Raw genomic sequence first — 72089 nt, forward strand, 5'->3', positions numbered from 1 at the left:
GAGGGAAGTAGCAGTTCTGATCTTAGGGAAATACCCTGGTGTGCATATTTCTATAGAATATCCAACCCCTGCTCAGCAGAGACTGACAGTCATCCCAAAATCATATTATTCAAGTTAAGGGCATCTAGCAATCAAGGAAAGAGAGGTAAGAGCTGGAAGAGGAAATAAGCACGGGAAGGTACCAGGACTGATTGTACTCAAACCGAGGAAGGAAATTAAAGATGGGGATCATGTCAGGGGAGTTTGGGGAAAAGGATAAGGATAGTGGGTAGAGTAGGATTGCATGTAGTTGTATTGGGAGAAGATTGGGCAGTGTTTCAGATTAGTATGGTATCTAATAGTACTAATGACAAAAGTCTTTTCATAACGCTGATGACTAGAGTTGGTTGGGAATTTTCCACTGAAATGATTTTTTTGATGGAAAAAGCTGTGTCCACAACATGGAAATTTACTCTTTAATTTTCAACCAAACACATTTTATGTTTTTCCTGTGTTTTCTGTATATGTCAGTGGGTATCTGTGCACAAACTGCACTATTGTTCAGGTCTCTGGGTCATATAGTGCTAACGGGGGTGGTTAAACAGATACATTTCGGGCTAAATCCTGGAAGTCAATGGGATCCTTGCAGCACTCGACCCATTGAGACTACACCCCTGTGTTCTGAGGCTTAATGCTGTCTTTCGTAAGTATAAGCAGGTAATGGCACATTCTTTGACAGACACTGATCATAAACAACAAATGCACATGTATGTTTTTACCTTTCATGATAAAAATCAATAAGTAGACCAGTACTGAACTCATTTTTCCCCCTGGTAAGGAAATTTGTAGAGGGGTCAGATTGTTCCGATAGAGCCAAGGATAATTCTCCCTCTAAACATGTGTATCATTTTTGCCATTTTTAATTGCAGTCATTCCTGGCTTTGCAACAAGATAACAAGATGGAATACCCTAACAGATACTCAGTGTCAGACACATGCCATGCTAAATCTTCATCAATATGAAATGCACTGATTTTCAATAATTTGTTCACACAGCTTTCAAAAAACTTATGGTATTTACAAAGAACTTTTGTTCATTGTAGAGATAACACTTGTACAAATCCCACAGATTTGACTATCAAGCTTTCTGGAAGCCTTGTCTGCTATTTGTAAATAGTCATATCCTTGGTTGTGCTTTGTTTGTATGTTGCATTTTCTAAGATAAGAATCCTTTATAATGATGTAGCAACCTGCCATCAAGAAGATTTTCATAAGCATTTTTACTTAGGTATATGAAATAGGTGACTGTACAGTTGGCATTTCTGTTAGGCAACCATCCCAAAAGTCTAAGTATTGGGTAGTGGGGCACTGAAGTACATTTAAAGTGAACATGCTGCCGATAATAAATTTCTTAGCAATTTTATTACCAAGATATCAGTTTGAATTTTCTTGCTTAAACATTTACAGGATGAAACCCTATTTAAAGGCAAAGGTTTACTAGATCTTACTCATGAAGGAAAAATGGCATTTACAATACACATTATTGCTATAGTTCAAGAATGAGTGCCAATATTTCACACAGAAAATGAAAAAAAAATTTCACTGCACACATTAAATATACAGCAATGTTAAATTCATAGTATTTCTCATTGAACATTATTGAAACAGTGACTTGGATTAATGTGGTTCAGAAAATACAAAGGCTTCCCCCCAAACAAAACAAGAAGATTCTCCTTTTCCACCTACTTCATAGATCTCCAGAATGGTAATGATTTCAGCTGGTTCAGTGAAAGGGCCTGTGCATTCTAAGAATAGGCTGAATGGGTAAAGAAGTGTGAAGCTGATCCATTAAGGATTAGATGAAAAATATGGACTCAAGTATCCTAGCTTCAGTATATCTGACACCCCTGAAAGGGTTGATCAAGTCTCAGAAGTTACTCAGTCACTGTGGAATGCACTCAGGATATGATCAGTGAATGAGAGTTTGATTTTACATTATAAAGCTCAGCATGGCAGGGTCCATGTCTTTATCTGTGTCTTGTACAATGCGAAGCTCAGTGTCAACACTTAATTAATAAGGATAATATAATGCTTGCAACTTCGTGGCCTTGCTAAAGACTGTTGTGGGTGATGTTCCTTTGGAAATAGTCTAAAATTGTCTTTTTGGCTTTCAAGAGTATGTATCTCTCCTGCTTATGTAGTTGAATCCTAAAGATTCAGATAAGGCTGTAATAGGAGTTTCAAAAGCATGCAGGCCTCCACAGAAGAGTTTTCACAGCCAAAAAATAAACAAAAGGAAAAGGACGGGAGTGCAAGGAAGCCAATGTGACTCTTCTATCTACAGTTCATGACAGTGATTCAGGTGCTAATTCTTGAGGCTCCTTTAGAGGAGTGAGGTGGAAGGATCTTGGGGCAACGCTGCTTGTTCTGCTAGAGAAGAAGGTATACACAGTTTGCTAGAAAAAAACTGCATATTTCAGCATAAATGATAAAAAATATGAGGGGGAAATGCATTCAGTGATAACTAGGTTTGTGTAGGTGAGGAAATGATAATGCGAGCTCCAGAGTAAATTGGATGGGCTTGTCAAAGCCAAACCTAGATAATGTTGCCATGGTTATTGAGTCACCCAGATAAAGAGACCAATGTTCGCTATACTGTATAAAGGTTTGGGATAGTCTTTGTTATCCTTTATAAGGGCTTCCAGTAGATACTAATGTTCAGATGTGCAGCTGGGTATCTCTGTATCATCAGGGAAAACAAATCAAAGAGTTAAAAGGAAGGGGAAGGGATGTCAAAATGCTGTTGGAGCCATCATTTGGGACGATTTCTAATAGGGTCTAATGAGAATCTAGACTGATTGATTTATCACTATCTTTTCTGCATAATGGCCAGTCTTACTGATTTTATTGATCTTCAGTTATGTTCAGTATCATGTGCTTTATTAGATCAAGTGGCTTATATACTTAATCACATGCCCAGAAATGAGTTTTAAAGGCTGAGGCAGATACATACACACGCTGTAGAATCTGCATTTAGGTTTTTAACAGTCACACACAGGCAATTCTACTTTGTTTTATGACTGAAAAGATCATCGCGAGTTAATGCACAATATATACTTGCAGGGAGATGCAGCTTGGTGTGTATTAAAAAAAACAGTTATTTCCCCCCTTTATTGGTGCAATAGGAATAGCAACCATGCTACTGGGGAAGATGATTTCCAATTTATTGCTACTCAAGACCTGGATACTAATCAGAGTTCTTGGTCCATAGCTAATGAACTTGGAGTTTTTGTGGCAGAAAAATTAAAAAACATGACGACCTATCAAGAATCTGGCTGCTGTGAGAATATAATTAGTGCCTATGAAGCTGGAGACCGAGCTCGAAGGATTTTGTGGCAAGGGCAGCAAGGGCAAAGAAAGTCACATTAAAAAGAGATGCAATCTCTGGTGGGTCATTTGAATTTCATCTGCAGGGTAATTTCCATGCCATTTAGCTATCTCCACAGCAGGAATAAAGAGGACTAAATATGTTATTAAAATGACAATGTCATACAAGGAGGGGATTTGGGTATGTGAGCAGTATGTTTGATGCAATTCAGTGAGAGAGTAGGATGAGTTAGTGTCAAATCGGGGATTTCAAGTGTTCACAGAAAGATACGGTACACTGGAGAGGAAGGGTCTGAAACACACATTCAAGGTTCATGGTGTGTTGAGGATTAGTCCCATATAAGCAGAAGAGAGGATTACAAAACCACTACACTAGCGTGGTTTGCAATTGTTCCCAACACTGGTGACTCTGCTCATTTGGGTGTGTAGGTCAACGAGCTGCAGGATCTCTTTCTGACAACTTATGCATTGTGAGATCCATTAGCAAATAATTAGTGGATTTAGGCCTACAATAAATGCACTGTTATTGAGGGGTTTTTTCCTCCTTGAAATTCAGATTTTTAAATCTAGGCTTTTCAGAGCAAAGCATGTGCCTCACTTGTTAACTGTCCGACTGATACGGGGAAAGAAAAAGGAAGGGGCTTTCTTGCTTTCAGATCACAAGGGGTTCAGAGGAAAAACAAATGCAGTAGGTCATACTGGTCTGTGCTAGGTAAGATGCATTTTTTCAGTACCAAACAAGCCTACTGTTCCCCACTGGTGATGAACCCAAGGTTAGAACAGATGGTGATATCACTGTCTGCTCTCCCTTGAGGTTTTCATCAGTTGAGAGCAGCCTCCATTTTCATTGTAGGCTCCATGGAATTTCCTGCTGGCATATGCTGCCAGGGGATATGATGAATCTACTCAGCTCCTAGCCACCCTAAGAATGCCTCCACCCTGCTTGTGGTGAATGTAGCCATGTTATCGCTCCTTATTTTGCTTTCTGGGCATGGCACCTTTAACTTTCTACAGAATGCCCCTCTCTGCAGGGGGAGCTGCCATTTTATGAGGCAGGATTAATATAGCATATTTCAGAGGAGACATGCACCGCCCTCTCTCAGGGAGACTTTATTTTTGTTCTTTCTGGTTGTGCTGTTTTCCTTAATCTAAAGTAAACACCAGACTGTACAGGAAACATAACCGCCCACGTTTAGGGTGGATTATCTGACTGACACTCTTAAGGGAGATTTTCTATGGGAAGAATCCCTATCAGGGTCAGTTAGGACATAAGTTAGAGCAGACCTTGCGCAAATTTGGCCTAAAATGTTTGTTCCTGCTAAGTGTGGGAGTCAGAGTCTTTTGGAAGGACAAGTGCCTGTCCAACACCTTACAGAGAAAACCACTGATCTTCATTAAAATCACAAGTCCTGAATTGGGGCAGTGTTCAAATACCTTGAATTCCTAAAAAAAAAAAGCTGTTATGAATAGTATGCCTAGTTTTAAGCTATATTTTCGAATTATGGGATTCTAAAATCATTCTCCTTACTTCAGTGTATTTCTTTCTTTCTTATTTAAGATTCAGGTATATCTGTTATTGAGTACTAAGAATAAACCTGGTGTTTTGTGACTTTCTTAGAAATAATTTCCTGGCAAATGAATGCAATATAATTTAGAGAGCACCCAAAACATGTTAGAGCAGATTTGCAGCAGATTTTCAGCTGCTGTATACTGTATACTTCAATGACGCAGTGCTGATTTATAGCAATTGAGGATCTGGTCCGCAGTGAAAAAATGTATTTAAACAAGTCCAGCTAGAAGTCTGATACCCAGTGCCTTGTACCCTGTGCAGTCATTTACATCTGAGAAAACTGAAAGCCACTTGGGAGGAAATGCTACCAGAACAGAGTTCTCTGCTCATTCATGTCATTGATAGCATTTTACACCTACTTTGCGCGGGTGTAGGTGACTATAAATGGTGTCAGGCAGTGAGGAATCATTCATAGATTCATAGACTTCAAGGCCAGAAGGGACCATTATGATAATTCTAGTCTGACCTTCTGCATAACTCAGGACAAAGAACGTTATGCAATAATTTCTGTATCAAGCCCATAACTTGTCTGAGCATATATAATACAATATAGAATATATTTTTAAAAGATATCCAGTCCTGATTTAAAGACTCAGTGATGGAAAATCTACCAATTCCCTAGCTAAGTTCTTCCAATAGTCAATAACCCTCACTGTTAAAATGCTGCACCTTATTTCTTGTCTGAATTTATCTAGCATCAGTTTCCAACCATTAGATCTTGTTATACCTTTTTCTAGTAAAGAGCTATTGGCTACCATATTGTTTACATACAAGACCATGTACAAAATTATGAAGTAAATATATCTTTAAAATACAAAGATATTCACAAATCATATAAAGCAAAAAAGGAAATATACATAATTTTCACTTGATGCTATAAGCAAAAGCGGAGCCCAAATTCTGAGCTGCAAAATCTATGCAACACCTCTGGAGTAAAGCAGGTTGCACTGGGAAAATAAGGTCAAAATTTGACCCATCATATCCAGACCTGGTGGCTGATTCTCCACTGCCTTGTAAAAGCACCCTTACCTGTTCAAGGTGAGCACAAAACATGACCAGATCAGAATTCTCCACTCACTTATGATGGTGATTTTTTTCATATTACAGTCCCTGTGGACTCTCTTTTCACAGGTGTAAATGATTATACAAGGAACAAGGTTGTGGAGAATCAGGCCCCTGGACTCCTGAAATTTCACCTGTCCTGCAGGATGAGAGTTTCTTTCTTAGAGAAACTCTGTGTTATGCAATGGAATTTACCTTGCAGGAGAGGAGAAAATTCAAGGTACAGATAAATAACTCTGTAGGCGGCTTCATTCAAGGGTGGTATTTTGCATTTATGGCTGACTTATGTACGATACAACAAGTAACCAGTAAATGTAGTGACAGGTGGATACTTGGCTGGGATGGAGCCACTTGCCAGTCTCAGCCAGACTTCTTGACCATAGTTTAACTCCAGTAAAGCATGCCCAGTTATTACCCTGTCAATGTATTTGTTACCATTGACATTTTCAGACTGGAAAGCAAGCTTGTCTATTCCGTCAACGACTAAATAGCCAGAGAAGCGAGGACTGAATGATGCAATGGTGTATTCGAAAATATACACCCCAAGATATGGAACACGGAACCTGCCACTTGCTGGAACATAGGAAGATCCATAGTTGACATCCAGATTATTAAATCTGATGGGGCCAGGAGTCGTCATCCCGTAGGTGTGAGAGGCAAAGAAAGCCACCATAGGTGCATATCTGTAAGATCCTTTGGAAAAATCTGCAAAGAGTTAAGAGTATTTCTGAAATATGTTTCTTGGTCTTTCCCTCCCCCTCCCCATCTGTTGCATAATTAAAGAGGACCCATACTGTATGTGAGAGTTTCAAGTAGGAATTGAAACAGACATAGTGTAGAAACATTTAAGGCGTCTCATCAAGTAGCTTCAACAGCTAGAATAGAAACAAAATGAATCCCTATACACTGCAGAAAATGCATTTTGCCCCACAATTAGTGCCAAGTGCACCTACAAAAGCTATATGTCAGAAACAGCAAGGGAACTTCATTGTTGACTGTACTGCATTATTATTAAGAAAAGCTTTTATTTTCCCTCTTGCCCCAACAGCAGGATCTCTTTCTTTCCCGGTATCACAAAATTTACACAGTGTGTATGGGTGTTCTGAAGCCAGGAATTGTGCTCACAGGCCCCAGACAAATATGAGAGAGATTTAGCACTCCTGACAACAAATGGGGGAAATAAAAATGTATGATTTTTTTTCCCATTCCGGTTGAGCATACATGCTAATATCCCTGCGACTGCACAAACGATTTTATTCACTATTCATATGTAGTCATGAATGAGAAGCAGCCAAACAGCTGCTGCAAGTAGCATTCAAATCACATTTCATGTGGCTTGGATGTAAAATGTGTATTTATTTATTTTTAAGCTTGGCTGAACAAGTATATTTTCTGCTTTCCCTGTTACCAGTAGCATTTATTCTGGCTTTCAGGGTACAGATCATTAAGTGGCGTAGTAATTTCTCTGATTTGATTGACTGGCTGAGAATCTGGCCCCGGGCTCAGTAGTAGCTAATGGGATTTACAGAACACTCCAAGAGGTGCTGGGCCCATCATTTCCCAGTGAAGTGATTTCACTATTGTGTAATAAAATTCCATCTCAGCTTGTTCAAATACGTTTCTAACACCTTCCCCAGTAACCTGTCTGCTCAACCCACTACAGAGCTCTCTGGATTTGTGGCTGGCTCTGTGATCCAGACCAATTAAACATTGTGATGTGGGCCACACTAAAATAGGGGATTATGGATCATCAACAGGGATTAAGTCCTCCAATGCTAAAGCACAGGACTCTTCTACTTGAGCAAAAGGAGTAACTTTAACTGGTATCAGCAATAGTAGGCCCTTATCCTCTGTGAACCAGTCTCTAGAGGGGGTCACAAGATATTTAGCTAGTGTATTATGTTAGCAAATGCTGGCTGATTACTGCATGATGCAAAATGCTCATATGCATTAGTATGCTACCTTGCTAAATACTATACTTACCTACAGTCACAGAATTTTCATCTACCAACTTCATACTGCAGTTGACTCCTCCAAAGGGGTGGCGACAAGCACAAATAAAACTCTGCTTTTCATTGATGCAGGTTCCTCCATTCTGGCAGGGGGAGGTAGTGCAGCCCAAATACTCACCTGTTTTAAAGGGAAAAAAACCAAAAGCTGAATTGTCATGGTTGCTATATTCACAAACGTTAATTACGATGATGTTCACTGGGTCTTGACTGGGGCCATGCAAAACTTTTTTATCCATACCTGAAATCAGGTGAAATTCCCCTTCTGAGTGTGAAAGTCAACCTCAGAGAGAGTTCAGTCAGAGCAGGACCTTCCCTATCAGTCAGTCAGTCAGTTCTACCTACACATCTTCATTCCAGGCAGTCAGTTCCAGGAGCATTGTCTCTCTCTCTCTCTCTCTCTCACTCCCCCCCCCCCCCACATCCCTCTACATGTCTTGTCAAGGTTGGCTAGATGAGACAAGATGGAAGATGTTACTTACTGTGGGTGGATGGCCCAGGGTCATCTAACAAATTTGAAGTTGGGCCATGTCAATTGCTGGCCCTGAATCAGTGCCCACCAACCCACTGCAAGCTGTCTCAGGGATGGCGTTCATTGCCCATCACTCCATTTGGTCTCAGCAGAACTGGGAAAGGTCACCAAGTCTGGGTTATTCTGGACCAAGAAGGGCATCAAGTTTCCATGTCCTGGAGCTCTGCGAGCTGCCCCTCTCTTATAAAGTCAACAGGATTCAGCTTGGATTCTCCTGAAGTCATGGCAGTGTGGCACAAGGACAGAGGCAATCCCTAAGGCATAATATCTGAGCTCTGGAACACCATGATTTGTTCACTTAAAACCTTGCCCCTGCAATTTTGGGCATGCTACCGCAGAGGCTGTTCTGAAAGTTTGTCCCGGAAATTAAAGAATGTACAAGGTTCATACTGTTCAAAGGAAGGTGATGAAGATTAAGAGCTCCCAAACCACTCGCACACTTATGCACTTTTCTGAGCAGGGAAGCCTGCAAACTTTTCTTCTCCTGTTATATTGGTCAATCAAAGCCAAAAACCGTAGAGAACATTTTTCTTTGCTATAATTTGTGGTGCACTCGTCTCAACCATACTATACAACAGACTCAGGTCTTAAGAGTAGAGTCCAGCAATTGAAATTGTGCTTAGTCCTATGAAAGACAGCAAATTGGACAACTTCTAGGTGTGTAAGAATAGGATGGTAAATTTAAAGGAGTAGTTGAGAGACGAAAGGTCCTTTCAAATAAGCTCTGATTGCCAGGGGAAGTGTTGTATTGTCTCTTTCCACAGATAACTCCATGGCTGCAAATGAGGTATCTTTAGTTTCCAGCATAACCATTTCAGGTGCTACTGCATTTAGTCACATTATTTACATGATGAATTTTATTTCACTGAACAGAATGTTAAAGCCTTTTTCTCTTTGTGCAATGTCTCTTGAGTTTAGATTGATCAGACTTATGGACTGAAATACCAAAAAGGTTCTTGTGTATCTCATGTAATTTTTTCCTACAGTGAGTATCATCCATCACAATAGTGGTTGAAATAAAGCAATGTAAGATTGCAGTGTCAAAAGTCACAACACAGGCAACTGAAGATGAAGCACCTGTTTGCTTCTGCCTGGATAATCGCTTTGCTTTAGATTTAATTGAAGTGACTCTTGACTCACATTTCTCAGACGCTCACAACTGCTTTTGTTGTATGTAAGGAAGGATGGACAGTGGCTGATTGTGCCATAGTTCAAAAGCACCAGCTCCTCTGGGTGGATAGCCCAGTGTGCATGGGATGCTGAATGCATCTCAGCCTGTTAACTGGCCTGTGTTTGTGCCTAGCTGCCAGGAACAACCAAAAAGGAACAAATACATCCATGAAGCAGCCAAGATGAGAGGCCAGTGAAGCAATCTGCATTGGGGAGGAGAAGACTGGTTAAAGGGCTGCAAAGGGAGGAACATGTGTACTGTGGAGGGTGAAGTTAAACTCATCAAGAGAGACCCTCAGATTATATAAATTGGCATAAGTCAATGGAGTTACACCAATTTACAGCAGCTGAGCATCTGACCCTCCAATTCCTAGAGAGGACCAAGCCAAAGTTATTAAATCATCCATAAAAAGTGAGGAATTTCCCAGGAGCAGCTCATCCTCTAGCTGTCTGCTGAAGCACTGTAGTCTCTGTGCTGCGCTTGTAGCACACTATGACCCTGTCAAGCCACCAAATATTTTCCTTTTCTTTGCACCATTCAGCACTACATGACATCCCTAAACACAACTGCCATACTGCACACATCTTCTGAACGCAGGAAAGTTGCAAACAGACTTCACTTAGGGAAATGTCTCTGAGCACAGCATTTCATCTCGTTTTATTTAAGCCTTCACAAGTCACTAGGACAGGTAAGTGGAGGAGAGACTTGGCAAGGATAGTTCAATGAAAGGTTTAAATGGCAGAAACAACAGCAGAGGATAAGATAAATGAGGTTACTAGTTCCATGCAATTCAGTGGGACGGAGGACAGATGTAATATTAAAGCAGAGTTCTGCTGCTCTTAGTAAAGGCACACAGCCACAGTCTCTCTTTAGGGAATATTCTACTGATTGTGGTACAAACAAATCTTCAAACAAGTAATGAAACTCTGTCAGTATCCACTGAGGTGCTATTTAGAATGAAATCAGATATTTAATAATCTGAGGGAACAGATGATTGCAGCTGGCCTGCTTATTGAGAGGCATGAGTCCAATTATTTAATTTGGGAATGGCTTAAGAGGAAGGCATTTGGAAGTCATTTCCCAATGCTTGGTTTTCAGTAACTGTGACTTTTTAACTACCCGCAACCATTAAAAGATGGGCAGAGTTTGGGATTATCCTGAGCCAAATTGATTTCTAACACTCCCAAAGGCTGTCACACCACAACGTAGTTGCAATTAGGTCAGTATTCCGACAGTGTAGTCCCAGTCTGACAGTGATAAAAGTAATGGCTGTTCAGTGGCACAGGTGAAATGAATTCCTGGTCTCAGTCCAGTGGCTAGATGTCCATGGCACAAAAAGCACAGATTGACTGACTCCCCTGTAGGCAATCTCAGCAGCGAGGCCAAAGCATGGAATTACACTGTCACCTCAATAGTAGCACATTGGCCTTGCACTGGGGAGGTAGCTTGTACTGCACTAGCTCTATCCTAACTGGGTCTTTTTTAAAAACAGAGAATGAGAGTCTCCAGGACTTCCATTGCAATGCCTTTTGTGAGCACTAAATTAAAAAAAAAACCCATCACCATCGCCTTTCATCTGACTATTATTCTATCAGACTAAATATGCACAACTGAAGTATGAAGAATCAAATTGAATTAGAATAATGATCAGTCTCTTGCAATTAAAACACTTAATGCAAAATACAAATGGGCTCATTTTACTGCAGGCTTCAATGATAAAGCAACAATGAAAGCTTAACATTTCTGTCAGGAAGAGTCAGAATTTACATGTATCAGTAAAATGTGACCCAGAATAGATCTCTAATTCCACATCTACAAACTGTAGAACTCCATCTTAACCCTCATTCTGAGTGTCCCACCCCCAATGGAACAAATGGGAAGTGTGCATTCAAATTAAATGGTCTGATATAACTTATTGAAAGACAAAAATGTTCAGTCTGTTCTGTTGTTATCCATTATTACAAATATCATGCTTATGGGAGTCTGGGCCACAAACAATAAGGAGGAAGATAGGAAATAAGGTGGAAATATTTTTGAAACCTTAATAAACTATAACTTCTGGGATGCTTGATTCTCTGATGAACTGTGAACGGTTGACTTTAGTCAGGTCCATGTGAGTGTACCGAGATGAAAGGAATGAAAATAAGATACAGGAGATGAGAACAAAAATGAAAATAACCTTTATGCTTATCTCCCCTTTCCTAGTCTCTCGCTCTCTCACACCTGCTTAAAGACTGTCATCTCACTGAAATTGATTACTTGGTGGAGCCATTACTTAGATATTACCTAGCATTCAACCCAAATTCCCATTATATTCAACACAAGATAGGATGAAAGGGCTTGAACTGACTCTGCATTCCTTGTGTACACCTATAACCACAACTGGCTTCAGAATTGCAGTCTCACTGATTTCAATGGGAACCCATTAACGTCAGTCACAAAATTCCCATTCATTTAAGTAGGGCCAAATCCTGATCACACAGAAGTCAATGGCCAAGATTTGGCTCTACTTGCATATGGGTTGCAGGATTAGGCTCCTCAAGCTGTCACAAAACTAAACAAAAGGCTCATCTTCACTACAAGGAGATTGACAGCATTGCAATTGATGCAGCGGGTGTCGATTTTGTGGATCTAGTGAAGGCCCGCTAAATTGATGGCAGATAATTCTCTGGTTAATGCCAGTACTCCATCTTTCCGAAAAGAGTAAGGGATGTCAACTGGGAAGCATCTCCTGCCAATGCAGTGCAGTGAAGACACCGGGGTAGGTCGACCTAAGCTATGTCGCGTAACTTAGGTCAACCTACTCTGGTAGTGAAGAAAAGCCCAGAAAAACAAACATCTAAGTCTATTAAAATCTGTAATTAGAGACTTGTAACTCAGTGGTGATGCTGACCATTTGTATTTGGAGATTCTTATGGAGCTGACACATATTACTTGTGTTGTGTATAGTTTCTTAAAATATGGACAGGAGGAGCCTTTCTGGATGAGAAAAATCCATCCCACAAGGAATAGGACAGAGCGGACCAGAGGTGCAAGAAGGATAATGTTTAGACTGTTTGTAGAACTGTACAGTAATAAACTAGTGACAGTGCTGAGGGGTTATCAACAGTGCATTCAAAAGCCTCAATAGCTTTAGAAAATCCTATAGAAACCTTACTTTCAAGCTGTATAGAAAAATTACTTTAAAAAAATTGTGTTTGCTATTATCTGCAAAGATCCTTGCTTTCTACAAGCACATCAAAAGTTATTAAGAAAGCTATATGTGAAAATTCAGAGTCATATAAATAATAAATAGGAATGACATTTATTCATTAACGTTTAAAAATAAGCAGCTGGCAGCTTCCTGTGCTTCAGGCAGTGGCCCTTTTGACAGTTTCCAACAAAGTGAAAGATCCAGGAGGGATCAGAGTGACATCAATTTTCTCTCCCTTTAGTTTTAATTAGGACCAAGGTTTTTTGAATTTCCATCTTTTGTGCAATGACAGAGGCAGGCAGAAAACAGAGATGTCTCAGAAGGAGTCGCTGTACTAAGGATAAATAATTGAAATTCGCTTTTATTGTATGGAAAGGGTTTTGCAGATGTCAGTGCATTTTTAAGCATCTTTCAGTTGCCAGATAAAAGATTGACGTATCCTCCTAAGGATAAGACAACTTTGGGCCCAATTCTTTGACTTTTGTGTTAATGCGTGTTTAAACTGAAGCATGGGCTTAAATACTCTGCTGAATAGTTGGACTTAAACACATGCTTAAACACTTGAACTGAGACCTTAGTAGTGTTCATTCAATAAAGCTCAAGCACTTGCAAGCTACCACGAAAGGGTCTCAAACAGAGTGAAACTGAAGTTGGCTTTTTAAATCAAATGGATATTTAGGAATAATTTTTTTGCACTATTGGCTTAGCTTTAGTAATGGATGTGTGGAAATCGGAAACTGATGACAGATGGGGAAAAAACTGGTTAGGTTCCTGCACATAATGCAGATTCCAGTTAAACCTAGTAAAGAATCTAGGAGAAAATGGGATAGAAAAGGTGGATGAGTGATACAAAGAGATTTGCCAGCACTTGAGCACCTATACACAGGTAAGTGTAACATGGAAATTTTTACTTCCCTTTCCATTATCTATCCTGCATAGCCCGTGAATACTTTTTTTAAAAAGTGCCCTAGTGACTTAGGAGCCCAAGTCCCATTTACAAAAGTGACATGCTCCTAAGTCACTAAACCATTTTTGAAAATTTTACCCAGCATATTATTTTTTTCTCGTTTTATTTCACTTTCACAGAAGTGACACAAACTAAGCATTTGCTTGTACTGTAGAATTTCAGTCAAAGCTGATGCCTAATATTGTACCTCAAATTTTATATTTTTATTTTTTGCTATTAGACCTCTGACATGAAGTTAGGAAACCATTCACATGTGGTTCTTCTCTGAAAAGTGCCTTTGTAAAAATGACATCATCTTACTTGCTTTTTAGGCATACTTAGTCACGCCCATTTTACTGACTAGAGCCCTGATCTTGCAAATACTTGGCATATGTTTAACTTTAAGTACACTGGTAGTCTTAATGAAGCTTTGAAATAGCTAGCAGTAGTCCCATAAAATCAGTGGGACTGCTCACATACTCAAAGTGAACCATGTGCCTAAGTGTTTGCAGGCTTGGGGCCTATATTACATTTTTTTTTTTTTTTTTTTTTACTCCTGTTAAAAAAAGAGCCTGCCGACAGCAACCCCAGGCCCCAGGGCAAAACAGTTAATGGGTCCCCATGCACACACAAGCCGTTCCCATGCAGATGCAGTCCACCTGACATTTGGACAGTGCTGCGCCTGCGCTGGCTGGTGCTCAGTGAGCTGCCAGCTGTACTGCTGGGTGCGCTCTTCTGGCAGGCCTGGGGCTTTCACATGCCCGCCCGGTAGGGTTGCCAACTGTCTAATCGCACAAACCCAAAGATCCTTGTCCTGCCCCGCCCTGCCCCATCCCTTCCCTGAGACCCCGCCCCTGTCCCGACCATTCTCTGAGGCCCCACCCCTGGCTCACTCCATCCTCCATCGCTCGCTCTCCCCCACCCTCACTCACTTTTACCAGGCTGGGGCAGGGGGTTGGGGTGCCGGAGGGAGTGCGGGGTATAGGCTTTGGGAGGGAGTTTGGGAGCGGGAGGGGGTGCAGGGGCAGCCTGGGCCCTTTTAAATTGCCTGGGCCCCTGGACAATTGTCCTCTTTGCCCCCTGCCATCGGTGGGCCTGCAGAAAGCTGATGCAACTCTTGAAGAGCAAACTGCATTCCTATTCTGGTTTTCACATCTTTATTCTGACATCCAACTGCAGAGTCTTTATAGCTAATGCATTAGCTGGACTGCCACTTGATTTTCAGATTCTCAGTTGAATTTGAAAGACTGGGCTAGTATTTAAAAACTAACCCAATGTTACTTTTACATCCTAAACCGAGCAGATGTGGCTTCACTGAGGAAAAAAACCATGAGACCTTAGGAGGTCTTTTGTAAAAAGTCCATTTCCAGAGGACAAATACACTTTTAAGAGTATGTCTATACTGCAGTTAGGCACCTGCAGCTGGCCCGTGCCAGCTGACTTGGGCTCAGAGGACTTAGGCTAAGAGGCTATTTAACTGTTGTGTAGATGTTCAGGCTTGGGCTGCAGACTAAACTCTGGGACGCTCGCACCTCACATGGTCCTCGAGCCTGGGCTGCCACCTATACTTGAACATCTACACTGTAAGTAAACAATCCTGCAGCCTGAGCCCCCTGAGCCCAAGTCAGCTGGCATGGGCCCACTGAAGGATTTTAATTGCATTATTCAGACACCCATAGTCACAGACATGTTGAGAGTGCTGCATTATTTACTCCTATTCATTTTTAGTCAAGTTCTCCTGCCAACTCTGTTGGGACTGCTAATTGATTTGGTTAATTACATAAGCCTTTATTATAACATTAACGACCCCAGCAGTTAGTGTCTTTAAAATGCATTACCTGGTTCTATAGCGTTGTCTGTGTTTCTCTGACTTCGGCCTGCCAGACTTGTGGTGACATTCACTGTCCCTTTTTTCGCCATAGCTGGTTTCTTTACAGCCTGTTTCATCTGTTTCTGGAGTTTGGTAATATTGCTCAGAGCGTCAGCCATAGATTTGTCCACATACCAGGTTAAATTAGACAGGATAGTCCCTGTTTTTATTTCTAACACAGACTCTATGAGCTCTTTTAGGCCTCTCTGCAGCAGTGGGATATCAGGTTGAGCAAGTTTAATTAAATGGGGTACACTAGCATTCACTTTTTGAATGCTGGCTGAGGCATCCTGACACAGCCCCCAAGCCTCATAAGCAGTCTTGTTTAAACGGGGGATATTAACTGAGAAACGGACAGACTTTGCTTCAAGTGCCTTGACTCTGGAACTCAGTGTCTGAAGCTTGGAAGAGACCATTTGTTCTTGTTCTGTTGAAACAACTTTGCCTTTTTTTAGTGAAACACAATTATTCACCAAAAGCTTGGTTATATTCGACTCGATGCTCTGTAGGCGAACTTCTTGATCTTTTGATACCTCTGTAGAGTGTAACAGCTTTTCTTCTAGGTGACTGATGTCTTGTTGGTGCTCAGCCATTTTGGATGATGTTTCATTTAAAATGTGGTAAACTTTTCTGAGGTCAGGGAGGCTTATTTTCTCATGCTCTTCATATGGAAAATCGGAAAGGTCCTGAATTACTTTTGAAGCATATTGGTACCTTTGCTTGTCATTGATCAGTGTCTGAAGGGACTCATTCAACAGTTGGAACTGGGGAATAAATGCCAACATGCTGTCCATCTTCTCAGCACCACCACAGCAGGCCTCGGTTTTATTTTGCAGGACATTTAGAGTATCTTTCAGAACGTAGTTATCCTGAATGGAATCAACAGCATTGTTTAAAACTGTCATGGTCTTATTTAAGCCATCTTCTAGGTCCATGAGGCATTCATTAATACGGCTCTCAAAGACTTCATCTCGAGTTTGAGCCTCGCTTTTAAGCCTCTCCTGGCTTTTGACAAGTTCTTGGACGCTGGAACTCAGACTATTAACAACAGTGGTTAGATTTTCCAATGTCTTGCTGATTGCTTCCACTTCAATTTGCTGTTCATACTCTGCTGTCAGACTAAACGGTGGCCCCTGCTCAATCAAGGGTTGGAGGATCTCCATATCATAACACAAATCATTAATTTGCTCATTCATTTTGTCCATTTTATTGTCCAGTGGAAAGACGACAGCAGCTAGGGTTTTGTTTAAGAAATGCACGTTCTCTTCTGTGCCCTTTAGCTTTGTTTGGAAATCATTCCTGCACTTTGACAAGATGTCTTCACATATTGTATGAACAGAATCTCTCTGAATCTCTAATGTAACAGTAAGATTGCTGATCTTGATATCTTGTTCTCTTAAGTCGTCATGCAGCTGCAGCACCATTAGGCCATGTTTCTTCACTTTCTCATGTAGAGTGAGAATATATTCTGTAATATTATCATCCACTGCTTTATCAATTGGAGGGACATTTTGGTCTGACATCCGTTCAGCTGATAACAGTTGCTCATGGACTTCTTTCATTTCTGTAAGAGTCTTATTCAGAGATTCATAGTAAATGGTGCTTCTTGTCTGCTCATGCTCCAGGTCAGTTTCCAAGGATTTCTGCTTTGCCTCTAGTTCTTTGATGGGCTTGTCATAAGCAAGGCCCATCTCCTCTTTCATCTGCACCAGATCATTCTTCAGCTCCAGGATTTCATTCTTTGTTGGCCTGTCTTCTTTCTCCTGGGCATACTTTTGCTGGGTCTCATTCAGCTGTTTGACTAATTCTTTTGTGCTCTCAAGATCCTCAGATAAACTCGACACAGTCTTGAAAATTTGGGCCACTGTCTCTTGTATGTCACTTTGGTAGACTTTAAACTGCTCTCTGATAAGGTCTTTGACTAGTTCATTGATACTTTTAGACTTGAGACCTAAAAAAAAAAAAAGGCAAAAAACAAATAACTAAATAGTCTTTTGTTTATAGACATCCAACATTCTTTCATTTAATGAGTACACACAGTATGTTGTAAGGAACTGAAATGGAATGGTTGTCTCATTATGATCTGTTTACTTATAAATTTAATTTAATATGCTAGTAATTGCTGATATTTGAGGACCCAATACTGTTCCCAGTGAAGTGAAATGGAGCTTTACTCATGATTTCAATAGGCTCAGAATCAAACATTCATTTGCCTAGTCCCAAGCAGAGCAACAGAGAAGATAAGTGTGTTCCCTTGGCTTACTCTGAGAAAAAGGCTTCTCCATCCCCTCAACCACCATGTTAGAAGATTAGGGGAGTAAATATCTGTTTTACCTTGGCTATGCTGGATCAGAAGGGGGAGAAATAAAGAAAATTCATTGTAGTTTTCCTGTCATACATGGAGAGTGAGTAAATAAAAGGAGATGGGAGGGATAAAGGGAATCGAGCCCGATGCGATGGATCCTTCTAATTTTGGTAGTACCAACACTTGAGAACTTGTAGGCAGCAGAACCACCATTGAAAAAGGCTAGGGCTCTGCAGGTCACACTTTTGCCTAGTTGTAGTGGTGCCTCTTGTACTTGCAATGTAGTTCACATAAGTACCAATTCTAGAAGGAGCTATGCCAATGGAGTTAAACCATGGTGAAATTTGGCCTAAGGAAGAGCATAAGTCATGCCTGACACATGGCTCTTCCTGGGTCTTTACAAGTAGCCAAATGTTTGCAAATGCCATGGATGCTTTTGGTTCTTGCCTATATAACTTCTGAAAAATATTTGGGCTGCAATTAGGATTCAAAATGAAAATAGTTTCATTCAACAAATCTGACTATATAGGAAGCTTCTTGTGTTAAGCATCTTGAATTGTGTGTGTATTTCTAGCTGGAAAAGTAGTGAACCAAACTGGTAATAGCAGCTTTTTAGGACAGAAGAACAGACCTGCTGTATATTGTGGCTGGTGAAATGACCGGTAAACACCTCAGATGCTTAGACAAGGAAGCTGTCACTTGTTCAGCTAGTTGTTGAGCCAAAAGATATAATGGGGGGAGGGGCAGTAGGTGCAAGGGCATGAAGATACGCCATTTAAGAAATGGCAGGGAGTTCTTCTGGCAATTCACACACTTATTTATTGTGCTCTAGGGTCACAGATGTTTGAGTGATTTTTATACATAGAATAATAGAGCAAAGGAAGAAAGTTGGGCTGCCCTCTATTTTTTTTACTTTTCACCCACACGAAAAAGCAGAGTTTATGTATTGTATACACCTTTTCATGGGGTGCAGTGTGGAAGTGGTCTGAGGACATGACCCTTCTCCACCTCACCCCAATCTGGTTTGCTGTTTGCCCTGAGGGAATATGGAAGGAGCCGTACTTGTATACTCCAGAGCGCAGGAACTGCAATTATTCCTAGCCCTTATGAAGACAGCACTAGGGGGGATGTGATCCTAGTTTCTTGTTTCCTCACAGTGCACCTGCATAAAGATCAGCAACAACCCGGGTCTGAGGTTTATAATTAGAGCTAATAAATGCAGTTGATGCCAGCACTTTCATCAGAGCAACTTGATTAGGAGATTGATTTATGTTGGTAATCTAACACAGAACTAGTAATGGGAGATTTCATCTAGCCAAGTAAAACATGGGACATGATAGGTAAAGGCAATAAAGGCTCAAAAACCATTTGTAGACAGGCATAGTATAAAAACTGCTATTCTTATTATGTACATTCATAATTAGGTTTATAATGATTCCAAAATAGAGGTGGAAAGCATAGGCATGGGATTTCAGCAATGCACGTCTTGGAAAAATGTGGAAATGATGGATAATGCAGAAAGGAATAAAGAAATGGACAGAAAAGATGCAGAGGGGAAATGGGAAATGTTTGAAGACAAATTAAATGTATGCCCAAGAGTCAATAAATGTAGAAGTGAAAGCAGGCCAGTATGAATGGTAGAGACAGTATAAATGTGATCAAGGGTAAAGGAGAGCCACATAGTATGTGGAGTATACAACTCTGGAGACAGAAGGATTGGAACTGTGAATTACATTTCATAGATTTAGAGAAGCAAAGGCATGTTGTTTACGCCTACAGTACCAGTTTCCTAAAATTATTCTTAGCCAATAGATAAAAAAACCAAAGTAAGTAGTTGAGGGCAAATCCTGGGAAAGTGAGCAAAATGTTGCAGTTCTGAGGGAAGGAATTTTCAGTCCTGATCAGCTGAGGTATCTGTGCAGCTGGACCATAGCTATTATTATGGGGTATGCAAGGGAGTAGTCAATGTGTGTCATTGCTCCTCCTTGTTTTCTACAGGTGAATCCACACTGACTCATTGGCCATGCTCTTACCACCTTCCCAAAATGGCTATTTGCTATTTTCTCACCTACTTTAAGGGGTCAGAGTTCATGTCATCTTTTTTTAAAAAAACAGAGAAGTCAAGAAAGAGCTTGACTTAACTACAAATAGATAAGCAAGGTTTCATAAAAGGGAGATCATGTCTAATAAATATCACTTTGAGTTTTCCCGCTGTGAATTGGATCCACTTACTTTTTGGGGTCATGAAGAATTATTTCTATGGGTGAAATCCTGGCTGTACTGAAATCAGTGGGACTTTTGGCACTGACTTTAATGAGGCCAGGATTCTACCCTTTGTATTTACTCTAACCTTTCCTTCACTTTTTCCCTCTGGCTACCCTTGTATATACTGTGCTTATCACTGGGGCATCTGAGCACCGCATTGGCAATATTTGTCCTGTTTCTTTCAGTTGTATTAGCAGTCCTAGATTCTTCCATTGTGAAAGCTCCCTTTCTCTTAGGACATCTCTTCTCCCCCTGGCATCCATCAGGATTATTGGGGGGAAAGGTATCCCTTGAATTCACATTCCTGAAGGTGCCTCTCTTTTATTTCCAGAAAAACTGTCATGTTTTAGGATGCGTGAGTTGGGATAATGTGAGATTCATAGAGTCCTAATTAATTGGACTTTTAAAAAAAGTGTCACATCAGTGCTAAGTTTACTACTGTATAAAACAGATTTACCTTTGATCCTTACATGATTTTCCCTTCAGAATAAGGTGCAGAGCCAATTAAGCGTCACTTAGGTGGACATTTTCATAGTAGTATAAAGAAATTTTACCTTACAAGGCTATTGTTGCCAAAGGGAATTATGCTCATCATTTATTATTTGTACTACAGCAGTGCCTAGACACCCCTGTGTGGTGGATGCTGTATGAATATAGAGTAAGGGACAGTCCCAACCCCAAATACTTATAAACTATATACCCCTAACACACCAAGAAATCTGTTATCTACAGCCAGACACTCAGATACCACAGAATATGCTCCAAGGAGAAAGCCCAGGACATACACTTTAACAAACTTAAAACCTCCTTCACCAAACAAGGACCACCCAGAGACGCTGGTTCAATACAGAAATAAAATCCCCTTCAACCGCACACCCCTCATTGTCACCTACCACCCTACACTGGAACCTGTATGGTGTATCAAACAACACAACACATACCCAATGTGGACCATATCCTGAAAGAAATCTTTCTTCAACCCCCTTGTCTGACCTTCAAACAATCCCAGCTTCTCCAAGCTCATTATCAGAAACAAGCTGCCTAGAGACCAGGACTCATCAACTCAAAGCAGCACCAGACCCTGCTAGAACAACAGATGCAAAACCTGCAGACATATCTCCACTGCTACGATGATTGACACTCCCCACAACACACCTTTCAAGATTCATGTGTCCTACACATGCCTATCACAATGTGTGGTGTACCTCATCCAGTGCACTAAACACCCCAATAACAACTATATGGGTGAAACCAGACAATCACTGTGCTCTCAAATGAACTCACACAGCAAAATAATAAAAGACAAAAACACCACATCACCTGTGGGTGAACACTTTTCACAAAGCAGTCACTCTGTATCTGACCTATCAGTCCTCATCCTCAAAGGAAACCTGTGCAAACCTTGAAAAGATGAGCCTGGGAGATTATATTCATAACTTTACTAAATACTTAAAATCATAGACTGCAACAGACACTGCGTTTATGGCTTATTACAATAATCTATAACCCATTTAAACTCTGCCCCTAGCTTTTGTTTTTTCCTTCCCTCCCATGATTGGCAAGGTGTTGATGGTTCACTTCAACTTGAATGGTCCCTTGAAATATATTAACTTCTTATGTTAAGCACTCTGTTCCACTTTGTATTTAGCTGTGTCACTCTGGATATGTCTACACTGCAATTAAGCATCTGTGGCTGGCCCATGTCAGCAGACCTGGGCTTACGGGACTCAGGGCTACAGAGCTATTTAATTGCAGGGCAGATATTTGGGCTTGGGCTGGAGCCCTGATTCTGGGATCCTCCTGCTTTGCAGGGTCCCAGAGCCTGGGCAAGCCCAACATCTATACCACTATTAAGCAGCCATGTAGTCCAAGCCCCATTAGCCTGAGTCAGCTGGCACAGGCCAGCTGCCGGTTTTTAATTGCAGTGTAGCCATGTCCTCTGAGTACATTTCCTAGACCTGAAGAAGAGCTCTGTATACTCCTGATGGCTTGTCTCTCTCCCCAACAGAAGTTAGTCCAGTAAAAATATTACTTCACCCACCTTGTCTCTCAACAATCTAACAAGACAAGACAGACCAGAGAAGTATTATCGCCAGATGGTGATCAGAGGCACAGGTATTTTAAGGTACATTGATTCGGTCAAACACTTAAGCAGATGCTTGATTTGAAGCCAATGGGACTTAAGCACTAAAGGAGGGATTTAAGCGCAGTCTTAAGGGCTTTGATGAACTGGGGCCAAAGTGACTTGCCAAAGTCATACAAGAAGTATGTGGCAAATCTGGGAATTAAACCTGGCTTTGTAAGATCAGGGCTTGTCTTCACTGCTAAAAGAAAAAAAAAAGGCGTTTTTCTACCTCACAGTAACTAAAGCATAGCTATCCTCCTCAGGGATATGGCTAAACTCTCACTTATCATTTGGAAAATTTTACTCTATCACAAAGGCAAATTTTTCAACAGAGTGAATGCTGGATTGTAAACCAGACAAAAACAAACCTCCTCAAAGGTTTGCCCCAAACTTGCGTGAAACATTTATTGCACACATAGTGTATAATTCAGATTTCTCAGAAACAGAGCTAATCCCACCTCTCCAACAGCTAGCAAAACAGAGAAAGTGCAAAGGAAAGGAAGTTGCAGATAAACTCATATGCCCTAATAGTGACTTGGTTTAACTTTCCTTGGAGAGTACATAACATATTGTATTGATTATTTGTTATTATTAAAGAGACCAAAATAAAGGCCTTTTAAGAATTGTAATCTCAGAAGAAACAAAGAAAGAGTTCCCTTTACAAATACGGAATAATAACAGAGGTCAGCATAAAAACATTTTTCCTGGCACCTTCAACGGGGTGAGTGATTGCATTAATTTCTTTCTTTCTTTTACCTTTTAGGAAAGACTGGAAGTCTCTGCCCTTATCTTCATTGATTTTGCCTTCCAGAGAGGAGAGTGTCTTGCTCACATCACTCATGGTAGCAGAAATGTTGTCAACCTTCTTCTGTAGAAAAGTCAGTTTCATCTCCTGGCTGCTAATCTGCTCATTCATTTTTTGTGTAACTGCTTGGTGGAAGAATAGAGCAAAAAATAAGCTTTATTAAATCACAGGGGAAAGAAAGTGGATTTTTTTTTTGAGAAACATTAGCTGAAAGTAGAATGCAAAGTTTCTGAGTTACAATTTGTGAGTGAGTCATCTTAATTTTTGTCATATTTCACATATTAGTGACATTCAGCAGCACAGCAGTAACTAATTACTGAAGCATCCCATATCCATTATCAAGTATTTATAATTCTAGAAGAGCTCTTTGAATCTTTAACCTATCTTAATCAGCATAATCCCAGTCTTCTCCCACCTACTACCTGGTGGAGGATTCAGTTACCACTCTCTGATTAATTTTTTGTCCCTTAATAGCATCACCAAGATATTTATTTTCACTTATCATTTACAAATCAATGAACACGTGTAGTTTCAATGCTTCAGTCTAAAGAAGATACATCCATTTATGAGTGATAGGATCAAAAGGAGGACCCTCTGAACAGGGCAGCCAGATCCTACAAGAATGAGCACCAAAAAAATAAAAAAATAAAAATATAGGATAGAACCATTATAGTTCTGACACTATAATTCGAAAAAGAGTAAATCAGTTATTAAAATATCAATCCAAATTGTCCCTCCTTGTGGTCGTGGTCTATTGAGAGTAGTGGATGTCTGGTTCCCAGCTTTCAAATTAGCCAGTAGAGAAGTAAGGCCCTGATCCTGCATTATTGGGGCTTCACAAAGGATTCACACATATGCTTGCCTTGATCTTCTTGCAGAAGTGGGTTTTAAGATTGGGATTTTCCAGAGCCTGAGAGAGTTAAGCACTCAAAATATGAGGGAGTTGCTGTGCCCAATGCCCTTAGACTCATTTGAAAATCCCACCCAAATGACTGTGTTAAATATATAGATCGGGGTGGCCAACCTGTGGCTCCTTGTATAGGCACTGACTCCGAGGCTGGAGCTACAGGCACCAACTTTTCAAAGTACCGGGGGGAGCTCACTGCTCAACCTCTGGCTCAGCCACAGGCCCTGCCCCCACTCCATCCCTTCCCGCCCCTCCCCAAGCCTGCCATGCCCTCACTTCTCCCTCTCCCCCTCCGGACCTCCTGCACACCATGAAACAGCTGATCAGGAGGTGCAGGGAGGAAGGGGCAGGCACTGGGAGGAGTGTGGGGAGCTGATGGGGGGCTGCTGACATATTACTGTGGCTCTTTGGCAATGCACATTGGTAATTTCCGGCTCCTTCTCAGGCTCAGGTTGGCCAACCCAATATAGATAGATAAATACAGATATGTTTGCACTACCCCATATGGACCAAACCATATTTTGACTTAATAAATCACCTTGCAATGGATCCGTACAAATATTTATTAGTGGAGATCCATAGTATTAGTATTGATCTTGTGTCATTTCTCATTATGGACTCAGTGTCTTTTTCCATGGCAACAAATGGCAATAATCACAAATACTGTGGAAAGGTGGAAGTATAAAGATCACACAAAGGAAGTAGCCTGCAAAGGGGAATTTTCTTTCAACTGTGCAGTGGTGTAATGGAATGACAATTCTTCAAAATTCTAGTTAGCAGACTTGGCATTTATACCATCCAGTTTAAAGTGTGGGTCTATGCTGAAAAGAGACTATTTAACAGTGGCATTTCTTATTTAACAGTTCTTCCTGTGGGTAATCTTAGGATATTCTTGTCAGGGGTATGTCTACAGTATGCATGGACATGAGGCTGCACCAGCATGGGTTTTAGTAGAGGCCCTACAAGCCCGCACAGGCCCTGGGTTTACTCAGGTGACTAGCCTGCTCTGAAGTCTGTACTGCTATTACTACCTGAGCTAACTAGAATAAGACAGCTTGGGTACGTCTGTGTGCTGTAGTTACACCCTGATTGCAGTGTAGATGTGTCTTTCATCAGCTACTGGCCTTGGTGACATTAATAAGAGCTTTTGACTATTTTTCACTCCTGTTTACACTGCAGTAATGAGCAGGCAAGTTGAATTCAATTTAGGCTCATGCATCATTGAGAGAACTGTTAACTATATTACATCTGCAGATTCTCTCCTCAGTTATGTTTGTTGATCCTCCCCCTCGCTGCCCATTGTAGAGAGTAGAATTAGATAAGCATAACAAGGCAATGGTCTGCAGAAAATGGGGTTGCACAGGTATAAGTGAGAACAGAATTTGGCACGCAGAATTGGTGTAACTGGTAATGAAGCATGAGGCAGGAAGATTTGAGTGTCTTGTCCCAGGATGTGTTTGCAGGGCTGGTAGCCACAGGAGACATCTTTTTACTGGTCAACAGACTAAATCTGATCTAAAAATCTTTGAGTGACAATACACATGAAATCCTAAGATACTATCTTTATAAAGTCACTTTTCAGGGTAGACTTGCACTGTAAGAATTTAGGAGTGAAATAAAATAGAGAAAAAGTGGTGTGCATTCATTTGTCTGTTTATTTTTACTGCTATTTTATGATCTGCAGTTGAGCTCTTCTTTGTCTTTTCACACCATCTCACCACCGTTGTTGATATGAGAGCCTTCTCCTCTGTAGCTCCCACTTGAAACACCCTTCTTGTATGTCTATTCGGCAGCCAACATCTTTCCTCTGCTGCTTATTCCTTTTGTTTTCTCTCTTACTCTTGGTATTTAAGGGGAAGGGAGAATATTCTCCTGCCCAAGCAGCACAGCAGGTCTGAATTTTGACATTCTGCTCATCCTATGTGCAAGGATCTCCCAAAAAGGGGGAGTGGCATGCTGAGAAATAAAACATAAGGATCTGAATTTTACCTATAACTGCTATTTGATCTGGTAAAGTGTATTGGGATACAAAGCCAAATGCAGAGGTGATGTAAATGGAGAGGTAAGTAACAGGGTACTTGTTACACCATGAGCTAGTGCAGGCCTGTGTAAGTCAAACACCAACAGGAAAAAGCAACTAACAGAAGGGTGTAATCTATCTTTATATCTTACACTTTCTTTCACACTCTATGGATTCCTTTTCTGGCACCTCACCCTGTTAGGTTGGATATTAGGAAACATTATTTCATTAGGAGGGTGGTGAAGCACTGGAATGGGTTACCTAGGGAAGTGGTGGAATCTCCTTCCTTAAAGGTTTTTAAGGTCAGGCTTGACAAACCCTAGCTAGGATGATTTAGTTGGGAATTGGTCCTGCTTTGACCAGGGGATTGGACTAGATGACCTCCTGAGGTCCCTTCCAACCCTGATATTCTATGATTCACGGAAGTTATACCAGTTCACTGCTGCCCACACTGACTGCCAACATGTAGGTAACAGTACCATTTAGAGAGGAACAAACAAATTTTTTACAGTAAACTATCTGGCAAATGGAGTCTTGCAGCGTTCTTGGGAATAAATATATCACAAGCAGGGGCGGCTCTAGGTATTTTGCCACCCCAAGCATGGCAGGCAGGCTGCCTTCAGGGGCTTGCCTCAAGAGGTCCCTGGTCCCGCGAATTTGGTGGCAGTCTGCGGGAGGTCTGCTGAAGCAGCGGGACCAGTGGACCTTCTGCAGGCATGCTGCCAAATGCAACCTGCCTGCCGCCCTCACGGTAACCGACAGAGCACCCCCCGGGGCTTGCTGCTCCAGGCATACGCTTGGCATGCTGGTGCCTGGAGCTGCCCCTGATCACAAGCAAACAATTTCTTCAAACATATTCTTCATTCAAAGTATTCAGCATATTTATTTTGTGATTTATAAAAAAACATCATGCACTGATCATGAGTAGTTCTCTGTGAGTATCCAATAAACAAACTGCTGGCTAATTGGAGAGGTCTGATAAGTCATTTTATTGGACATGTTTGTAATTCACTCACTGGCATGAATAAAATTTGGTTTCCTTGACTATTTGTACAGTGTGGCAAGGTACCTCCTCTGTCTCGTCCGATTTTGCACTTTCCCCTCCGGCAGTAGCAAGGCCTGGGTCAAAACAGCCCCACGCTAGACAGCGTTAGTCTTCCCCCTCTGTATTTTCTTATCAATACTTTCAAGGTAGGTCTGATCAGGAAAGGCTCAAGGAGGGTTCTCCAGCAAACAAAAATAAATCATTTTACAAACATAAAACAAGCATGTCTGCAAGAGAATCTGATGCTTCATTCCAGAGCTTTTGGCAGCTGGGAAAGTCTTTTGTAGTAGCTTTATTAAATAGTGTTGACAATGATTGTGTTAGAGATGACAGTAATTACAACTACTGACCTGGGTCATTGGGGTCCTGCTTGTTTCCCTGTGTCTCCGCATTGATAGCTGTGTTGCTCTCAGCTTGGTTGCTATGTATAAGCAATTGATGTTCTTGGTCTGTAAGAGGGGCGAGGAGGGGAAAGGAGGTAAGCAAAACATTCAGCATGATTACTTTATCCAGTACTCAGCAATATTGGTACTGCATTCATTTCTCCATTCTCTCTCTTTCAAAACCTAATTGTTTGTGGTGATTTCTGAGTTAGTAGCTTAGCCCATCTGTAAAGCATGTGGACCATTGGTGAAAACACCGACTGGATTTAATTCTGACCAGAGAAGATTATAAATGTCTCATTGATGTTGCAATTCATTGTGATTTGTAGAAGTTGGTGCTAATACAAGTTTAAACCTCCCCTATAATTAGGAAGATTCAGAAATCTGGATTAAATTTAGAGTAGAGGCTTAGACAGATATAAAACAACAAAACTAAATACATAAAAATATCTTATGTCTTTCCTGATGGCTAACTAACAACATTTTCAGCTGGTGTCTAACAAAGACTAGAGAATGGCTTTCTGCTTATTGAAAATCAAACATATTAAAAAACCAGAACTGTATAAACAATACATTTTGTGAGCTGAGCATCAAACTAAGTACAGAAAGGTAATGAAAGTCACCTTAATTGAATACTGAAAGCAGCATAGTCTAGTGATAGGGATCGGTACTCACATCTGACTTGCTCGGTGACCTGCATGTGGCTGCTCTGTGCCTCAGTTTCCCTAGATATAATTGGGGTTATCTGTGCTTTACCACTACAAGTATTTTGAGAGCAGCAGATAAAAAGTGCCACACTTATAATTAATAATAATGCCTGTCAGTTAATAACAGAGCTAATTGGATACACTTTTACCAAGAGTTAAGCTACAATAGAAATAACAGATTTGCCTGAGCTGCAAAGTAAAGATTCATATTTGGATCTGAACTTTCCCTCAACAGCAGGACAAGAGGAGGGAGATTTGAGATGAGGGCTTTTATGTACCGCAGCTCCTCTCTAAATGGAAACAACTTTTGTGTGTGAAGAGAATGGCGATATTAAAGTATTGCAGGGCATTTTTCTATAAATCAACCACAACATTTAATAAAATAATAACTTCCTATCTATATAAAGAGGATATTTTCTAAAAGAAGGAAAACAGTTATGTAATCATGTATTTAAGACAGTTGCTGTTATATTAGCTTCCTTAGAACAAGTAGTATTTACGGTACGATTTTCCAATGTCTAGGGTCACTCAAATCTTCAAGTGAATGGAAACTAAAACAGACACTTTAAGATTAAGAAAGATTCAGATACGTAGTTCCCTCCCCCTGTTTTTCTTCTCTTTGTAGCAGTATATCTGCTGAGCTGGCTGCTTTCTTTAGATCTCAGGGTCTATGAGACTTCTTGAGGGCCACAGGATGGGTAAGAGAAACCTGAGAAGCAGGGGCCCTTAGCAACAGGAAGTCTAATACTGAGGGGTCACAGCAGTGCATACGTACCTGCAACTCTCCCTCTGCAGAGGCCCTATCACCAATGGAAATTCCAAATGTGAAGCACTACTGGAGTGGAGGAGAATGATCATGGAATGTGCTGATTCAGCACATACAATGGGCAACATTTGCTGGTACAATTCCTAATGACCCCAACTGTCATTTAAAGCTCCTCTTTCCCTCTGGAACCCCTAATGTGGCTTGCCAAAGCAAACACACTCTAATCTCCTCAGTGGTGAACCTAAACTGAATAGGGATGAATCTTGCCCAATTCATTCAGGGGCTCATCTGACTCAGGCAAGACATGGAGTTTGCTCTATATGAGAGTAATTCTGGCCAGAATTAAAAGGAATATTTAGACTAGAGATCTCTACACCCTAGAATAGCATTCAAACTCCTTGGGCTCAGGGACAAGGAGTTGAGAGTCAGGCTAAAGGGAAGGTGAGGACAGGGGAAGGGAGAAGGATCTATTTGGAGTGAGAAGAAAGGCAAAGGCAAGATGAAAAAGAGCAGAGACGGAGACCTGAAAAGGTTCAGATAAATTCATATATCCAAATTTTGTAGGAACTGTCTGAACCTTTTGAAGCCTGTCCATTATTTGTATAATAATCAATACATACTTTGCACTTCATAACAAGGTGTCCTGTATGGACTTTCATGGAGATGTAAAGCTATCCTGGTGACTGTCTTTGGCAACCAGACCAGATGGGTCCTATAAGTTCCAAACTTACAGTATTAAGGTATGAGTGTGTCTGTAATGGAAAGAGAACTAGTGGTAGGGACAGTGAGGTTCTGCAAGGAAAAACTCAGAACAGCCATGCAGAGGAGGAAGCTTAGACCAAAGTTGATATTGATTGGTATTTAAATTAACAATAAAGGCAAATCCAAAAAAGGTTGTAAGTTTGGAAAACATCCACCATCTATACTGGCAGCTGGGTGGGAACTCCATCCGTTTATGCACGTTTGTGGCACTTTTCACATGAGGCTCTCAAAGCATTTTACACAAGTAGGCAAATTGTATTATTCTCATTCTACAGGATGGGAAATAAAGTCTCAGAAAAGGTAATTGTCTTGCCTGTGTCAAACAGGGAGCCACTGGCAGAGTCAAGAATGGAACCAAGGTTTCCTCCCTCCCAGGCCTCTGCTCTAACCACTAGACAATGTTGTCTCTTATGCCCATCTTACTACTGAAATCAATAGGACGGTTTGCGATGTAAAGTACTACTTACACTAAGTAGGGGTGGCCAAAATAGACACTACACAGTTAGTAAATGTGCAAAATATTTCATAAAGAACTTGGCTCTGGTTAGAAGATTATGGACAGGAGCAAGAGTGATAATTTGGTTGACAGGATTTCTGACCCCAAATACAGTACATGTTGAAAAGGCTACATTTAGGGAGACTATTTTTAGTTAAGAACTAAAATCTAGTTTGGTCCTAACCTGACTTTCGCAGGTAATTAAATGGAATGACTCATATATATAAATTTCCCTCCATTCCATCAGCCTCATAATAATAGTTATGGTAATCAATGACATTTAAGAAAGATACAAGGAGCTGCTTATGGGGTAAGTGAATATGGGAAATATCAATTAGCTACTGAACAGGTGCTCATGCCATCAAATTATCACCTGGACTGTTCCATGGAACCCATTTGAACTGCAATCATGTTGGGTAAGACATTGAAAGGTCTGTTTATGATTTCAAGAGCTTCTGTTATCTTCTTCTGATCATGGTTGTTGATAGCAGTTAAACTCTTACATTCATCCCAATACATTATAGAGTGTTTATCAGGTGGGGATGTGATATCATCTATGATGGTGGAGTTTGTTACTTGCCTGTGATAAAGGCCCTGCTGATCCACATCCTTTTATTCTTTCATTAACCAATCTTTGTCTTTCCAAATGTATTCACCAGCACCCTTACTGCTAAAGACACCAGATTTTTCAATCAATCTTATCTTTCATCTCCCCCACTCAAAAAAAAAAAATTCAAATCAAGCAGCTTGTTAACTGCTTCAGACAGGTTGTACATTTCTGATCCTTATCCTTTCTATTCACTTTTAGAGTTTGAGGGAATTATATTTCTCCTTTCATGTTTATTTCACCAACATTTTAAATTGTCTAATTAATGTCTATGAGAATGGGAACTGCCATACTGCATCAGACTAGTGGCCCCTCTAGTCCCCTATCCTGTCTCCAACTGTAGCCAGGACAAACTGCTTCTGGATTTTCTTGTACTTTCCTATGAGTGACCAGTTATGGAATAACCTGCCCATATGGGAAAGGTACGTGATGGACAACTTTAGAAATTCAGATCCTTTATCCACTAAACAGGTCCCGAACAGACAGCAGCAACGCTACTTGTCTCCCCGCATCCCACTAACATGCCTCAGTCCTGTTCTGAAAGAACCATCTGGAGGGATAAGATGGTAGTTGAATCCCTATGCTTATCTATTCATTGGACACAAGGATGTCCGTAGTGCCAGTTCTAATGTGAGCACTGGACTGATATCATTAAATTTGTTTCCCCATAGGTCAGCAAACAGTCATCAAATGGCAAAAACTTTTGCTTTCTATTCACCTCTTTTGCTTCCCATATAATTGGGAGAATTGGCCACAAGTCTAAGGTTAGATTTCTCAGCCAGTCTGGCCTTTAATTTTGTGCACAGAAAGTGTAGAGATTTAAATGAAGAAATTGCACATATGGAATTTGAGACTGCCTTTTAAAAGTGTCACCCATCATGTTAAATTTAGGCCAAGATTTTCAAAAAATACAAGACTGAAGTTAGGTTCTTAAACCCTAGGGTGACCAGACAGCAAGTGTAAAAAAGTCAGGACAGGGGGTGAGGTTGTGATAGATGTCTATTGTAGCGAGGGGGCCCCGCTCCCCTGCGCTCCTGAGGGACATAGGCCAGAGAAGATGCGGCCATGGGCGGAGGCCCCGCCGCCTGTCCCCGCCCCCCGGAAGTCAAGGGGCGGGACAGGAAGTTCAAGGCCCGTCCCGCCTGTCCCCGCCCCCTGGAAGTCAGGGGGCAGGACCGGAAGTACAAAAGCCCGGCCCCAGGGCTCAGTTAGAGGGAGATGGCCAGAGAAGGCAGACGCTAGGGCCTGAGCTCCTGCTGGGCCCAGCCTACCCCGTGCCCGGTACCTGGAGGGGTACTGGCCTGACCTCCCCTGGGGCCAGTACTCAGAGGAGCCGACTGAGCGGTCCGACGCTCAGCCTGTGGAGGAACTGCCTGGACCTCCCGACGCCCGGTATCCCGACGAGTGGATCGGACCTCCCGACGCCCGATACCCTGACGAGTGGACTGGACCTCTCGACGCCAGACACCCTGAGGAACCCATGATCTGGGACCCCCCAGACGACGCTGGTAGAGGGCAGGTACCCAGTGAGGGGGAGGTTGGAAGTGGCCCGGGGGCAGCCGACCCCAGTCAGGCTGCAGGGTCGCCTGAGCCAATGGCAGTGTGTTTCGGTTAGGATCCCCCACTGACCACTAGCGGTGTTGACCGCTACTAGGGCTCCGGGCTGGAACGCAGTGGAGTGGGAGGGCCTGCGTTCCCCCTGCCACCCCTCCAAGGGTGGCAGACTCCCCCCTCCCCTGACTGGTGGAAGCTATATACTGTTCCCCTGTGCTCAGCCCGCTGACGAAGCCTGAGCCTAGACTGTGTGTGTTGCCCCGCCCTGCCCAAGGGCCTGGGCCACTTGCTAACTGTTGTGGGTTCATTCCGCCCCGCAGCAAGGGACGGGCCCCGAGCCGATGGAGCGCGGTGGGCCAGTGTGGCTCCCCTCCGCCCGCAAGGAGAGTTGAGCCCCGGCGCCGCTCTACTACATCTATATAAGAAAAAGCCTCCAAAAATCAGGACTGTCTCTATAAAATCAGGACATCTGGTCACCCTATTAAGTCAACTCTTAGGCATAATAAATTAAACTGCCCATTATTTAAAAGGGCTGAGCAACCAGCAGCACCTGTTGGGCACTCAGCACTTCTGAAAAATTAGGTCACTTATTCAGGAGCCCAACATCAGACTCTTGTCTTTGCAAATCTTGGGCTAGATATGCAATATATTGCCCCATGTATTTTTAAATACATATATACATGAAATGATTTTCAGGAAGTATTAAAATATGGAAATTAGATCTTTTTCTCTGAATATAATTTTTGATGCAGCAGGAGCAGCTAAAGGCAAATCACTGTGGGGAGTTTGAGTTTCATTACAAGAATCCTCCCCATCTCTATTATAATCCTTCCGACAGTTCTGTGCTTAAATTTCTTTGTGTCTTTTACACTATGCTGTGGCTTGCTGCTGTTCAGAACATTTTAGAGCCATCTGCTGGAAAAAGTGTATTATTGTACTCTCCCCAATTCTGAGAATAGTGTGTGCTCTAAGCCACAGCCAGCATAGATGAAATAATTTGGGGGAGCGGGAGGGGGAGAGAATTGAATCCATGCACTTAAAATCAACTTATTGCCTTTCCTTGCAATACTGCATTTGGATGCACCCTGACCTAGATTCATGAGGATGCAGAAATGATGTGGTGCATAATGCACTCTATGCAAGCAGAGCAGAGCAAAAGTCAGAACTTCTATCCTGTGACGAAACTCTAATATTTCAGCATTTATTTTCACCACATATTGGGACAAAAATGTGACGATTTTATTTTATTTAACAGAACAAAATGTTACAAAACATTTTGATTTGGACATGGTGAAACATTGTGTTTTGGCATTCTTGATGAAAAAACTTTTCAATATTCCCCTACCAAAACATTGTTTTGAACTGACCCAAAAGGTTTAATACTGAATTGACTTGAAATGAAACTAAGCTTTCCTACAGTGTTACATTGCTTCATTAAATTTATAATTCCTAAACCTTATGATCTCGTTCATTCTTCCTTATGGGTCAGGCTCTGTGACTGGACTATATCTCCCATGATGCATTCAGTCATGGGACTCCCATAAATACTTCAGGCAGCCACAGTTCTACTATAGAGAGGGCAAGGTCAGGAGAGGCCACATAGACCACTCAGCTCTGTGTGAGACAGAACACTGTGTACATAGTTGTTCCCTCTGCAGCTGTGTGAAAGGGAGGCCTGGGGACATGGCCACTGGCTCACCACTCTGCAGATTCACTTGCTGAAAGCCCTGCTTGTGAGGTGGGTGTCAGTGGCTTTGGAGTGGTTGGGCAGGATTCTGGAGACAGAAAAGAGGAAACTTTGTCCTTACAGAACACTTAATCCAAGGCCGGCCCTTCAGGTGCTTTACAAGCATTCATTCATTAAGCTTCTCTATGCCTTGGTGAGATGTCTCATCCCATTTTTCTAGCTGAGCAAACTGAGACATGGAGTGGTTAAGTGACTTTCCCAGGTCAGAGCGAGTTAGTGGAAGATTTGAGAGTACAAGCCAGGATTTCTGACTCTAGGTCACTAGTTGTAACTGGACAACTCCTCTTTCTATTTTCCTATACTAATATATAACAAATTGGGGTATAAACCTCATTTCCCATATTTCCTTGATGCTGGACCAGTTACTTTGATTGTACTTTGCCTCCTTAAGCCTTCATTTTTTAAAATCTGTTTTGTCCATGTTTTGTTTTGTTTTTTAAAAGTCAACCCTGGAAATGTTAAACAGGGTTTTGGATATAAATCATGCCACATTAAAGCCTGATCCAATGCTCACTAGCTTTCAATACAGTAAGAGACTTCCCTGACTGCTGGGGTCCTAACTCTTCAATATTTCTCTCCTAAGTGGGAATGGCTGTGGCTTCTTTACATTCCTCTACATTAATTTTTAATCACAGCCTCTATTTTACCACTGTTGATGGAATTCCCTACCACATCTAATAGCCTCTCTTAATAGTCATTCATTTAAAATATGTATGCTAATGCCACATCTTATTTTTCAAGAGCAGTTTAAGGCCAGGAGCAAAGTAGCAGCAGTTATACAGATGTTAAATGACAGCACATTGCCATGTGTTTGATCACCAGGGCAATGGTAAACACTACATGCTTTGTATTAAAAAGGCACAGTTATACGTAGGCCATGTATAATATCCAGTGTGGCTTTTTGTAAAAGTCAGCAGGTCCAATCCTGCTACCATTGAAATCAACAACAATTTTTCTATTGACTTCAGTGGTAAAATGGATCAGGCACATTCTCTTACCTACTGGCTGAAATATATTCCAAGTGGCTGAATCTGAAAAGGCAAAAGAGTCAGCCTACTGTAAGTCGATTAATTTTACAGTAGGTACTCAGTGGAAGGCCTTGATTTAATATCCCCAAGACTGCAATTCTGTACACCCTCTCTGCCCCCCCAAAAGGTCAGACAGGAATAGTGAAGCATGTAATACAGATTCTGCACAATAGAATCAGAATTAAGTTCATGAGTTTTGTTTATTTAGGGATGAGGCGGGGGGGGGTAATTTCTCTTTTCCCTCTCTGCATAATGTGGCATGAACAGTAAAAACTGAAGGCAGGGACAGTAAATAAATGTTGCCAATATTTTTGGCCCAATCTGCACTTTTCTGATTTTAATGGATTTCATTTTGTGAGGAAGAGATCTCAGCTAGACTGATTTTCATCTGAGACTTTTGCTCTTGAATCAGATTGCCTTTTCTTTCTTTAAAAAGAATTGGATTCATATCAATATAACTCTAACACACCTTTGGGTTGACACTTTTCTCCACTGTACCCAGGGCAGCACTTCCACTCCAGTGATGTCACAATTTTATGTTTGATTCTGTAGGCTTGGCGGGTCATCATCTGGGATCTGGAGATGAAGATGTTGGAAATCAAATGTTATGAGTCTGTCTCTGAAGATTGAATATCATAAATAGATAAATCTGTAATCAGCACATTACACCTATGAATTTTTTTTTTACAACGACTGTTATTTTTTAATTCCTTTCATTCCAACAAAAAGGAAAACCAAGAAACCCCTTCATATATTTTCAATACTAACTACTGATTCTGGGTGCCCAACTTCAGACATCTTAAAGGGGCCTGATTTTCAGATGATTAACTCAGTGCTTTCTTTAAAAAAATAATCAGGCCCCTTTATGGTATCTTAGATTGGGCACCTAAACATTCAAGAATCCAAAATATCTAGTTACATTGGAAGGCCCTGGGTCATAGTGTATGCTCTGCTGTATATAGCAAGAAATTTTGAAGGGTGAAATCCTGGCCTCATTGAAGTCAGTGGGAGTTTTGCTGTTGACTTCAGCTGGATTGGCATTTCACCCAGAGTCTTTATTCAGTCCTTGTTCATGCAAACCTATGACAGAGAAAGTGTATAAATTGGGTAAGAACTTCAGAATTAGGTCCAGTGTTATCTTGAAGCAGACTTTGTACTGATGGTAACATTTCTCTCTGAAATTCATCAAGAAATGCTCTCTCTCTCAGACATAGTAAAAACCACCACTAAAAGCTTACGCCTTCTCCTGTTCAGAAGAAAGTTTCATGAGGGCATTTCAGTTCATTGGAAAAAAAAGCCACTCTACTGATGCAAATGCACCACAGTAAAGAGTTGGTGTTTGCATGGTCCCTCTTCCTGCATGCAAAAGCCAGCTGCTATTGTGCACGAGGGTAGAGTGCAAATTGAGTAAGGACTCATCTTTAAGATGTAAAATTATGCATAGTCCTGAAAGATGGCCATGACTATGAATAATCAAATGTGGAGTTTAGAACATTAATTCTGGTTCCAAATATTCATAGCCATCCACTCCCTTTGCTCAGATTCCCAGGATCCTCGTTAGGTTTTCGTAGCCATACGTGGCTCTGTCTCTCTCTCAGGCTCCAGTGATCACCTTGCAACTTCGCTTCTAGATGCCTTCCTCTTCCCAGTATACCCTAAAACATCTCTCCTCCTACAACATGAAATTACGGTGCAGCATGTTGCTAACAGCAAAACAGCTGAGAGTCTATTCTACTCCCCACTGGTGCTCCATGCAGATCTCATGTTCTTAGTGCCTTCTCCTAGGTGGAGTATCTCAGTTTATTTTCCAATGGATAGGGATTTGAATAGGGAAGTGAGCTGTGGTCCCTCAAGGAATTGACTTAAGGTGGAAAACCTTGTGGAGTGAGACAGAGATGGATGCTTCAGAGGGCTCTTGGTGAACAACTGAGGGAGGATGGGAAGCAAGAACCTGAGAGCCAATTGGAAAGTCAAATGAACTTAGATATAGCTGTGTAACTGTGCTGCCTCCATTTGAAATGTACTGCACCTTTATAATGAAGAACTTTGCCTGAGTGCAGAGAAAGTAGCCATTTTGTTCTTAGAGTTGCTTGCCCATCAGAGACACAGCACACACATGCCACAATTGCTCTTGAGCATTTGGTCTCTTGTTTCTTCCCCCCTTAATTTCATACAACAATCAGTCTAGACTGGAAGCTAGTGTGTGTGTTTATTATTTATATATAAAAATCTCTATCCCTTTTAACTTTCTAAATATAAACCCCAAACACAAGCAATGATAAAAATGCTACTGTCTACTAGACACTGTCCCGAATGACAGGGACAAAGTTACAAAGTTCAGGAGCTCTGAAGGTAGCTGCCACAGAATTCAGTCCTTTTATAGCAGCACAATCCCAATCTAAAAGGCTGCCAGAAGAGGGCAAACTTGGAGATTAAATCCACCAGGTTTGTGTCAGAAAACATCCTCCCAGTGAACTCTAAAATGCTATTTTGTTTTACTCTACAGTTAATCTCAACACCATCTCACAAGGGATAGTCTTATATTGTCCACTTTTCTGCAGCTGCCAGAAGCTTCTCTTTGTTCCCCAAACGGCTGAGTTCTGACGAGAAGAGTAAGACTGTGTGCAATACTTACACAACCAGCCTAAAGAGCTTATTTTTCTACAGAGTCAGATTTTTGCATCCTGAAATTTTTGAATAAAAAACCTTAGAAGAGACAATGTTACAACCAGGGACGGCTTTAGGAAGTGCGGGGCCCAATTCGAACATTTTCGGCGGGGTCCTGGCAGGGATGACTAAAAAAAGGGTTAAAATTAGCCTCTCATTTCTTCCATGTATTATTTACTTTCCATAACTATATGGATAATAAAGTTATATATTATGTACATTGCATCATACATGCTGTTGATTGGTTATTAATGACTGCTGTTTCACATATGTGGTCCGCCACTTCCTGGAGGTGTGCACATATGTGGGTCCCAGCTGCTCCCTGCCCCCCTCATTGAAGCAGGTGTGCAGGGTTACTGCCCTGGGAACTGCAGGGCAGCAGTGGACATAGGGCTGGTTGGAGACAGGGCAGGGGCTGACTGGAGGTAGGGTCTGGCTGCAGGCAGGGAAAAGGGTGCGGGGCTGGCTGGAGACAGGGGAGTGCGGGACTGGCTGGCTTCAGGCAGGGGGGTGCAGCAGGGGTTGGTTGGAGACACGGCAGGGGGGTCTGGGCAGGGCGGGCAGTGCAGGGCTGGTGCGGGCAGGGGTGTGTGTGGGGCTGGCTGGCTTTGGGCAGGGCTGAAGGGGGGGTGGCAGGGGTTGGCTAGAGACAGGGCAGGGGTTTGGCAAGGGCTGGCTGTGGGCACGGGGTGCAGAGCTGGCTGCAGGCAGAGGGGGCAGCAGAGGCAGCTGGAGCCCCGGCCCTTTAAATAGCCCCCGGAGCCCTCCTGCTACCCCAGGGCTCTGGGGGCTATTTAAAGGGCCCAGAGCTCCAGCCGGGAGAGCAAGGCTGCAGGGTAGGGCTTTCCACGCTCTGGCCGGAGCTCCAGCTGGGGCTGCGTGGCTTGCTGTGCTCCGGCCAGAGCTCCAGCTGGGAGAGTGGGGCTGTGGGGCAGCCATGCTCCTGCTGGCGCTTTGGTCAGGGGAGCGGGGCCATGGAAGACCCTGGAGCAGACTGTAGCCGGGGTAAGTAAAAAAAGTTAAAAAGGCACCTAAAGTGTGAGGCCCTCTTAGGCGAGGGGCCCGATTCCTGGAAATCAGGCAAATCGGCCTAAAGCCGGCCCCGGTTACAACTGCAAGATTCATCTCATGCACAGTGTATTAGTAACACGTTATGGCCACTTAAAGCATTCCCAAAATGCTGAGAGTAGTTTACCTGCTACACACAGGCAGTAGCAAAGCCACAGGCAGACTCCAGTACAAGAGAATGCTATAGCCTAGTGGTCAGAGCCACAGACTGAGATCCAATAAATCCTACCTTCTGGATTAGAACTACTCAGACACTTAGGGGATTTCTCCCTTGGCACACCTCAAGTAGCAGTGGAGGTGTACTAGGGAAACCATCAAAACACACTCCCAGGCCAAATTCAGATGAACTCTGGAAATAAAACTTAAGCACAGGCAATTAGCCTTGGGTGGAGGTTATCACAAACAAGGAAAGAAGGAGCTGAAGGACAGCAGTGCTGAACTTCCATCTACTCCTAAGAAACTTGAATCCTGTCCTCTGTACACAATCCTGCCACCAAGTGGACAATGCATGAAAAAGTCCAGGCCAAAAAAGAGGGACTGGAAGATAAAGCTGGTCAAAAAATAGAAAAATCAAACTGTGAAATTTTTCACCAAAACAAGACAAAATGTTTCAAAAACTTTTTTTTTTGCAAAAATTTCATCCCATTCCCCCAACCCTGCCCTAGCTTTACTAGCAGGTTATTGAAAACTAATATTTGTAGAATCCAGTGAGGCAATCCAGCTACAGCCACATCAATATGAATATGCTTAGCACAGTGACTGGGTCCTAATCAGTAGACTACACCCAGGGCTCAGTCTTCAGCCAACTCCATTTGCAACATCTGTGACTGAGATGGTTTTTGAATTCTCTTTCATAGAATGGTCCACACCTTAAAGGCGCACAATCACCATGGTTCTCAAAAGGCCATATGCTACACAAATAATCAACTCCCCCCACTTGTCTAAGACAGTGAAACTTCTGTTGCCTTCAGTAGGAGTTATAATTGCTCACTTCAGATTTGAATTTGATCCCTACAGAACAGGTATAAGTTACACAAGTTTTGCACATCCACCAAATACCAACTCCGTTCCAGTAGCACTGCTTTGCTAAACCTATGTACACCTGTTTTCTGGCAATGACAGCTCAATCTTTCAAGCTCCCTACACCCACTGCCTTCAGATCACACTCTGACTGTACCATGTGTGTGGGGAAGGCCTTGTGATTGTGTAGAAGCTGTGGGTGAGGGGGGCTTGAAAGGAAGCTGACCACATAGGTGCTTGCAGGGCCGTCCTTACCCATACGCAAAGTACACAGCTGCATAGGGCACCAGGAAATTTGGGGCATCAAATTTCGTGGTGCCCCACGCAGCTATGTGCTGCTCCAGCCCGTGCTCTGGCTTTTCCCCAGGGCCCCTGCCCCTTCCTGCCACCACTGCCCTGAGGACTGCAGAAGTGGTCGGGCCTGCACTCACTGGCAAGTAGAGAGACCCCGCCCCATCCTGCTCCCCTCCCCTGGCTCCCAGCCATGCCACCAGCAAGTTCCCCCTCCCCCGCAAGCCTGGGAGCCAGGGGAAGAGAGCCGGCTGGGGCCAGGTCACTCCACTTCCCACAGCAAGTGGCCAGCCCCCCGTCAGAGGCCTGGAGCCAGCTCCCCCACTCCCATGGAGGTCTGGGGCAGGGCCCCACACAGCCCCCCTCACCCCCCAGCAGAGGCCAGGGCCAGCCTCCACCACAGAGGCCTGGGGCCCCACACAGCCCCCACCCTGTGGGCACCAAAATAGCCCGGGTGCTTTAGAGCTCTGCTCTCACATGCCTTTTTTCAAATAAACCTGGGGGGGGGGAGAGGGGAAAAAAAAAATCAGACAGCAGCTCTACTTCCAGTCATCTACAGAAGGCTCTGCACTAACAGAAGGAGCACCACATTGAGGGACTGGAAGTGCCTCAGCTGCTGCTAGTATGAGTGTCTGCATCCAGTCAGTCATTCTCTGGCAAGGATTCCTTTCCTCCATGGGACCTCTTAGAGCTTCAACACAAAACCTGTTTAGCCTGACTGGTGAAGGGCCAGTATTTGGTCCTTAGTACAGTGGCTGAATAGCAATTTGCACCAAGTTACCTACTATGTTTTGCTTCAGAATTTTACACTGATATGATCAAAGAATCATACAAGATGCTTGTCCCACCATATTTGACTTAGGGCTATGAGTAGGGTGGATTGAATTGCTATTTTTCATTCAAAGTAATAGCAGGTTACCTGCTCGTTCATAATTAAAGTGCATGCAAATGCTATTTCTGCAAATGATTACGTACCTCACAGTACAGGATCCAATAGCCCAGGAACATGGCTTTGCTTTGCCTGATGTCAAGGTTTCCATGTTGTCCACTACGACGGTAGGTGAGAGTCTGGTGTGGACATAAGCACACCAGTTCCTGTATAAGAAAGAAGGAACAAGCTGAATTGATTTTTAAATCAAAACTAAAATCCAAACATTTCCCCCAATATAATGGGAACATGAACCTTCAAGATGAAGGATGGCCTTGTGATTAAGACAGGTGACTGGGATACAGGAGATCTGGGTACAGCATCAAGCTCTGTCATAGATTTCCATGCAATCTTGGGTGACTCATTTCATCCCTCAGTGCCTTAACTCCCCATCAGTAAAATGGGGATAATAATTCCTTTCTGCCTGTGGCAATGCAGAACTCACCCTGTGGCACCTCCTGCTGGTCATCTCAGGGAATTAGCTCTCCAGAGCACCCTTTGCAGGCCAGTGTCATGCTACCACTGGCCCCTGTGTCCCTCCCAGAACCTGGTACCCCTTGCCTTTAAGGTGCTGGCCCCTGGCAATAACCCCCCCAGTCTCAGGGTCTCCCCATTCAGAGGAACTCTCAACCCTCTATCCCCACCTTGCCTCAGTCAAGGGCTACTGCCAGTCACCATCTAGCCCCCACTCCCTGGGGCAGACTGCAGTGTAAAAGCTACTCATCATAGCAAAGGGGCTTGGACCTGCTGCCTTCCTCTGCCACCCAGTACCTCAATGGGCCTTGCACCAGGCCCTGCAGCCTAGGGAGTTGCCAGCCTCAAGCTCCCCTGCTTCCTTGGCTTTCCCCAGCCCTGCTTCACTTCCAGTACCCTGTCTGCAGGCAGGCCCTGCTCTCTCCCAGCCTCAGGAAAGACTTTCCTTGGACCACTGGCTCACAGCCTTTTTGTACAGGCCAGCTGTGGCCTGATTGGGGCGTAGCCCAGCTGCAGCCACTTCCCCAATCAGCTCAGCTTTTCCCCTGCCACAGCCCTCTCCCAGAGCTGTTTTAAGCCCTTCAGGGCAGGAGCGGAGTAACCACCCCACTACACTGCCCTTCTGTAAATGTTAGGACATGCACTGTTGTTTTCTAAATGCTTGTAGAGCATCTAGTATAAAGGGATCCTAATATCAGTTGAGGCCTTTAGGTACTACAGGAACACAAACAGCTAACACTAACAGTATACTTCAGCAGGCATTTTCTAGCTTTGAGGCCAAGAAACTCGTTCTCTAGGATTCACAGAAGTGGGTTCTAGAGTTTCAGCATCCACACATCTATCAGTATTTCTATTTCATTGATAGGTTTCATGCCCCACATTTTTAACCAGTTCTAATATTTACCTATTTTGTGTAGTGTTTTGAGAGCCTTACAGGAAAAGGTACTATAAGCACCAAGCATATGATGGGTGCCGCTGAGCCCAGCTGCACTTGTGACTGTTGGACTACAGAGATTTTACATCCACAGAAACTGCTCTCCATTTTGAGAGGGACGCCACACTCAGCAGCACTCATATACACCACATTCTGGAGCACGCCCACACAGCCCATATTATATAATTATTGAAGAATGTGCTCCATATAAGAGCTGTTGTGTAGTTTCTTTGATCTTGTTTCTCTTACTCATTGTATGTTTCCTTGTTGGTTTACATCAAGAAAAACTGGGAGCGTAAAAACTCTGTGCTGTCGTATGAGGCTCTGTTTATATTCTCTTTCCTATGGCCGGGCTCATAGCTTCATTCTTTTGTGTCCGTTTGCAAACGGCATCAATAAATATTTGAAAAAAATAAATGCAGCCTCCAGCAGTAATCATAAGGATCAGATTCTTCTTTCACATAGAGGGTGTAAGTCAGGAGTAATTCTTTTGACGTGTATGGAGTTACACTCATACAAAACTGGTGTAAGTAAATGGAGAACCAAACATTATAGTTATTGTGGAGAGATCATAAAATCACTTACAACCACCACGTGATCATATGGGACATGAAAGTCCACCAATGAGGTGAGGAAACAAGGAAACTTCAAAAATTATCATAGTTATTCAGAATAAAAATGACATGTTTGCTAACTCCCTATCCTGTGTTATACAGGTGAGTTAGGTAAGGGGAGGAAAAAGGCACAGGTAGCCCCTTCTACCCCAGGACACTTATGCAGCAGTAGGAAAAGATATGCTTCTAGCAGTCTTTTGCTATTGAGTAGTAGGAATACGTTCTGGCTATAGCACCTGCTGGTGCTCTGTAATCCTAAGGGAACACAGCCTTTTGTGCATGTTCATGGCCATGCCTCTTGCCCTCCTGTGCATACGGTGTGGTTGGCAACACATGCTAATGTGTTGCAGGTTACACCCATTTAGAACATCAATCCTCAGTGTGCACCCCTCTAGCATCTGAACCCCAACCCTTGCACCCAGTATAGCTCAGGTGAGGATTCTGCATGGATAACAATGAGATCAGAGATAGTTCCACCTTTGTACTGTGTGTCAAAGTTAGGGACTAAGTCTCCCATCATAGATGTGGGGTGAGTATTTTCTCCTTTTTATAGATACGGAATAGGAGACTGGACCAAAGTGAGCCATGGTATACAGACGTGGAGTTCCTACTGAAGCCAGTTGTTTATGCTCAAACTGAATTTGGTACGTGGCTTATAATTTTAGGTGCCTCATCTAGGACATGGAGCACTTGCTTTGCAGTAGTATCCTCAATTTCAACTGTTGCAGATACTCAGAATGTCACAAAAATCATGCCTCTGAATTTCTAAAGCAGACCACCCAGCAACTAAGGCACTCAGAATTAGAGGCAAAAATTTAAAATGGGACCTGAAATAACTCACCCAAAGCTTCCGGGAGCCAGTGGCAAGGTTAGAATTTAAGAATTCCTGGCTCTCACACCTGTGCTCTAACTACTAGATCACACTTCTCCCCACAGAAATACATTAACTAAGATAAATCTGGTAGCACTCTTTTAAAATTAGATATTGCTTTACACTTGAACAAAGGACAGAATGGAAAAAGGGAAAAAAGAAAAAAAAAAAGCAGCTACCAGAACCAATTTTAGAATACATTAAAGGCCTGAAACACAGAGAGCATTTACTTTTCAGAAACGCAGCCTACTTTTTAAGATTCATAGTGCAAATCCACTAGTTATCATAATTACTGAGAGTGGATGAGTTAGTGGAACTTGCACACATAGTTGTTGCTAGATGCATTCAATGGTGGATGGGAAAGGAAGCAGCCAAGCCTACTCCAAAATATTGGCTAAGCATTATTTTGTTTAAAAAAAAAGTCAATGTAAATCTCTGATCTCTGTAAAAAATAAACTCTAGTGTTACCTGCAAAGAGTATTTGTATTTAAAATGGTTAAACTGATTTCAAGCTGCATCAGGGCAACCGCTGAAGTGGTTCTCTTCTCTCATAGCCTAGCAATCTTTGATCAGCCTAAATTGGAGGAAAGATGGATGGTAAAAGAGCCCCTGGTGAGACTCATAATTAGGTTTGTGTTACCAATGAAATAAGCTCATTAAGTGATGTTGAAAATGTAAATATAATTTTGAAACCAAATAGTCTGAAAAAAATGTAGGTTTAAAAATAGAAAACCAAGCATGACAGAAGGATGATGACAGGGTGTGTAAAGGCAAAGGCAGCCACTCAAAACAACTGTTTTGCATAAAGGGAATTTAAACCTGAAAATCCTCTTTACCTTTCATGGAATAATTTATTCCAGATTGGAAATACTGACTTTTAAATCTGTGGGCTTTGTCACAACCTACAGTTGCTATTGTGCTCCTTTTGCACTGATTTAGATTTGATTTGTGAAACATTGTATTTAAAAAAACAGAAACAATCACATTAGGAGTAAGAGTGGAAGATCCCTGGGTGGCGTAAAGCCTGTGTAGCAGCTTTTGACAATCCTCTTGCAGCTCCCAGCACGGGGAGTGGGGTGGGGTGGGGGTGGCACGGGGAAATGATTGCTGGAAAGAGGCTGCGGTAAGAATACCTCTACTCTCCCACTGTTCCTGGCTGCTAGAGAAAATCCTTTTGGCAGGACCAAATTTAGGATAGTGTTTGGGTGTAAAGCCACCTTTGCTCCACAGCCATTGAGTTCTGCACCAAGTGCCTCACGGCTAGATCTGAGAATCGGAACCATATTAAGTAGTGACAAGGACATTTGCCTGGATAATGATAAAGGATCAAATTATGGTGCACTGCAGATGAAAGAATGCAGGAAGCCTTCTCCTCTCTCCCCAATGCACCAATATAAAAAGCAGCCATGCTGGTGGCTGGGCTGTCCCATGCCCTGTAGGTGCATGCAAGGGGAGTTTGGGGTTGTTGAGGGAATCCATGCTGCACGTACAGGAAAGGTTAACAAGCATCACTCTCACCGGCACCAATGCAAGCATTATGGAGACTCAGGGTCCAATTCTCCTGCCAATGCAAGATAAGAAGCCAATGTAAATAATTCTCATGTTGTAGGTCTTGGGAGCGGGACTAATCAGGCCTATGAAGCGTCCAGTCCCCACCTCTCATGCACCAAGCACATTGCCATGCTCTAGCATATATTCACTAATAATGCATTTTCCTCCTCAATAGGCAGAAAGTATTAAGTTAACTGCAGGGTAGGGATGCTTACCCATTTGTTGCTGACTGAGCCATCTCAGAGTGAATTGTAATAAGCTCATGATATCAGGGTGTGGATGGAGCAGGAGTATGAGCAACATTTTTGAGCTTCAAAATGATCTAATCCCCAGAAAAATGCTCTCTCTGTCTGTGGAGTAAGAACAAGTAGCATACGAACCCTGAGCTGTGGTGCAGCCTTAGCAGATGAAAAATAGCTAACATCACTGCACACATTATTTACTATACTTTTGTTTACCCTTTGATTAGAACAAAAGAATGGTCATACTGTGTCAGACCAATGGTCCATCTAGCCCAGTATCCTGTCTTCCAACAATGGCCAGTGCCAAATGCTTCAGAGGGAATGAAGTGAACAGGGCAATTAACACATCATTCATCCCCTGTCGCCCAGCCCCAGCTTCTGGCAGTTGGAACACCCAGAGCATGGAGTTGCATGCCTGATCTTGGCTAATAGCTGTTGAGGGACCTGTGCTCTGTGAATTTATCTAATTCTTCTTCAAGCCCAGTTATCCTTTTGGCTTTTACAACATCCCCTTGCAAGAAGTTCCACAGGTCGACTGTGCATTCTGTGAAGTAGTACTTCCTTTTGTTTATTTTAGACCTCCTCCCTATTAGCTTAATTGGGTGATCCCTGGCTCTTGTGTTATGAGAAGAGGTAAATAACATTTCCTTATTTACTTTCTCCACACCATTCATGATTTTATGATAGCATTCATGATAATGAGCAGACATAATACACTGATTGTCTGAGCTTCTGCAGTTGTCATGGATTATGGATTGCATATGCTGAAGAAAGAGTTTATTGGGTTTAAAAGATTTCAGGGACAGAATGTTCATCTTGAAAGTCAAATGTATGTTGCTCATTCTTGGGCAGGCTGGGATCTGCAAATGATTAAGTCCTTTGCTGAACTGGGGTTTAGCAATAATACCAACTCCCCTTTGTAATTTGGTTGGAGCAAATGATGTTCTTTCCACTGCCTCAAATCCAGTTAAAAGCTAGCAAAAGGCTAGTAAATCATAAACTTTGCTCAAGCACAGGGTTCATTGGTGAAAGTCTGTTCTAATTTCTTTGATTTAATGTCTCTGTCTTTTTCTAGGTGCTGAAACCATCCTTTTCCGGGCTGCTGAATTTCTTTCAATTTCTGTATTAAAATCTTCTGTCTCAGTATATCTATTTCACTCACTAACAGTAAAAACCAGCAGGTGGCAACCTTTCCTAACATACCCAACTGAAAGACCCATACACCACATTTCACTCACTATATCCACACAATTAAATACATCAGAACGATTCACCTTGCTCCCCACACTGTGTTTTTTCTCCTGTTTCCCACTGTGTAGTGTGGCATGTGCACATGAGAATCTTAGATTTTGCTAAGAGAGCTTCCCATATGAATAATAATTGTTTTTTTAAAAAAAGAATTTAAAACAATTTTGCATTCTAAACCGCATTAGAAAAAAAATTTTGTTAGGTTCATGGCATTCAGAGAAATAGCTTTCCACTCCAAGTGCCAGATCCTCCAGAGGAATAGAGCTGCAAAATCCACTGAAGTAAATACAGGGTCACCAGTTTACACCAGCTGAGGATCTTGTCTCCTTGTGAGCCAGAATTGTTTAGCTGCACTACATGGTTGTGTTAAGTTCACACATAGCCATAAAGGTGCTCCTAAACACATCAGTTAATATAATACATTGCCTTGAGCAAGCAGAATGAGGCTAGAAATCTTATACTCATCACACAGCCAAGCCAGTGTTGTAGGAATGATAGAGATCACTGAACTGTAATTAAAAAAAACAAGACAAAAATATTCCATTTAATTCCAACAACTGCAAGGAAAAAAGGGGTATTTTTAAGCGGGGACATGTGTATCCTATTTTGGAGCAGTTCAATCAGCCCCCTTTCTATAAAGAAGGCTAGCCTTGCAAAATTGTCATGAAAATTTACCAGCCCTCTGACAAAATCAGCTTGTTCATTGGGGACTTGTACCAAAGGCCACTGAAGTGAATGGAGGTAGTATTTCTATGAGCTTTGGATCAGGCCCCTTATGATTAGGATGACTGATGCAAATGTAAAGTGAAATGTAATTTATTCAACCATTAAAAAATGTTTATTTCCCTGCGGCGACTGGGAGAGTGGACGTTTACGAGGCTGTAATAACCACTTCCCTATCATGTTGCCACAGTAAATACATTACAAAGCAAATAAGAACATCCACTGCCAGCTCTGTAACTTAGAGCAGTTGCTTCCATTTGCTTAGAAACACAGATGATGCTTCTGAACAATCCTTGCAACTGTTTCTAAACCCCTGCAAAATGCACACTACTGTTAGCTAAAAGCCCAAAGGGCGTGGACTTAGTTCTGCTCCCTTACTCATTTTGTACTGCTGCTGAAAAGGGGTTTATTTTTATCCACAAGTAAATTAGATTACTTAGCTTTTAACTGATGCAATATTGAATCTGCACAGTTGAACTGCATTGAACCATGGGATTACTGTGTAGCTGAAGAAATACGAAAAGGACCTAGATCTGGAGCATTAATTAAAGTCAACACATGGCTCTATGATTGATTCAGATGATATTCACTATATACATTGCAAAGAATAGTGTAGGAGATACAGAGCCTGATTCTCCCCACTTTGCACTTTGTGTCATCATTTTCACCAGTGCAAAATGGTTGTAAAATGCTACCATACAAGAATGGTAGCATGTTACACATGCTATGCACTGACATGTACGTCTCCCTAAGGTACAGAGCTGCGGAGAATCAGGCTCGTAGAATAGTAAAGTAAAATGGAGGAATAGGGGTGCTGAGTCTAGCATTCTTACCATATTCCAACTTCTGAAACCTCATTGCATCTATGTAAATTCCCCTTACAATTTAAACTGGATATGAGATTCTTCACTTTCTTTCTAAAGCTCCAGTGCAGCAAAAGACATAACCACATAGTTAACTTTAAGCATGTGAACCTTTCTATTGACTTCAAGTTAAGCGCATTCTTAAAAGCTTTGTTAAAGCATGGTCCTATAGTATTGTGTAGCAGAATGGTTTGCAAAGAAATACTGCTTTTTTAAAAAAAGGATGATTTTCCTTTATTTGTGTCTCATCTTGCAGCCTTTACCACATTTAGCTACTCCACATTCATGCAGGTAAATCAATTGGGCTAATTTTCTACTGCCTTACACTTTTTATAGTTACTTGCACCTGTTCAAAAGCAGCATAGAGTGAGTGTAATATGCCCACCCTGGTATAAGTGAATCTCTGCATGTATTAGAAGTGGTCCCACTTTAACCAAAGGTGTATTTTTAAATCAAAAGTTAAAAAAGTGCAAACCTGTCTGTGGCTAATTTTAAATTGATTGACTTATTGATTGATGCATAGTTATTTAGATACTTAAAGGAGTCCATACACAGATTTGCACCTCTTTAACTATTTCATTTTAAAACAATTTTTCTTAAACTGGTGCATGTTTTAATTCAGAAAAGCTTTGAGAGAAGAATTTTGTTCCGGTAGCAGAAATGCTAATCAAGATGCAAGTCAGGGTAGAATCTGACTTCAGTGGAACTGCTCATGTGCGTAAGGGTTGCAATGATTATGTCCTTTATTTAAAAAAATTAACCTCATAAGAAGTTTTCCCCATCGGAAAATAGTGTTATTCAAGGAACACTGTTAGGGTGAGTCAGGCCTTGAATTTAGATTATGTAGAAACAAGATGTTACAAAACCTATGATTCATAGAAATATATCCATACATTTTTTTATAAAAGATTCCAGTGAGAATATTGCTTAGCTTGATTTAAACAGCCTGCCAAATATTTGTACTGAGAGAGTCTGCACATTTATATAATGCAAATCAGCATACTAAGAAAAGAAAGAAACATCACAGTGTTTTGCTACTGCACAAGAACCCAAAAACAACAGGATCAATTATTTCCCCCCCAGTGATTTTCTTGGTACTCAGTGGGTGACAAAATAAGAGGCTTTTCACCTGTTCAGTACCTAAAGACATGATGGATTCTCTATCACTTGTACTCTCTGAGGCTATGTCTGTACTATGAGCTAGGGATGTGATTCTCAGCTCACGTACACAGTGAGAGCTAGGCAAGTATAAGTAGTAGCATTAGCATAGTCGCACAGGCAGCAGTGGTGTGGCTTCCTTATGCCAAATATGCATCCACAGGGTTCTGGTGACTTTGTATTCAGCACAGCTGAGCCATGCCGCCGCTGCCCATGCTACTGCGGCTAGGCTCCCACCTATACTCATGCCAGCTCTCATTGAGCTAGCAGAAATATGTGTACATGATCTGGGAACCACACCCCTAGCTCACAAGTGTAGATGCCACCTGAGCTAAGACTGGATATCTTGTTAAAAGATATGCTGTAACTCAAGCAAAAGGTATGGACTTGATAGGGAAATTATTGGATGAGGTTCTGTGGCCTGTGTCACGCAGGTAAAAAAATGCTTATCCTGGCTAGAAATTGACTATAAAAAGTGAAATTGACTAGTCTATTTTCCTTTTCTATGCTAAATGGAATGCAAAAAAAAAAAATCTGCAGATTTAAAGTAAATTTGCAGAATTCCCTCAGCTCAAATCAGTTTGCATGTAATGGTACCACATGCAATGGAGGCTGTCTTTTAAATATGTAGTTTTTATTGAAAAAGAGCACACTCTTGTTGATATAAAAGAATAGGGGAAAATAAAGGTGTACATTTTGTTTTCTCAGGATTCAAGGCCCTGACATTTTGTCCTGCATTCTCCAAAACAGATGTTTTTCTGTCATTGTTCATTTCCTTTGTTGCACATAACATGTTGAAATCTTGGACAGTGAACAGTCCTTTTGTGTTATGCAAATTTTGATTTAATATCATGAGCCATTAAATCTTCTTTCTAGCGCTGCAGTGTCAATCCACAGCTTCCACTCACCTATTAGCTGATCATCATTTCTAGGGGTCAGTAAACTGACTCAGATTAAATAAGGACTATCCTGTGACTGACATGTCAGGTAAGCTGGGGTGGGAATTTAGACCTTTACTCCACTATTTCAAAGTCCAGCTGACAGGTACACCTGACCTTTCCGAGCCCAGCCAAAATAACCAACATCTCCTGCAGTCAAAGTGTAAACTAACCGTTCCACTAGCCTAGTTTGAAAGTAAGCCCTCAAAATACAGCTGAGAAACCAACCTATATCCAGTCTCTAAAATGCTCATAGATACAGTTAAATTTGAGATCTTTTTCTTGAGTATTTTCTCCCATAATCTAATCAGCCACAAGCATGAAGTCCCATATGCAATCATCCTTTTGACTTACTGTCTACTTATATCATTGCGTCTCACCTGACATTCAACAGTACTGATTTTCACAGTCCACTTAGTTATCCTCTAATCTGAAAATAATAGGCTATCCTTACTTACCCTTACTTGGCACTTCAGTGAGACTGCATGGAGCCAAGGACACACTTTTTGTATTTAGTTGCAGGAAATATTGTAAATTGACTTACCCATCACTTGCTGATTCTGCCACTGAGAAGTATCTTTCTCTTCAAGTGGTTTGATTTATTTCAGTGGGACTCCTTTCAGGATAAGGCCCTGATGCAAAACCCATAGAAGTCAATGGGAGTTTTTCCAGGGACTTCAGTGGGTTTTGGATCAGGCTCTTAGTACTTACTAGGAGCACAAGCAGCAGAATCTTCTCTTCCTTCATTTCCAGTATGAAATTTGCCTTTTAAACCACTTTCAGCACAAAAGAAACAGGCAGCAGAAGAAAGACCTTTTGAGAACATATGGGCACACCTAGCTGCTGTTCTTTTTCTTGACACATTTATTTCTAGGAATTAGTGCATTAATTTTCTAAAGTGTTTATTGCGTTCTTATCTGTGAGAGTTCGTATTTTCTGTGCAAATTTAGATAGATGTTACAGGTGCACCTGGTAAGAAATACAGCAAGGAACTGAATGTCAGATCTATGTGAATGGTTTGGAACTAAGTCCTACCACTAACGGGCAAATTTGTTACTGTAATCTTAATCTGTGTAATAGGAAGGAGTGACAATAATGTGAGAAACATGCTGCTCACATGGAATGTGAAACAAAGCATATGTTGACCATTAAGCCAAAGGACCTGTTGCTAAGAAAAGGCCTATTGTTTAGTGAACTAAACCCCTATCAAACTTTAAGAATAATTTGCAATAATGTTAACTAGTGCAACCTTTACTAAGAGTGGAAAATTTAGTTTAGTAAGAGTAGGATGTTTTGTATAATATCCTGTGTATCAGAAGAAGTATTTTTAACTGCAAAATGTACTAACCACATTGCTATGGAAAGTCTGGCTATTGCAATATGTACCTGGAAGTTTGCAACATGTACCAGAGAAAAGGAGATATACATAAGTGTCATGTGTAAAAAGGGAAGTTATGGCTTGACAAAAATTTGTCTATAAAAGATTAAGTTTCAGTTACTGATGCAATAGCCAGTACTGGGACCAGCCTGTCATTTGTGTCAGTGGTTGCAAGCTTCGGTTCCATAAAGATTAGGTGTCATACACCTCTTCTTATTATGAGTTATGCTTAATAATATAGGCGACTTTATTAATAAAGGCAATCAAGCTTGACTACTCCTATCTCACGATTTTATTGTTACTAAGACCGAACCACTAAATACGTATGTTCTTATGTGTTACCTTTATATAGAGACTAAATAAACATCTATAACATTAAAGTAATTAGTATAATGGGGAGAGCGTGAGCAGTTATTACCACCTTAAAAATATTGCAGACTTTAGAAAGCAAAACCATCTGCATTTAGAGCATCACTTCATCGCAATCTGATCTGAAGAGGAAACTAAGTACCCCAATTTAGCCTCTTACTGAAGGAGCTAAGGGAAGAGCTATACCGAGAGTGTTCCCCTGTAAGAAATTCCTAATTCATGTTGCAAAAATGCCACTTGGAGAAATGGGCTGGATTCCTTTAATACTGTATTTAGTACTGTATTCCAAAACAGAGCTTCCTCTCTAATATCTTGTAATCTTAACCATCAGCTTGAGGCTTAGAAAACTTGAATTTTACATGTTGCTGTTTTTCTAAACCACAATGTTTGTTTTCAGCAATTAGCATTTTCACTTAAGTTTCATAATTACATGGGCAGCTCACATAACAGCTCCTTCTTTCCTTCCTGAGTGGTTGCGGGACAAGATAAGTGATAGTTTTTAGTGTGTTGGCACCTGTAAACATTGCAGAGCAGAACTCCTCCAACAACCCCAAGTAGCCTTTACTATCACGTTGTGTGCCAAGTCCCAAAAGCGACTGATCCAACACTGGATATTGTAGCTATTTGTAATGTTAATCTCATAGTTGAACTACATTGCCTGTCCATTCATTCCATGCACGGGACACTGCTACTGGGAATGATTATCTGTAACATAACATTGTTGCAGTAGTGATGCAAATAAATTGGTCTCCCACCATCTCCCTGAACTGTATCAGCCCTGTTCAACCTAGCTAAATGAACAAGTCCATGCAGTGTGCAGGTTTGCCCTTGTCACCTTACAGAAGCATGTTTAGTGATCCATCAGTACTTAACCATACTAAACCTTTCACTTCTGCATTCAGCAGTGAAATTCCTGTAAGTACTCCCTGTTAAAGTTCTATTGGGATATTGGCATTTCCTTGCCATGAGGCTACATGGACCAGCCATGGAGGTACATTATTAACCCTAATACCTAGTATATAACATAGCAATGAGTTGGTGAAATAATGCCAGTACCTGGTTTAGCAATATGCTTTGAGCACTAGGATCATAATGGTAATAAATGTGCTCAGAATACACAGACAGGAAAATTAAAAGCTGCTAGACTGGGGGATTAGAGGCAAGGTTCAGGAATACCTTCATGCTCCTTACAGTACTGGAGAGGAATGGCATATTGCAGAAGTACTCGACTTAGGCTTTGGGAAGGAAGGTGGAGGACCACTCACTCTTCAAGTATTTCCTGCTAGTTACTAGAACAACCTTACACAGGAGGCCTCTCTCCGTACAGACCATTGTGAAAGTGCAGTAATCACAGCCCGCAGGTAAGATAAAAAGCAGGGCTTAAGATGGTGTGTCTTTAAAATACAGGGATATCCAAAGTCTTCTAAAATCCACTCGAGAATCTCTCTCCACTGAATTTAAAACTCCAAAAGGCCAGATTCACCACCATGTGCAACTCTGGTGATGCAAAGCATCCATAAACGTGGCTTAACCAATAGGTTAAACTGGGTTTACAGCTGTTCTCAGTCATTGATGCAGACAGAATGTATGGTGAACACTGCATCAGCTTTTATTTCTATGTTCACCACACATTCCTCCATGTCAAAAAACATCACAAAAAATATACAGGGAACAGCTGAGAATTTCAGAGCACTAGTTATGTCTAGGAATTGTTGCAACACACACATCAGCTATGACAACTGAGCAAATCCATCATGGCTGTTGGGTTTATTAAATCTTTCTCTGCTTAAGAGATGTAATAATAGCAATGAATGGCAGCATATTCGAGGTGGAAAGATAGGTTTATAGATGTCTCTGAGATGCTGTATGGATTAGCCTGTGACTGCCTCGGTACCCCCAACATAATAAAATCATTACACTACCACTTGCAGTGAAATATTGCGGCAATCTAGCCTTTGTTGTAAGATAATACCTTTGAGTCATATTGGATCCGATGGTGCAGTTCCAAAACAACTCTTCATTTAATTTTTATTGTAACTTTCTTGCTTATGGCATTTTAAATATTTAAATGACAACTAGTCCTAAAATATTAAATTGCTATCAATGCAGGGCTGGGTTTTTACAACACTTACAGTCCTATAATAAAGCCCTATAATAGTTGTCAATAAAGTGTTAATATTAAACTGCAGCTCTCCCGCTCTCTCTCTCTAAGGCCCACTGAAAGTCAATTATAAGGCTTTGTGCTTCTATAGCACTTTCCATTTTAGGAACATAATTAAGTCCAGTTCCTGAGACCAGTGGCCAGTCAGAATAGCCATGATCAGCTAGGATATGGGAAAAGGATAACAAGATCTGTTTAGCTTCAGTCATACTGCTCTGCTCACATAAAGTCAATGAGTTACTCAGAATTTACCCTGAGAACAGAATTAGGCCCTAAATGATCACATATATCATCCAGCAAGTCAATCTGAGCTGGAAAATTAGCTTTGATCCAGGTTGTCTAATTGTCCAGTCAACTAATATTTGTCTTAGGTGGAGTCAACAGTAGTAATGTGCTTCACTAGTTAACTAACTTCGTAGATAACAAGGAGACAGAGACAAGGTCTCTGCCTAGAACCCCAAATCTGAGGAATGTTCAACTTTGTAGGTCGGGCTCCATTTTTACCTGCTCAGGCCCACCTCTGATTACCCTGCACTCATTTAGTGTTCAATTGTGGCAGCCCTGTGGTGTGGAATACACACTAACTTAAAGGACTAAACCCTACTTTGTCACTCAAACTAGTTTGAGTGGTTGGTAACCTTTGGTATAGTGATGAGAGATGGTGAAACGTATTAATACTGTTCAATGGATACATTATGTCCTTCTTTGAGACTCATTGCTTCTGCATGCCCTACAGGAAAAGAACTACACTGAACATAATACAAAACCAACCAATTCTCTAATTAGTTTTTCCCCTCTGAGTTTCTCTGCGAGTCTCATCTTCAAAGGGTCATTCAGTGAAGGTGGCCATTCAAAAAAAAAAACACAAGGAAATATTTTTTCACATGATGTACGATTAGACTATGGAACTCACTGAGGCCTAGAGCTTGGCAGGATTCAGAAGTGCTTTAGACATTTATATGGATAACATGAAAATCCAGAAATATAAAAGGAACTGCTTTAAAAAAAGGTTATGAAGGGACAAAACACCTCATGTTTTAGCGCTTATTGGGGGCTAGGAGAAAATTCTTTTTTGAAGCAGGTTATCCCATAACTGTCTACCGCAACATTTTTTGCACCTTCCTCTGGAGCATCTGGTCCTGGCCACCGCCGGAGGCAGGATACTGAACTATGTGGAGCACTGCTCTGATCCAGTACATTAGTGCCTATGTTTGGTATTTCTGTCTACTAGAGTTGAAGCTTTTTGGGACAAGCACCATCTTCATTGTGCATCATGTAGTGCTGAGCACATTACTGTTAATTAACAGCTATAACCCTGCCATTGGATATTATAATTAATGCCCCAATTAAAGGACCACTTGCCATATTTATGTAACTACATTAGGATAGAAAATAAAATTTTAAAGTGGCTAATCCAGTTTTGAATTCTATTTCTGTGTAGGATCCCCTTGTTTTTGGGTTGCCACATTGTTAGACTTTTGCTATTTTTTAATGGATTTTTATAGTGAATTTTATTTTGTTTTGAATGTCTGCACAGCCCGGAGTGGCCTGGTGGTGGGAGTATTCTCTAAATAAAGTGATCACTAATAATGATTAGTTAGTACCAAATTATTTAAAACTATGATAAACTTATGAGGAATATTTTTTATTTCTTAAGCATACACACACACACACACATATGCACAAACACAGAAGCACACAATGAACTGGTGGAATTTTTCCAAAATTAATTATTTTGACCTTTTTTTGATGAAATTTTGAATATTGACCAAAAGGAATGAATTTTTCATGAAAATGTTTGCAAAAAGATGCTCATTTTTCACCTGCTCTAATGTACATGTAATGTGTATATATGCAAAACAACTTTATTATCCAAGTGTCTTCTGGGACAATGATTAGGTTTAGCTAATCAAGGTTAAGTATTACTGAGGGAATTTCCATTGTAATTAATAGTTAGCAGAGCACATGACCCTTTTTCGAAAGGCAGAGTAGTTGGATAATGAAAGTTATACTGTAGATACATATTGTAGATCTTGGGAAAGGTGCTGATTTCCTCCCTCCACAAAAATGACTTTATTTATCACATAATAAGTGATGTTATGTTTTTTCCCCTAATATATCTTCCCCCTTTTCAAGGTCTCTTTCTATTGTGCTTTGTATACGGAACCTTTTGACATCGATGTGTCTGTACATATGCTAACACAGTGGGTCGCTGTGAAGGGTATGATGTCAGATAACTTATACAAAGTCACTGGAAGAGTCTGTTTCAAACTGAATTTAACAAAAGAGGATGTGCCCATTCAAAATAAAGTAAACAGCAAGTTGGATTTCTAAGTTAGCAGTTTTTAATAGCTTAAGATAATGCACTGTAAAGCTATTGATGTATTTGTGCTATGCTCATTACACAATGAAGGAAAATCAAAGAAAGCCATATGTGTTGACATCAAGTTTTACAGTGTGTCATTCTATTTTTATTTAACACCATACTGCAAAAAAGGGTTAGCTGTAAGCATGTTTAAGTACTTTGTGGGGACGTTAAAAACCCCACATTTATTTAAAAATAGTTAATATTTCTTAAATAGCACTTTCATCTCACAGTAGATCTCAAAGTGCTTAACAAAGGTGGTCAGTATCAGAACTCTGATTTTACAGATGGGGAAACTGAGGCAGAAAGGTGAAGTGACTTGCCCAGGGTACCCAGCAAGCCAGTAACAGACCCAGGACTAGAACCCAAGTCTCCTTAAATTGTTGTAAACATACTCACATATAGTTATGACTATATTATAAGACTATAAAGAATTAATATCTTGGAATGAGAAGCAGAATATGAACTGTTCTACCTGAAAGACCATCAGGATGAAATCTAACCTTGTACTGTAAGAATTAGTGATATCTAATTCTTGCTTTGCAACTTAACCTGCTATAAGGGGTTTAAGCAAAATGAGATTTGTGCTGAGTGGTAGCTTATTCCTCAAGTAACCCCACTAACTTCCATGGGGCTACTCATGGAAAAAGGCATTATTTAACATGAGGTATGGTTATTTCTACCTCTGAGACACATCCAGCCCTGATGGGTGTGACTCCAGTGAGCTCACTTACTCCAGGGCTGAATCTGGCCCTCTATATCCATTTCTTCGCCCTCCCCCATCTAGAAAATAGGGACAATACACACTTACTCCATGGTGGTCTTGTGAACATTAATTGTAATTTGTTGAATACTGCAAAGGGAGGTCTGCCAGAGTTAGCTATGGCTGTTTTTGAGGGGTTTAGTAAGGCTGAGAAATTCCACTTCCTAGTCAGTAGTTACACCAGTTGGAAGCTGAATCAATGTGGGAAAGCCTAGGGACTTCAGTTTTATCAAGTGTGAAAGCTTTCACCTATTTATTCATTCAAATAAATAAGAAATTGGTGATAGTTGCATGATCTCTCACCAATAAAGTGATTCAGTTTAACTTCAGTTTACTCAGACCACATTGACAAGGAGTTTGTTATAACACACTATATTCATCTTCGAGAATTTCAATAGAATACTGCTTCTATGGAAGGGCTCTCCTCACTATAATCTCTTCCTAGGTTAGACCAAATGGACTTTGGTCATTTGTGTCTGTTATCACTTGCACACAGAGCCTGCTCCAAAGCCTAGCCTTTCATTGCCCAAAGGCTTTAAATCAGGCCCCTGCATACCGTGCATGGAGATGATTCTAGGAGTTTGTCAGTTACCTTTTGCTTAAATTAGAGAAAAAACAAGTCTACATTTTTAGTATTAAGATGTAAATAAGCACTATAGAAGAGGAAACCTCTATTGTATAACCACATAGTGATAGATATTACTGAAAAATAGCAATACGTTGCACCATTTTGCCAAATATCCAATCTCTTATCAACGATTAGGGAAGGCTCAACCCCTCATTGAGGGCAGTAAGGATTATTGTCCCCATTTAAAGTGTAAGGAATTTTACAAACAAGGTATGTGACTCACCCAAGCTACTCCATCCAGTGGTGAGATTATTCACTAAAGACAGTTGGTCCAACAAGTACCCAGCCATGAATGTTAACTGTGCTGCAGTGCCACTTGGTTTGGCTTGCAATTACATTTTTTTATTAGGCATCATTGTATTTTAATAGTTCGTGATTCCTTTAACAAAGAGACCAGGTGGGCGAGGTAATATCTTTTATTGGACCCACTTCGGTTTGTCTCTCTCACCAACAGCAATTGGTCCAATAAAAGATATTACCTCACTCACTTTGTCTCTGATATCCTGGGACCAGAGCAGCTTCACCACCACTGCATACCCTTTAACAGGGGCAGTTCAGGAACACAAAGCCAAACATTTTTTAAAAGGCCAAACAAGTGGGTGTGCAATCTCTTGAACCCACAAAAATGAAAATTTTCAAGAAGGAGAATTTAGACACCACACTGCTCAATCAGTGCCTAAAACAGGAGGCATAGACAATCTACAATAAAATGTGTGTTGTGGCCAGCTCCTTAAAACCCTGAAGAATATTGACCACAGATAATTAAGTTATTCCATCTTCCATTCTAGTTATACATGACAGTAAGGACTTGCACATTGGCTTTAAAATAATAAGCATGACAGGCTAAACACTGCAGTCTTTACTTAGCCACTACAATATGAGTTTTGATGATGGTATGGGGCCATGGGAACTTGGCAATCATGAGTTTGCAGGTGTGAGTGCATGGACTTGGATACACTGAGTAAGGACTACAGATGTTGGCCCTGGCTTCCCACCCACTCCCTCGCCCCTCAAATCCAAGTCCTACTGAAATTGATGGGAACTTTGCCTTGGATTTCAGTAGGACCAGGATATGGCCCATGGCCTTTACAAGCAGTTCATAAGATAAGAGAATAAAATAGTTGCTTTCCTTACTTTCCCCGGGTAGTTTCAAAACCGGATTTTTTGAAGTCAGCATCCTTCTTAGTGCTGGTGCTGGTGGCGCTGTAGTACGACAGCCTGGGAGATCTGCTCCCTGTTCTTTGCTGGCTTTTAACAGCCCCTTGTTGGGGAGGCATCTTTCTAGGAGTGCTCTGTGGAAAGCTCCCCGTGCTGTTGGATAGGGCTCCTTGCTTAGCATTAGCACCATCATGATTGCTGTTTCCACTGGACTGTGTTGTAGGGGTGGAGGTTTTCTTCTCCTGGATCCCTGGCAAGGTTTCCAATCCCTGAGCCTCTTCTGTGAATGCAGGGGTGATTTTCACAGCATGTTCCCATGATGTACTTGCTGCAGCTGTTTGGATGTCAGAAGGGGTGGATACAGGGGTTGCCACTAGGTTTCTGAGGCTGTGCGTTGCAGTAGGAGGTGAAGTCAAGTCTGCGTGGCTTGGTTGGGTTTCACCATCCCTAGTCGTGGGCCAGGGCTTGCCAGTGGTAGCAGATCCCAGGCTGCCACTCTGCAAGTGCGATAGAAGCAATAAGAAGATTATCTCCTTCATCCTGTGTTGTTTAATAAGAGCCACGAGATGTCTCGCATGTATTCCTTGTGTGAGGATCCTGCAGCAGCCTTCTCCTCCTCCTGAGGTGCAGCTCAGAGTGAACCTGCACAGACAGTGCTCTGCCAGTTTTGTTTCTGTAGAAGAGGAAACAGGTTTTTAGTGTTTCAAAACTGACTGAGGAAGCTCAATTTCCTGTTTCTGTGAATTTCTCTGCAACCTGTGCCCCCTTACAGGGCTGGAGCCTGGAAGCCTTAGGGGAAAGAAAAAAGGGTTCTCTGCTGAAGCTACAGGATGAAGATTAATGGCACAATGTGTATGTGGAAACATTGTCAGTGAAATTAGTTTGAAGGGGAAAAAACATCAAACCAGTTAAGTAATTTTCCTTTCACATGTATCTGTGCACAGAACATGAGTTACTTGTCAAATGTGCCACTTAGTTGTTCATATCTACTGTGAACTTGCTATTAAATTCCCTAGCAAAGCACTTGGATGGACTTCAATATACTGGTACATTATGTAATGTTTGCTATGTTTCTCATTGGGGTTCGAATACTCAAGCAAACAATTGCTGCAGGAATGGAGCTGGAAGGGAAGAGATTGCCTTTGCATTAGACTGAAAAAGTATAAATGAATACAATAAAACTTTCAGTATAATAACTTGATCTACATGCCATGAGCCAATACCTGGCCCCTTCCTTGTAACACTACCCTGTGGGACCAGGGCACTTTGAAGTTTATGACAAGGAGAGCTATAGTTATTATGGACGCATTAGCAGTAACTCCAAAGTTGAGGTTGCATTCAAATTTTGCATTTAAATCCTTTTTTATATTTAGCAATTGAATTTAGACTCCAAAATTAATATATGGTCTTTGTGGGCCAACTGAATTTTCTATAATATTTTTGCTCAAAGATTTACTAACTTCACCAGAGGAAACATTTCTGAATGAAAGCTTTTTTATTTTTTCCCCTACACTTACAAAATGTTCTCCCATCCTCTAGCTTAAGAGCCACAGCAATTTCAACACACACACACACACACACACACACACACACACACACAATTTCTGAAAATGTTAACTTTAAACAGAAATAGACTTATTCCCTTTCCTCATTATAATCTGCTTTATCTCTGGGATGAAAAGCCAATAGACATTTTGAGTTCTACTAGCTACTTCTGTCCTCTGATGCTGCTAGCCTGACTCCCTCTGTCTCCACTCAGTACAGAGACCCTGAGGAGCCAAAAGAGAAAAACAGGCAGCAACAGGTATTTGGGAGGCATAAGGGATAGACTGAAGGTGTGTCAGGCCATGAAAGGTAGAGTGGGGCAGTTGCTGAATAGTGGGGCTACATAAAAGGTTCCTTCCTATGTATCAGGGCTTTGGAGGGAATCACGTCTTTATGTGGTTCATACAGACTCAGCGCCTCATAGCGCTGATGATGTCTTGACTTCACAGCACAGCAGGCAACAGTCAACTAAGGAACCAAGCAGGGAGTGTAACAGGGTGCTCTGTTCATGACTAGAATAGCACTTCCTCCTGGTCATGGTGGGGAATAGCTCACCAGGTCAACACCCTTTCCCACAGTTGCACACGACTCTCTCGCTCCACAAGCTGCTACTGCCTCTTTGTGACTCATCCCTCCAGCCAGATCACTGTATGCATTTTTCCCTCCCGGGGTGAGAAAGTCTGTCTTTACCAGCAGCCCTAGGCAGTCTTCCCATTCGCTGCTTCATCATGCCACTCTCTCAGTGGCTGGCAGGGAAACCTGGGTCCACCCTTTCCTCCAGGTTCCAGCTCAGGGACCCATTAGTCAATAGTCAAGGCCTGGTCTCTTCTAGAACCTTACTGCCTTTCCCTGAGCCCTGGCTTCCCCTGACTCCAGGTTTGCTAGCCCAACCATACTTCCCTTCTCCAATGCTGTAACTACAGAGTTTCCTACCAGTCCCTTTTGCTTCCAATCTCGTGTCTTTATAGTCCCAGTCCAGCTTGTTCCTCCTCAGGTGGGCTCCCTCATTCAGCCAGGGGATTACTTGGCCACCTGATTCTCCTCAGCTGTGGCTTGTTGGGTTAATAAGCCCCCTTCTCAGTCTGCATCAACCCTTTCCAGGCAACAGTGGGGTAAACACCCCATCACAGCAAGGATTGAAAGAAAGAGAGAGAGTGAGAGTGAGTGTGTGTGAGCAGGGGTGGCCCGTTCACATAGATGAACTAGGTGGTCACCTAGGATGCCAAGTTAAATGGGGTTCCAAATTCGAGGAAAAAGTAAAATTAAAAATAAAAGAAAAAAATGAAAGAGTGAAAAAAAAAACCAAATAAAATAATGAAGATGTCATCATTTCAATTCCCATGTGTGTACGGAGGGAATATGAATTATAATTCATTTCTCTACACTTCTGAGAATTTATTAATATGTCAAATCTTTAATTTACTGCAAAAATAAATATTTTAGCAATTTTTTTTCAGTTTACGAGGTAGAGTCAAGATGACCCACTTCGCAATTTTGATATGCAATAACTCAGCCACAATGAAACATGCCCGCCAGCAGCAAGAGCTGGAATGCTAGTGACACCTAACTCTAATATACATCAAGGCCACATAAGCAGAAATTCATGTAGAGTGGAGCTATTGCGAGTTGCTACATATCAAACGGTCATTTTAACACACGTCACAGGTAGATGGTTAAAAAGTGAGCAAATACTGTGGAAACATGCATTTCTTGGTGCCAAAGAATAAAGAATAACATCTTTCAGCATTATAAATCCAAAATGTGAGTATCTTTAAGCGTTGTTAAACCATAGTGTTATTTTCGGGTTGTATAATTATGAACTTGCATGGCCTTGCATAAGTTTCAGTTCTGGTCCTGTTAGATTCCCTGCCCCCATCCTTTCAGTGCCAAGTAGTATTTTCAGAACTGCTATCCACCTGCATAAAACTTGGTGGAGAGGTAGATCCTCACTAGATCTGGTGCCACCAGCAGGTTTATTACTATCGTTTTAAATGTTGGCTTTAGGTAATTTGTAGGCATTATTTATGTTAATTCTGAAAGTTTAATATATTCTGTACACCAAACTGGTTGTTGGTGGCAAGGAGCACACAAACCTGATTTGGAGGGTGTGGAGGGGTTACACCAGTTGGTCAGAAAACTGAGGGATAGAATTGCAGACTTGAGTGTACAGAAGCCTGATTTGTATGTCTTGATTTGTTTGTGTGCATGTCGGGTGGGGGAGGGGAGTCTGTCTGTAAGACTTGTGAATTCTAGTTGCTATTATGAAGTTGTTGTCATGAAATTTCCTAATCATAAGAAACCTCTTTCTATGCGTATCCATCCTGATGGACAGGATCTACAGCAGGTACTCACTAGGCTGAGGACAATGGGAAACATACTTATGCTAAGTAGGGAAGCAGTTTGGCCAAGCTGATGTTAAGGAGAATGGGGGTTAGGAGTGGAAAGTTACTGAAGGTTGACAAAGAGAACAAAATGTTCTAAAAGAAATCACGGGGGGAAGACTCAGGGGACAGTTGGGGAAGAGGAAGGAAGGGGATAAACTGGCCAAGGTAAGGTTATCTGAGCTGGGGGAGAAGGCTGTGTTTTTGTGCATATAAGTGATGCATTGCAACAGAAGGATGCTGGATGACACCAAGTGACCCTAATCCAGGCCCATAGAATGGTTTGGTGTGTTGAGGAAACTGACACAGGGAATTGCATATAGGGTTTAAATTTTTGTTCCAATCTGTGTATTTTCTGTGCGTTTATGTAAATAGCACTAGGGTGTTAGAATCCTGTGCAAAGTGTTTGGATGTTATAATCTACACCAGGATGGACAACGTGAGCCTGAGAAGGAGCCAGAATGTACCAATATACATTGCCAAAGAGCCACAGTTATACTCAGCAGCTTCCCATCAGCTCCCTCACCTGGCTCCCAGCATCTCCCACCCACCGGCAGCCCTGTCGATCAGCGTCTCCCCCTCCTTCCCCTCTTCTCCTGATCAGCTGTTTCATGGCATGCAGGAGGCTCTGGGTGAGAGGCGGGAGGACTGAGGGCATGGCAGGCTCAGGGGATGGGACAGGAAGGGGAGAAGTGGGAACAGGGCCTGTGACAGAGCCAGAGGTTGAGCAGTGAGCACCCCCCAGGATATTGGAAAGTTGGCACCTGTAGCTCCAGCCCCGGAGTCGGTGCCTATACAAGGAGCCGCATATTAACTTCTGAAGAGCCGCATGTGGATCCAGAGCCTGTTTCTACACGGCCCCTGGAAGAGGTAAACACCTATGGGTGTTGTTAAGGTTCCTCCCCGACTCTGAACTTTAGAGTACAGATGTGGGGACCTGCATGGACACTTCTAAGCTTAATTACTAGCTTAGATCTGGTAACACTGCCACCATCCAGAAATTTCAGTGTCTGGAGCACTTCCTGTCCCCCCGAAACCTTCCCCTCCCTGGGCAGCCTTGAGAGGCTTTTTCACCAAGTTCCTGGTGAACACCGATCCAACCCCTTGGATCTTAACAAAGGGAGAATTTAACCATCCCTGCCCTCTTTTCCCCCACCAATTCCTGGTGAGTCCAGATCCAATCCCCCTGGATCTTAAAACAAGGAAAAATCAATCAGGTTCTGTCCAGTATGTACTGACTTTCGTGGACTTTGCTACCCGATGGCCGGAAGCTGTAGCTCTAGGCAACACCAGGGCTAACACTGTGTGCCTGGCCCTAACAGACATTCTTGCCAGGGTAGGTTGGCCCTCTGACATCCTTATTGATTCAGGATCTAATTTCCTGGCAGGGATCATGCAAAAACTGTGGGAAACTCATAGGGTGAACCACTTGGTTGCCACTCCGTACCACCATCAAACCAATGGCCTGGTGGAAAGGTTTAATGGAACTTTGGGGGCCATGATACGTAAATTCGTCAACGAATACTCCAATAATTGGGACCTAGTGTTGCAGCAGTTGCTGTTTGCCTACAGGGCTGTACCACATCCCAGTTTAGGGTTTTCACCGTTTGAACTTGTGTATGGTCATGAGGTTAAGGGGCCATTACAGTTGGTGAAGCAGCAATGGGAGGGGTTTACGCCTTCTCCAGGAACTAACATTCTGGACTTTGTAAGCAACCTACAAAGCACCCTCCGACACTCCTTAGCCCTTGCTAAAGAGAACCTAAAGGATGCTCAGGAAGAGCAAAAGGCCTGGTATGACAGACATGCCAGAGAACGTTCCTTCAAAGTAGGAGACCAGATTATGGTCTTGAAGGCGCAACAGGCCCATAAGATGGAAGCATCATGGGAAGGGCCATTCACGGTCCAAGAGCACCTGGGAACTGTGAACTACCTCATAGCATTTCCCAATTCCTCACTAAAGCCCAGAGTGTACCATGTTAATTCTCTCAAGCCTTTCTATTCCAGAGACTTACAGGTTTGTCAGTTTACAGTCCAGGGAGATGATGCTGAGTGGCCTGATGGTGTCTACTACAACGGGAGATCCAGAACATGCTACAGATGGGTATAATTCGCTCATCTACCAGTGCATGGGCATCTCCAGTGGTTCTGGTACCCAAACCAGATGGAGAAATACGCTTTTGCGTGGACTACCGTAAGCTAAATGCGGTAACTCGTCCGGACAACTATCCAATGCCACGCACAGATGAGCTATTGGAGAAGTTGGGACCTGCCCAGTTCATCTCCACAATAGACTTAACCAAGGGGTACTGGCAAGTACCGCTAAATGAACCCGCCAAGGAGAGGTCAGCATTCGTCACCCATGCAGGGGTGTATGAATTTAATGTCCTTCCTTTCGGCCTTCGAAATGCACCCGCCACCTTCCAGAGGCTGGTAGATGGTCTACTAGCAGGACTGGGAGAATATGCAGTTGCCTACCTCGATGATGTGGCCACTTTTTCAGACTCCTGGCCCGAACACCTACTACACCTGGAAAAGGTCTTTGAGCGCATCAGGCAGGCCGGACTAACTGTTAAGGCCAAAAAGTGTCATATAGGCCAAAACAGAGTGACTTACCTGGGGCACCAGGTGGGTCGAGGAACCATAAACCCCCTACAGGCCAAGGTGGATGCTATCCAAAAGTGGCCTGTCCCAAGGTCAAAGAAACAGGTCCAATTCTTCTTAGGCTTGGCCGGATACTACAGGCGATTTGTACCACACTACAGCCAAATCGCTGCCCCACTGACCGACCTGACCAAAAAGACTCAGCCAAATGCAGTTAACTGGACTGATGAGTGTCAAAAGGCCTTTACCCAACTTAAGGCAACGCTCATGTCTGACCCTGTGCTCAGGGCCCCGGACTTTGACAAGCCATTCCTAATAACCACGGATGCATCTGAGCATGGTATAGAAGCAGTTCTCATGCAGGAAGCAACGGATCACAACTTCCATCCTGTCGTGTTTCTCAGCAAGAAACTGTCTGAGAGGGAAAGTCACTGGTCAGTCAGTGAAAAGGAATGCTATGCCATTGTGTACGCTCTGGAAAAGCTACGCCCATATGTTTGGGGATGGCGGTTCCAGCTACAAACTGACCATGCTGCACTAAAGTGGCTTCATACTGCCAAGGGGAACAACAAGAAACTTCTTCGTTGGAGTTTAGCTCTCCAAGATTTTGATTTTGAAATTCAGCACATCTCAGGAGCTTCTAAGAAAGTAGCTGATGCACTCTCCCGTGAGAGTTTCCCAGAATCCAGTAGTTAAAAAGTGCTCTTAAAATGTAGAAGTCTGTTAGTTAAATACTCAGTGGTATCTGTAAAGGTGCATGCGTTGTATTAATCTGGTTATTTTAAAGTTCTAGGAGGAAATCGCCGCCAGTGAGCTTCCCCACTGTCTGCAATTTGGGGTGTGTGTCATAAACAGATAGCTAAGGGTTAATGTCTCTTACACCTGGAAAGAGGTAACCTGAAGCACCTGACCAGAGGACCAATCAGGAAACCAGACTTTTGCAGGTCTGGGTGGAGGGAAGTTTGTGTCTGAGTTCTTTGTCTTCTGCCTGTCTCTCTCTCGGCTATGGGAGGATTTCTGTTTCCTGCTTTCTAATCTTCTGTTTCCAAGTTGTGAGTACAGAGATCATAAAACAATAGGGGTTATTGTTTTTTCTTTTGTATTTACATGGTATAGTTGCTGGAGGGTTTTGAATTGTATTTTTTTTTGAATAAGGCTGTTTATTCATATTTCTTTTAAGCAATTGACCCTGTATTTGTCACCTTAATACAGAGAGACCATTTTTTATGTTTTTTTCTTTCTTTTTACATAAAGCTTTCTTTTTAAGACCTGTTGGAGTTTTTCTTTAGTGGGGAACTCCAGGGAATTGAGTCTGTGCTCACCAGGGAATTGGTGGGAGGAAGAAGTCAGGGGGAAATCTGTGTGTGTTAGATTTACTAGCCTGACTTTGCATTCCCTCTGGGTGAGGGGGGAAGAGAGATTAGCTCTCGGTACTTCTGTTTTCCAAGGCTGGAAACGGGGAGGGTGGAATCCCTCTGTTTAGATTCACGGAGCTTGTTTCTGTGTATCTCTCCAGGAACACGTGGAGGGGGGAAGGGAAAAGGTTTATTTCCCTTTGTTGTGAGACTCAAGGGATTTGGGTCTTGGGGTCCCCAGGGAAGGTTTGGGGGGACCAGAGTGCCCCAAAACACTCTAATTTTTTGGGTGGTGGCAGCTTTACCAGGTCCAAGCTGGTAACTAAGCTTGGAGGTTTTCATGCTAACCCCCATATTTTGGATGCTAAGGTCCAAATTTGGAACTAGGTTATGATAGGTTCTTAAAAAGAAAGCTTTTAATTAAAGAAAGAAAGAAAGGTAAAAATCATCTCTGTAAAATCAGGATGGAAAATACTTTACAGGGTAATCAGATTTATATAGCCCAGAGGAACCCCCTCTAGCCTTAGGTTCAAAGTTACAGCAAACAGAGGTAAAGTCCTCTCAGCAAAAAGGAACATTTACAAGTTGAGAAAACAAAAATAAGACTAACATGCCTTGCCTGGCTGTTACTTACAAGTTTGAAACATGAGAGACTGATTCAGAAAAATTTGGAGAGCTTGGATTGATGTCTGGTCCCTCTTAGTCCCAAGAGCGAACAACCCCCCAAACAAAGAGCACAAACAAAGACTTCCCCCCACTAAAATTTTAAAGAATCTTATCCCCTTATTGGTCCTCTGGTCAGGTGTCAGCCAGGTTTACTGAGCTTTTTAACCCTTTACAGGTAAAAGAGGCATTAACCCTTAACTATCTGTTTATGACAGGTGTACTTCTGGGAGAGGACATGTTGAAGGACATTCTGAGCTTCAAAAACTTCCCAGTTGACATCTCAGATGAGCCCCCACTTGTAACGCTGACAGGCCCTAGTTTTCAGTGGGCAGGATTGAACCTTAGACATTTGAATCTTAGTGTAAGAGCCTTGACTATATGAGCTGAAAGCCACATGCCCCTTAAGTCAAAGTTGTGGCAGACTCCTCAGGTCAGATGGGTCAGGCACCGGCCCTGGTCTTGTGGCCACAGTCGGCACCGGCCCTGGCATTGTGACCATGAAAGTCAGTATGCAAGCTTTCCTCTGGATGTCTTCTTAGAGAAAGGACCCAGAATATCTACAGCTACATGCTGAAATGGAACCTCAATCATGGGGAATGGTTGAAGAGGGGCCTTTACCTAGTCTTGGGGTTTCCTACTCTCTGGCACACCTCATGATACCAGAGAGACGTAGAAATGTCCATGCTAATTCCCTCCCAGTTGGAATGACTTCCCCAAATGGTCTTTGGTCCTGTTCACCCCAGAATGGCCACTAGGGTGATGGTGGGCCAGGGCCTGCTCTACAGTTTTCGCTGCCCCAAGCAGTATGCCGAATTGCCGCCCCGGGGCTGGGGGTGAGGAATGTCCCTGTGCGTTTAGGGCGGCAGGCGTGTTTCCGCCGTGGCGGCAATTCGGCGGCAGCTTCTATGTTTAGCTGAAGCTGCCCCGGACAGCTAAACATAGAAGCTGCTGAATTGCCGCTGCCATGGAAATGTGCCTGCCGCCCTAAGGGCACACAGACTCCACCCCCCCACGCCAGCTGCGGCAATTTGGCGTGCTGCTTGGGGCAAAACAACTCACTCGCTCTGCCGCCAGCTCAATGCTCTGGGCATCTGGGCTGCGAGCTCCTGGGGCAGGGCAGCTGCAGAGCCTGGTCTGACCCAGTCTCTGTGCTGCATGGTGGTGGCGGTGGCGGCAGCAACGTGGCCCTGTTCCAGCCTGGTGACGTGGCTGCAGTGCCACCAGCCACTGGTGCTCCAGGCAGTGTTGTAAGGGGTCAGGGAGCAGGGGAGGTTGGATAGAGGGCAGGGGAGTTCGAGGTGGTGGTCAGGGGGTGGGAGTGTGGATGGTGGTCGGGGGGGGGGAAATGGAGTTGAATGGGGGCAGAGGTCCTGGGGGGCAGTCAAGAAGGAGAGGGGTTGGATGGGGTGGCAGAAGGCAGTCAGGGGAAGGGCTTCTGGGGGCAGTCAGGGGACAGGCAGAAGGGGAGTTGGATTGGGCAGGGGTCCTGGGGGGCTGTCAAGAATGAGAGGAGAGGTTGATGGGGTAACAGGGGTCCAAGGGCAGTTGGGAACAGGGAGCAGGGGTGTGTGGATGAAGCAAGGGTCCCAGAGGGGCCATCAGGGAACAGCGAGGGTTGGATGGGGCAGGAGTCCCCGGGGGGGGCAGATAGGAGGTGGGGACTGGGCCACAACCCTCTCCCCTAATTGCCCTTCCGTACAATTTATGAAACCTGATGCAGAGTCAGGCCAAAAAGTTTGCCCTCCCCTGTGCTAACCTCTAGTGTTTTCATTAGAGCAATTTTCCCCCTCAGCAGGTCATCCAAGTTTGGGAAATACAGAAAAACCAAGATGCTACTTGTTTGTATTATAGTGAAACATACCACCATTTTCAGTTCTGAGTGGCATGTTATCGAATGCAATAAAGTATGGGATCATACCTGGGTTAGCCTCACTCCATATCAGTTTTACAATTTTGACATCAAACCGATTTACCTTGGTTATTCAGAACAGCTAACATGCACCCTGCTTGATCTTTGCTTTATAATTTGGCAAGGAAAAGTGGTCAGACACAAGGATAAAATAAGATGGCATGAATATGGAATTGGCTATTTTGCCATTAGTCAAACAAGCATCATTTTGTTCATGGCCACACACGTACATTGTGCTTCTGTGCAGAAGATGACAACTATGTATTAGCAACTTGGAATGCACTAGCTGGTGCATAGCTTAACTTCCTTGTTGGTGAACCACATTTCCTTGGGCAATGTAGTAGCGTGGGGTACCTGGGCTGCACCTTTTAACATTATCTTGAGCACTAGATAGATACCCTGTACTTGGGGGAAGGATCACTACACCTTATTCTGGCCCTGTATCTGCCTAGTCCTGAGAACTCCCAAATTATTGCTTTTTGTTAGGTGGAGCACTTGGTTTCCATTGCTATTAGTCATTAAACTACCCTAATTATCTAAGGATCCAGGATTGTTCATTCTAGTCCAATGAATTCAAATAAATTTGAAAAATCTGGTAGAAGGTTGTAGATAAGGATTAAAAACAAATCAATACTCGGGCTTTTTTCCTCTTAAGCTTGAGGACATGCTATACATTGTACATCTTAAGTTCATCTACTGCTGCTTATCTACCACATAACATCACTACTTATGACATTAGAAACAACTTGCTGTGGAAGTTATAAGGTTACAGAAAAGGGAAGATTATGGTATGCAAATATCTTTAGCAAGAAAATGAGGCAAGAAACACAGAACACGTGGGGCCAAATGGGGCCACCTCTCATCAAAGCTCAGAAATCTGGCTGTGGGTGGACTATTTTGCCCCTTAGCCTGGTGGGTTGGCATGGAATAGCTGCACTCGTGCTCTCATGGTAGAAACAAATGGGGTTCCTATACACCTCATATATTGGTTGTCACCTTCTGCATCATAGACCTGTCTAGTGGCTACACCCACAGCTCTCCTTTCTGTTGCAAAGAAAGGCATGACAGAGTCCAAGGGATTTCCCAGCACACACCCCGCTTTCAGCACAGTACAGCTATTCTGCTTGTATTCTGGTTTTGTATATAAATAGAGGGTAGGACAACAAGTGTGACTTAACATAGTGGTTGATTAGTTTCTAAAATGTTTGGGAGATTTTCTACTCTAGGAAGTGCTGGCTTTCATTCTTTTATACAGCAAAAGTGAGCAAAATTGAAGGACATGTCATCTGATCTTATGAGGTCTTGCCCAAGAAAATCAAGTATATCTTAGACCATTACAGTCTCTCTTTGTACAGCTTATAGCCGGTCTAGAGTATCTTATATCCTGAGATGCAGGACTGAAGGAGATAGCCCTGGGAAATACTTCAGTAACCGCAACACATTTTCAGTGTGTATATTTTCCTCACATAATGAGCTTGAACTGTTTTAAGCATTTTGCTCAATTTTACATAAGTTGGTTACATCTTCCCAAAAGGAAATATGATCTTATGTATAAAGTACATGTACAATGTAGCATGGGCAATATAAAGTGATGCTTCCTGGCTCTAAGAGTGGAAGGGGAAGCTGCACTGCCTGAGTGGTGGAGGTACACAATCATGAAAATGTTACATTTCTTCTGGGAGGATTAGACCCTCAATAGCTGAACACATCTTTATGAAACTATCAGCCAGAGTTGGCAGCAGTCCTGGCCTGGTGGCCAGAGTTGGCACTGGCACATTGAGAGTCCATGAAAATGTTACATTTTTTCTGGAAGGATTAGATTCTCAATAGCTGAACACATCTTTAGGAAACTTGCAGCCACAGTTAGCACCGGCTCGACCCTTGTGGGCACCATCGACTCCGTCCCTAGCCTTGTGGCCACAGTCGACACCAGCCCAATGAGAGTCCATGAAAATGTTACATTTCTTCTGGGAGGAT

At 42.3% G+C, this 72089-nt stretch overlaps 1 protein-coding gene across 2 annotated transcripts; it reads right to left on the reverse strand.

Moving 5' to 3' along the window:
- Positions 1-1384: 1384 nt before the first annotated feature.
- Positions 1385-60327, reverse strand: MMRN1 (multimerin 1). 2 transcript variants are annotated; one of them, XM_030564830.1, is made up of 8 exons: positions 59629-60327; positions 41262-41381; positions 35710-35816; positions 27541-27639; positions 23170-23340; positions 15687-17669; positions 7981-8127; positions 1385-6702 (listed from the first exon to the last, which is right to left on the reverse strand). In XM_030564830.1, exons 1-8 carry the CDS (start codon positions 60189-60191, stop codon positions 6281-6283), a joined length of 3612 nt encoding a protein of 1203 aa, XP_030420690.1. In that variant the 5' UTR covers positions 60192-60327; the 3' UTR covers positions 1385-6280. The 2 variants fall into 2 exon arrangements, with proteins under 2 accessions (XP_030420690.1, XP_030420689.1); XM_030564829.1 differs by having other exon boundaries at positions 23170-23343.
- Between the last annotated feature and the right edge of the window lie 11762 nt (positions 60328-72089).

The sequence above is a fragment of the Gopherus evgoodei genome, chromosome 5 (genome assembly GCF_007399415.2).
Source record: "Gopherus evgoodei ecotype Sinaloan lineage chromosome 5, rGopEvg1_v1.p, whole genome shotgun sequence".
Lineage (NCBI taxonomy): Eukaryota > Metazoa > Chordata > Testudines > Testudinidae > Gopherus > Gopherus evgoodei.

What these genes read in the sequence shown, in the direction of transcription:
- MMRN1 (XM_030564829.1), bottom strand. Translation starts at nt 60,191, where the DNA reads ATGAAGGAGATAATCTTCTTATTGCTTCTATCGCACTTGCAGAGTGGC. An exon ending in TTTGAAACTACCCGGGGAAA is followed by an intron (nt 41,382 to 59,628) that starts GTAAGGAAAGCA and finishes TTTCTTATACAG; the next exon opens with GAACTGGTGTGCTTATGTCC. An exon ending in ATTGGATCCTGTACTGTGAG is followed by an intron (nt 35,817 to 41,261) that starts GTACGTAATCAT and finishes CTTCATCTCCAG; the next exon opens with ATCCCAGATGATGACCCGCC.